General features: G+C 42.2%; 1 protein-coding gene across 1 annotated transcript; it reads left to right on the top strand.

Moving 5' to 3' along the window:
• Nucleotides 1-16,599: 16,599 nt before the first annotated feature.
• On the top strand, nt 16,600-68,574 carry runx2b (RUNX family transcription factor 2b). The gene is made up of 7 exons (XM_050058689.1): nt 16,600-16,708; nt 40,249-40,511; nt 41,959-42,115; nt 44,062-44,166; nt 58,071-58,238; nt 62,662-62,823; nt 65,366-68,574. Exons 1-7 carry the CDS (start codon nt 16,651-16,653, stop codon nt 65,842-65,844), a joined length of 1,392 nt encoding a protein of 463 aa, XP_049914646.1. The 5' UTR covers nt 16,600-16,650; the 3' UTR covers nt 65,845-68,574.
• The last annotated feature ends 3,515 nt before the right edge of the window (nt 68,575-72,089 follow it).

Below are 72,089 nucleotides of genomic sequence, written 5' to 3'. Positions count from 1 at the left end.
ATCTCAGCCACTCAACTCAGTTGATTTTGCTTAAAAAAAAAAAATTATTGGAAACTGATTTCCTTAAAAAAAGTTAATTAAATATAATTATTAGTCTTAAGTTGTGTGTACTTTACACACAACTGCTCATTTAAATTAGGCTAACTTAGTTTACTTAAGTTTCTAATACTTAGAAAGAACAAATTAATTTCACTTGTCGTTTTTTTAGTGTCAACAACTTCATAACATTAAGTGAATGCAACTAAATTGTAAGCAACATTAACAACCAGACTGAGGTAGGAAACTATTACTATTATGTGTAAGTTATGTTTACTTTATATCTAGTTGTTGAGTAAAAAAGTAGCTTTGTAAAGGTAACCAGTCAATGAATGCATTTTTTATGTCCTTTACACTGTAAAATCTGACAAGTTGGTTTCACTTACAAAGAATCTAGGAAACTGACTGTCTCGAAAAAGGTAAAAAAAAACAACAACTGTTAGTCGGAAATTCTGTTTACTTTAGCAAAAAAAAATCCTCAATTGTTACCTAATAGTTTCGTTAAAACTACTGTTCAGTTAAGTCAGGCGAACTTGGTTTATTTAAGTTGTTAACAATTAGAAAAAAAGCGAATTAATATCACTTGTCCTTTTTAATTTGCAACAATTTCACACATTTAAATAAAAACAACAACATTTTAAGTATGCTTTACATCTAGATTTAAAGTAAACATAACTTTGGCATAAAAGTAATAGTTACCTACCTCACTCTGATTGTTAGGTTTACTTAAAATTTGGTTGTGTTCACTTAAATTTGACTTAAATTTGTGATGCTGTTGCAACTTAAAATTGACAAGTGAAATTAATTTGTTCTAAGTGTTAGCAACTTAAATAAACCAAGTTAGCCAGACTTAACTGAACAGTTGTGTTAATGAAACCATTACGTAACAGTTGAGAAAAAATTAGCTACAGTTAAAATAACTTACGACTAACAGTTATAGTTTCTTACCTTTTTCGAAGGAATCGGTTTCCTGGATTTGTTTAAGTAAAATGAACTTATCAGATTTTGCAGTGAAGAGTTCATAAAAAATGCAGTCATTGACAGATTACCTTTACAAAGCTACTGTTGGTTTCATTAACTCTGGTATTACTTTTGTTTTGTAATGTGTTGCTGTTACTTTTCTTTGTGATAGTATAAACTAATACATATGTATTTAAGATTTAGCTAGGAAATAGTAAAAAAAAAAAAAAAAAAAAAAAAGGATAAATTACCTGTACAAAGACAAGGTGGTGGTTTTTGAACAAGCAGTGTAATAAAATACAAATTTGGGGTACTTTACTTGAGTTTTATACAAATATATACTAATATTTCACTACATTTCTGAGGTAAAAATTTACTTTTTACTCTGCTACATTTATCTGACAAATATTACTTGTAAGTTTGCACATATGATCACCTTATAGATCAAATATGCAGGTTAAGGTATTCAGACACGCATAAAATTACCTTCACCTCGACCAGCTACAACATTAAAAGTATACATACACACTGATAAATCTGTATTTATAGCCAAATAATATAAAATGATATACCACTCACACTGGCCATGTTTCTGCACAGTTAGTAGTTTTACCTTTGATACCTCCTTAAACTTCTGGTAAACTTCTAAATAAATAAAATCAACTGCATTTTAAATCCGCTCGATACAGTTAGCTTCAATGAAAATTAATTGAAGTGAGATGAACGGAATAAAAACGTTATTTTATTAGATAAAACCGATGTTCACAAAGTTTTCCTTTCGGGGACATACCTTGCATGTGAAAAATAGGTTATAAATCGCAAAATTTAGCAACATGTGTTATTGCAATACTCAGAATATCAGAAAACGTTTAAAATCGTGATAAGAATTGTAATAATAGGTGTTGTGGGGCCTTTGGTTACTGTCACCGTAACTTCTGTCTTTTACTTTACAAACATTTCAGGTCGCTCTTACTTGTAATAGAGTATTTTTTACACAATGGCATTGCCACTTTTATTCAAGCAGACGTTTTGAATACTTCATATGGCAATGAAGAAACCACTCATGTGAAAAACCACACAATTTCATGAAGTTTATTTCAGGTATGCATGTAAACTCTGATTTTCTCCTGTGCCACATTTTATAATACAGAACACCCACCTCTGTTTAACTGGGCTTTTGGGTTTCTTGCTTCCACTTTAAAACGACTCCCAGAAGCACAGTAAGACTCTAATTTTTTTACAAGCATATTTAATCTGCGTGCGCGTTTTAACGGCGCATACTGGAATGCAGGTTTCTTTTTAAGAATGTGTTTACAAGTGCTCGCTTACCCAGCCATGCTGAAATATATGCATTCCTACGTGTCAATATGCTGCTGGATTAGTCAAATTCCAGCATACATTATAATGTGATTTGTGCTCTCTGTTTGAAGTTATGTGTGTGAGGAGTAAATACATTCCTCGGCTGGCTTGTCCCGGATTGATCTGTGCTGACTCAGAGAAAAGATTGCATACCTAGCGAGCATCTAACAGACAATGCCTCAGGGTTTCTTCTGTGCACGTAAAAAAACACGTGCAGACAGCCAGTGTTTTTTACAGGTCACCCAGGTCTTGGGGTGTAGCAGCAACACTGGCTCTTATTTACACTCTACACTGCTGTCAGCAAGAAAGAAACATTCATCTTAAAGTAGGTTCAGGTGATTGATATGAGCTCTTAAATCCTTCAACAAAACAGCTTTATTGTGCTGTTATTTAACGTTAAAAAATCGTAAAAATAAGATATAAATGTCAGATGTAATATAGCTGTACAATGCTACACACTATGGTAACTTCCTTTTTTGTTCCGTATAAATCTGGGTTTACTCGGAGCATTCCCATCTGATTTGAATTTGATATTCAGACAGCAATAAGATATAAAGCCATAAACTATGGTACAGTTGTGTGAGCACTTTTAAATGATTATCCTAAGACAATACAGCCAGTGAACTCTGGGAGCTGGCTTGCCTGTGCTGCAGGCTCTATTATGACTGGTTCAAGTCCTGCTCATACATCTTTCTAAAATTATACACCACAATGAAGAAAAGCGGCCACTTCTAAACAATGTCAAAAATTCAGATTTAGATCCCCTCTCCTTTTTTTTTTATCTTGTTATTGTGTTACACAGGGACTGAAAGACGAGTCACAGCATTATGAAATCATGTGAGGAGGGCAATTATCCATCACAAAAGCCCCACAGACTAAAAAAAAAATAACCCACCGACTGGAGAAGACAACAGAGCCTTTTGTTTGCCCCATTGTCAGTGACACAGTGCCGAACTCCTCCTCATAATGGCTTGTTTCTCCAGTGAGCCGTCTGCCTTCATCAGGCGCACTTTGTTCTCGACAGCAAGTAAACTGAGTTTCTGAGACACATAATGGGCAGCTTATGTATAAGCTCATTCAGGTTGCGATCGGCTGTCGTGACCCCCAGATTTGAGTCACGGCCAGCGCAGAGTTAACTTATTCCTCCTCACACCCGCTGACACACAGTCATTTCTGTTATTGACATTTGCCTAGAGTGACGGCATCTCGTGACCGGGGCCATCATGTGACCTTGTAGTGGAGTTGTATCATCAGCACGATGTAATTATAATGCTGACTGAGCAGTTCAGACGCTTGAACTCTGTCGACCTCGGCCTAGCAGCTATTGTAAAATCTCTCAGCTGTTGACAACTGACCACACAATGACAGGGTTTCCAGTGGCCGCAACTATACTGTACCAACCTCACTGGACACGGCTGTGGAGAGACTCAGAGTGGAGTTAGAGTAGAAGCAGGAGTATCACAAGATCTTTAGTCACGGTCAGTTAGTCTTTGGCATGAACTATGGATGGGCATGAGTTCTTGATTTGGACATCAGTAGTCATTCAACATATAGAGTAATCGCCGCCCAACCTTCTACATGTGAACATGACTTTTATACTTTTGTCTTAGTATATGAGAAATCTTATTTCACTGTAGAACTGCGTGCAGTGTATTTCTTTGCTCAACACCTCCTCATCCTGCTGTCGCTTTCTTTACATTTATCATGGAACACAAGACTATTGCAGGAGTGCGAGCTCCATGCCAAGGACAGTTGGTGGGAGACAACCTGTGCACACACACACACAGTGACAGGGCTAACTGTTAGCATCACATGGCTAACTTTACTTAACGTATTGTTTCTCACCCAGGGCCCTTGAGGGAATTCCAGGGGATCCCCAGGAAAAAATGGCATTTTTTTTTTCACTATTTATTTCACAGTAGAAGTGAGCCCAGTTTGAGTAAGGATTCTTTTTATTATGCTAACGTGGGCGTTGTTCACATGCCGCGTTTTTGAGCTCTGAAATCCATTGTTGTCAATCTTGATAAGCAAAAGGCGCAGTCAAAAGTGACAACGAAGCATTCTCGGCATGTGCCTCTCTTTAGGGGCGTGACGGCTGAGATAAAGTTGAACTTTTACCCTTATGTGTCCTTGTGTCATCGCATCCTCTCTCCTCTCATGACCCGGAAGTTGTTCACCCTCAGGTGGATTACTTAAATTCACCTTGAGGAGACAAGAGAGGAGGCACCTGGAGGAGCTTAGCGTGAGGAAACACAACTGTATCCGACACATCTCTTCCTCGCGTTTCTCTCTCACATCCTTACTCAGAGGGGCTAAGACACAAGTGAGGGAAGCAAGGAGACATGTTAATAAAAAGCCCTCGAGTCATAAGAGTGACTACTCTGATCATAGGTTCCACTTCCTCCACAATTATCTCTTTAACTGTGTTGACAACATCAGAATTCTGATCTTGATCATATCTAATAAAAAAAAAAAATTCAGATGGAGGTCACTTCAGCAAAATCTTATCAAATGAGGGTCCATGACCTAATGTGTATCTGTTAAGGGGTCCTTGACATGAAAAAGTTCGAGAACCACTGAAGGTTATTAACGCTTCTAATGAGAGTTGTCGCTGTTTGGGTGTCAGTGTGAGTGTTGGGACTATTTACGTTAGATGTTAGCTGCTCCTGCTCTGCTAGCTTGGGCTAACCGGGCAGCAGCCTGACCGGGAGGAGAATGGCTCTGGAGACTGTCTTTCAGCGCTCCGTCTATCTTATGTTACAGCAGCAACAGAAAGTTTGTTGTTTTTTGTAATGTTGACTTCAAATTTCTGATTTAATAGGCTAACTGAGACCGGGTCGTTTAACCAGTGAATTTGAAACTTGAAAATAATGTTGGCATTGTACGTTTATGTAAACCATGGATATGTTACATTTGGTATTACTACACAGCGCATACATTAATACTTAACGTTTCAACAGTGCTGTGGTTAGCATGGTCATATTTCAGCACAAAACCTACTTGGTTATGGGCAGGAAAAGATCACGTTTTGGCTTAAAATGCCTCGTTTTGGGGGGCACAATCCCGGCTGGAAAAGCAGTGATGTCTTGATTTAAAAAAAAATTTAAAAAAAAAAAAAAAAAATTCATGACACAGTTTCCACTGGAAAAAATAGAGATGGCTCAGTCTTTCAGTGGTCAGCTACAGCCTCCTCATCCCAGCCTCTGCCTATTCCTACAGGAAGGGCAGGGATGTCTCAATAAACATTTTTTGTGGCATTATCCAGCTACAAAACACACATTTTGGAGCCTAAAAAGCAGAGGAAACACAGAAATGACTTGTTAAAACAGAACCGATTTTGTTGTTTGTTGGTATCGAACAGTGGTTTGCAGCTTGGCAGCCGTCTCGCCCAGGTGTCATGCCATCCACTATCCCCTCCACCTTGTGATGAAAACAATTACCTTATGTATTATGTCACTTACAAACATTGATATGATGCATATGAAACGTGCAAATATAACAAATTTGTGGTTTGTAGAAATATATATAATGCGACATTTTCCTCTGGTGCCTGGGCTGCTCAGAAAATGACTCAAAATGCCCATCCCTAGTATGAAGAAGCCGCTGAAAGTCTCAGCTCAGGCCTCGGGCCCTGGACCTGTCCTCACCTTTAACACAGCATGGCATATATAAACCAGACAGCAGGACTTGTGAAGGACCAGTATTGCTTTTCATACTGAGACGAACCATAAAGTTTCACAGAGGTGGAGAAATAGCGGGAGAGCGGTATGTTCGCCAAGTAAGAAAGATATATATAAGTCCACCTCCATCTACTTAGCACACAAATTAAACCAAGTTGTCAGTGAACATTTAGAAATCATCGCTTGGGTCTCAGCGGGCCTTGCTGTTTGAACTGCAGTGTAGGTAGGCACTGTTTATCCTGGACTGGGCGCTTGATTAAAATGAGGAATGGAGGAAAAAAAAGAAATGGCTCAGTCTGTCGGTGGTCAGCCACAGCCTCCTCATCGCAGCCTCCACCAATGATCTGACTTTCCCCCCTTTTTTGCAATTTTATGTAATCACAACTCCAAGAGCTATTTTTAATGTGTGTTTAGGTTGTGCGCGCGCCATTCGATATTAAACATTTCCCCTTATTACTTAAAGGCTGGCTTTATTTTCCCTCAAAGCTGTGACTCCAAAAACAGCTGTCCAGACACCACAAGAAAGGGCCGTAAGTCACTGGAAGATGTAGATACCACTGCTGGACTCCAGAAGAAAAATATCTACTTTTCATTAAGATTATACCATACCGTACCTTACCAAACAATTCACACAGAACATCAACATCCTCTTGGCGACGCGGCGTCGTAGATTAAGTTTCTGCACTTCCATGAGTTTTGGACCACGCTGAACTGAACCCCACCATGACTTTTGCTTCACTCTATGGGTGCAGGTCAGCGTCCCGCCTCAGCAGCACTGTAAGGAGATATTTACGTTCACACCAGCAGCGCAGTGGCCAACAGAAGCTGATTGCAAGTGGTGTTTGTTTCCAATGAAAGCACGTTAATTCGGGCTCGGCCGCAGTGTAAACTACCTTGGCGTTTTACAGATGTCGCCTGTTAAAGTGAATCACTGTACCTGCCTGTTTGCCCGGTCGGGCCGTTCTGATGCCGCGCCAGAGAGAGTACACAACACGAGCCAAAAGGGCTATTAATAAGCCCTTCCTTTTCTAATACCGTAATACCTCCACGTGTGTAATGTCTGCTCTGGGCTAATTATGTCACGTCATTTTTAGCTTTCGCAGAGAGACGAATACAGACAGCCTCACAGCCTCCGTCTGAGTTAATTTTAACTCATCTTAGGTATCATTATCCCCCAATATTTTTCCAGAAATACTCTGTTGCAAGAAATAATTCTCTATGAAAACAGTCCACTGCGAAGTTCATCTGCTGTGACAAAGCGAGGAAAGTAGCAGCACTGCATGACACACACACACACACACACACACACACAGACACATACACTGTGTTAATAGCATGTGTAATTTTAAGCATGTTCCAACACATGATACCTCTATTATGTTTCTGTGAGAGCTTGTGATAACAAAGTTGAGTCCATTTGAAGGTGTGTGGTCCTGAGTGGTAGGAGAGAGAGAGTGTCTGGCAGGGTGGGCCATCGACCACAGTCCTCAGGGCAGACCTTGGCCAGAGCTCAGAGTATGGCCAGGCTCTTCAGCTCCACACACACACACACACACACACACACACACACACACACACACAAGTATAGCAAGTGTAGTATACGGCCACCAGTGGAGAAGCAGTAATGAATGAAATATTATATTCCACATCATATTCCAGACTTTAACATTATTACCTTCACATAAAAGCTTTTTTTGACAGCAAGGAGTACATATATTATAAAATTGTCTGTACAGCAAAATGAAGACAAGCTGGCAGGATGTTGTATCGACGTGATCGCCAGAATAAATGTTGGGATTTTACGTTTCTGCAAACCACAGATTGGTAACATTTGTATGTGTTTTTTTATGTCACGGATACATTGAAACGTTACATTTCTTTACGTTTCAACAAGGCCGTAGTTAACGTGGCATTTATGCATAAAAACACTTGGTTATGGTTAGAAAAGCATCATGTCTTGGCATAAGTTAACCAATTTTGTTGGCACAATCTGGGCAGAAAATGCTGTGATGGCACTTTAAACATCATGGCAACTATCCAGGCAGGAAAAACAGCAACCATCCTGGCACTATCCTGACTGAAAAGTTAGCGATGGCTGTGTATAAACCATTCGCTTTTTGTGGCACAGTCCCGACAGAAAACACATCGATGTCTTAGTAAAAAATAATCGCTTTTCATGGCACTGTCTCAGCTGAATATGCAGCGATGTCTCAGGAAAGACCAACTGCTTATCATGGCATTATCCCAAAAGAAAATGTTGCAATGGAGAAGTAAAAAAAACAACAGTTTTTTATGGCACTATAACGTCATAAAATGCAGCATTGGGTCTGTAAAAATATAACTGCTTTTCAGGGCACTATCCTTGCCGAAAATGCAGCAAGGGCTTGGTAAAAAACCGACCACTTTTCATGGCACTATACTAACAGGAAACGTTGCAAAAGCAAGGTTAAAAAAAACAAACCTATAGTAGCACTACAACATCCGAAAATGAAGCGATGGGTCTGTAATGAACAACTGCTTATCATGGCAATATCCAAGCAGGAAAAGCAGCAATGCCTCTGTAAAAGACACAACCACTTTTTGTAGCGCTGTCCCAGCTGAATATGCAGCAATGTCTCATGAAAAACCAAGTGCTTTTCACGGCACTATCCTGACAGGAAACGTTGCAATTGATTGGTAAAAAAAACAACTGTTTTTCATGGTACAACAACGTGAGAAAACACAGCTATGGCTCGGCAAAGAACAATCCCTTTTTAGGAAACGTTGCAATGGCAAGGTAAAAAACAACTTCTCTTTGTGGCACTACAACATCTGAAATGCAGTGATGGGTCTGTCAAATACAACCACTGTTTGTATCACTATCCTGGCAGAAAATGCAGCAATGACTTGGTAAAAAAAAACAGCTTTTCATGGCACTATTCTGGCAGAAAATGCAGTAATGACTCAGTCACAAAACAACTGCTTTTAATGGCACTATCCCAGCTGGAAACATAGTGACAGGTTGCTAAAAAAAACTACATTTGGTGACTAAAATAAACATCCAGGTTTGTTGTTTGTTGGTCTTGAACAGTGGTCTGTAGGTTGGCAGGCGTCTCGCCTGTGTGTTACGCCATCCACCGTCCCCTCCACTTTATAGTGACAAAGTCAGCTCATGTACTTTTGTCACTTTGGAATTATTGACATGAAATGAAACGTATCTATAGTTTACAGAAAAGTACAGTGCCAACATTTTCCTCTGGCGACTGCTGGTTGTATACAACTCCCTTCATTGCTTATATAAAACACATATACAGGATGATTTGATATGTGAAATCCATTAAAACACTCTGTTTCACATGAACTCCATATCATTGGCTCCTCTAACAATATAATTGCAAAGATCCCTCCAATCAGGCCAGAATAAATTCAGTAAATACCTTTTTTAACCAAACTATTTATATGTCAAATATCCCAAAAACATTATACTTCTGAAAACAAAATCAAAACCTTTAATTTGCATGTTTTCTGGATTACATCGAGGGTGAGTTGAGTTAAACCGTCAGACTTGCTTATAGACACGAGCAGAGGTTGTGGTCAAGGTTTCAGCAATGGAAACGGTTTGTTGTGGTTTTCCAAAGGTGGGTGAACCACTGACCTGACCGATAGTTGGGCAAGTAAAATAATATTTGGCCGACTTTGACTAAACTTTGTTACTGTATCACGGGAACACATCATCCCTTCCCTACAGTCTCAACCCTTACAGTTCGTAAAGAATTCATTTAGAGATATCTGAGACGACAGCATCATCATAGTTCAGATTTTCATCAAGGTTGTTTATCACATGCCGTGCCACCCAAGAAGTTGTGTTTCCTGCCATATGAGTTGGGTTTATGCTTTATTTTTCATTCAGTATTTCAGATTCAATCACGATGTGCAAATTATATTCCCATCAAACTGTGTGTAATTTACTGTGGCTCAGCGGAGCTCACAGCGGTGCTGCACTCCGTTTTAAAGTTTAATGCTTCTGACAGCAAAGCATCCACTCGCAATAACTTTAAAAATGTTTATACATGGCCTGAAGTATTATTCTTAAAGTATCATGTACCAAACTAATCCTCGTGTACAGCCTCTGCTATTGCACTGCTGATCCAAAACATATAGTCAAACAATTATTAAGAAAGACTGTTGTTGAACATTATATTTAGCATCAAGGTAAACTGCACGGGTGACATGATCGATTAAATCTGCGAATGGAAATAAGTACTGTGATATCCACTGTGTGTGTGTGCAGCGTCTGAATAGGCCTTCCCTAAGGATTCTGTAACATGCGCTGCAACTCAAGAAGCATGTTCTTGTTTTAGACAGCAAATATTTACAAAGCAGCAGGCCAAGGAAAATGTTTCACTGCACAAAAATAAGGTAGGTGGCGAAGACTTGTGGAAATGCTGTTGTGCTGTGGAATCTGGGGGATTGTTTGTATTTCAGGTTTGACTTTTTTACTCACTTTTTTCTGACTCTATATTAAGGTCGTGAAGATTTGAAATAAATAAGGTCATCATTGCTAAATAATGATTTCTTTTGTTTTAACTCAATTACTCAGATGCTCTTATTATATATATTTAGATCACATTTCCCCAGATTGCCTAAGTGTGCAAATATGAGTCCAGATTGGCCTCACTCAGATTTAATGCAATAAAATCAATATCATCATTGATGTAGATTGATTTTAAATGTTATCTCAGGGCTGTGATGAACTTAAACAAAGTGCTTACTGATAAAACATTGTAAATATTAGTATTAGAATTACTGTAACCGTACTTGTTGACGTTTTTAAAGGTGTGCAGTCTTTTTTTTAAAGATTAGTTTTATTGTTGTTGTTTTGGTTTATTTTAAGGTTATTACTAACGGCTCTTGGCTGTATGAACAGTAAATATATAAAGACTTAAAATGTAGAATGAATAATAATAAATGCAGTGTTGAGTGCAGGGACGCTGAACCCAAAGGGGACATTTAAGTAGTTTAAGTAGTATTGTATTGTATCGTATCGTATCGTGCCATATTGTATTGTATCACATTGCATCGTATCGTATGGTATTGTCTCATACTACATTTTCAGATACTTGAGATCAGAGTCCTCCCTGCCCATTAAGTGATTCAAGCAGTAGCTTTGGGCACCCTGATATATATAAATAAAAAAATGTATTATTATTATTACCAGGAGACAATAATGAAACAAAATTTTGAACTTCCTGAACAAAAACTGATAACATTTCATTCCATTTTTGCAGACAAACAGTGACAAAACAATAAACTCAGAGACGAGCAAAAAAGGATATTTTAGGTAGGCTAAATAAATAATCTTCTGAATCTACTGTGTTGTCTGTAACAAGCACTCCCATGATCTGGTGTTAAAAAAAGAAAATTCAGAGGGTTAGGGGTCAGTACAATGTCTTCGCTGTAGTCTGTTAAAACATAGTGGTTCTTCTAATAGGTCTCACTGTAATCTTTACATGCTTGATTGTACATTATTACATTGCACAAATAGCCTCAGTCACATGTGAGATAGCAAAATGTTACAATGAGGGGAACCCCCAAACCAAATCCCCCCAAAAGTCTAGAGCTGGCCCTGCGTTAGATGTTCAAGTATAACTTTTAGGAATTCAAAATTTTTGTCCTCAACAGTGTCATTACTCTGCCTGTTTCATTGGCTAATAGTTGACCCTTTAATAGTTCAAACCAATCACAAAAAAACACATTTCATCTCTTACCTTTTGTTGTGTGTAGTCTTGCAAAAAGTTTGAGATGTTTCTGTGAGATTTCTGTGGCCACCTCAATGCAAAAGAGGCAAAAGTAAGTTTCTTTGTGAAAGAAATACATTTAAAAATCCATCAGCAAAACTTTTAATTTGGACTATTTCTAAGGTAGAGAGTAGTTTTAGTGAAAACTGTTCACAGTGAGGACTGTGTGTTGTCCAAAAGACATGTTGTAGATTTAAAAAAAGAATAAAATGCAGTAATTTTCAATGCTTTGAGCAGGGTGTCTGCCAGTCCTTTGAAAGTCTTAGAATGTCTCAAATTCACTTTCATAAATATCAGGCCTTAAAGGTCATTAAATAGTCTTGAATCTGAATTTGTGAGGTCTTAATTGTCACAGACATTTGATCTAATTTCATTTATCCATTCTTTTTATTTATTTTGTCAAAATGAGTCAAACTCTTTCATGTGAAAGTCGATATGTCTTGCACTTACCTGTTGGCAAAATGTAGATAAACTTAAATCACTTTAATAACCATGTTCCTGCATAAAACCTACCTCTACACAGGACCACACATTTTTTACGACCTACCTTTATACTTACCTGCAATGCTTGAATAAGAAAAATAATTTGTCCAAAAATCAGTCTTAAAAAGGTCTTTAAAGTATTAAATTTTAGTGTCTGATACCTGAAGACATGCTGTAAATTATTTATCCACCTGCCAAATGGCCGCTGTATGTTCAAATTTACCAGCCATTCAATAGATTACCATTGTTTTTGGGGGTTTTTGCAGCAAATCTACCAGCCACCTGCATATTCAGCTGCTGGATGGTGCCAGTTTTGTTCTCTGGCTATGAGCAACAGAAACTAATTTTTTTTCACCTGCTCAAACATCAGAGCGGGATATCTCGAAACCCATGGCACATCAAACGTGCCTCTTTTTAATGTGTCTGGAGCGGCCCTTTAAATCACTGGCTGTGATTAAGCGCTAGCGATAGATTTATGCAAATGGCAGTTTAAAAGGTAGTTTCCATTGGCAATAACAAATCATAAGAGAAGCGCCCGAGGCACTGCTCTTCTCTTTTCTGCTTAGTCATACGTGCCCTCCGGCCAGTGACACGATGACTGATACACTCAAACACTTTCGAACCTGACTGAACTCCCAGCGTCATTCCACACATTCCTCCACCGCTGTACTAACACCCCGTCTGTGTTTTTGATCTGTTGAAACAAACACCTATGAGCGCTGATCAAAGACGAGCTGTGACGTGCGAGGGTGTGTGCTGCATGTGTGGGAATCTGTGTGTGTGTGTGTGAGGAGTGTGATGATTCACTGTTGATTGTCATGAGCTGCCTGCGCTGCACTACATGTTGGCAGGCCATTCTTGCAGGGCGTTTGTGTTATCGTGTGTGTGTCTCCCAGTGTTAGCGAGACTGTGAGAAGGCATCTCGTTCACAGAGGAGACAGGTGGACATGATTTACGGCGTCTTACAGGAACCACCCCCGTCTGTCGCTTCTATGAGATTCAATTAAACCTGCAGTTGGTAACTTTTATAGAAATAACTTTTTGTCGACACAGCAGCACGAGACACATAATCTGTGCTTCTTATAGCATTTGAAAGAATCCACCTCACGTGAACAGAACAACCAATCAGAGCCGAGGAGTCTCTCACGCAGCTATCAATCACCCCTGGTGAGCTGCGGTCAAACTGTCAAACTAGGCAGCGCTGATCAAAAATAAATCAAGATTCTGTTACTGCATTGCCTGTTTCTCGCCTCAAATATTTTCAAAAGCATATTTTAGTGTAATGTTTAGCTGTAAAATAAGACAGTTTGTGACCAGGCCGCCATGTTGGAAACAGTCGAGCAAAGACAACACAAAGTGTCTCACTTTACAGCTAAACAGTACACTAAAATATGTCTGAAAACATTTGGGAAATAGGCAGTGCAGTCTTGATTCATATTTGATCAGCGATGCCTTGTTTGATTGAATGAATGAGCCCATTTCTGATCTGACTCAGCCACATGACTCATTTTAGAGTTTAGAGTTGAACAGAATTTCAAATTCATTTGGCATCATTATTGTGCAGTGTACAGGGAGGAGCCAGCACCAATCATGGCCCCATCAACTGCACTCGACCACAGACTATAAAATAATGGCTGTAGCTACTTTGACGTCACCCATTTGTTTGTGGACTCCTGTTTTGAAGCCTCAAGTTCAGCATCTTAGCTGTTACCATCTTGTATTTTTTGGGGGCCAGAAGTGACCATGTTTGGACGAGAGGCGAGGGGTGGACTTGACTGAGAACCTGAGGACACTATCGGCAGACAGCCTGTCACTCAGTGCAGCCCGCGCTTGTTTGTTCACAACTTCAAGCCTTAATAAAATGTTCACGGATGAGTTACATAAAAATTCACTCCCCTGTACACAGAAACCAAAACTGTTTTTGCACCAGGCAGTAAGCATGTTTATTTCTGCTGTAAAGTTGGTCATTTTAACATGGGGGTCTGTGGGGATTGACTGTCTTCTGGAGCCAGCCTCAAGTGGCCATTATAGGAACTGCAGTTTTGACATGTTGTTTTCATTTTCAGCCCCGGAGGTTGCCGCTTGCTCCGAACAAACCGTCAGACATTCGGATGGATTTTGGACATCTTGGTCGGCAGTCGTCAGGCTCTCTCACAGTTAAAGCAGAGGCATGAATTGATTTCCCAAGGTCAGTGCTCTTTTTCTTACTCAATCAATCGTACAGTGTATACGCAGCTAGTATGTTGGTGCTGCGCACTTGCTTACTTGTGTATCTTTGTGCATGTGTGTGAGAGAGGGAGAGAAGGGGAATCAAAAGTTGGAGACTGACTTTCAAGCAGTTTTTGGGAGGTCTGTCTCTACATTACTGTGAACAGTGCCTTCGCTAGCAAACAAACTTCTACCGGCCTGCAGCCCCAGATCTTTCAAACAACAATCTTTCAATTGACAATCATCAGTAGCCAGAATGGTCCGCAAGAGGCTGACAGGCCATTTTATTGTCTATTTTACACATAACGTGTGAGCTCTCAGGCTGTGGCTTGTAAATCAGACTGCACAGTGTAAGCACATAAATCGTAAGCTTTGCCTTTACATCACAGACGATTAAGTCGTACAGTCGGAGTTAGAATTAAACTACAACATCTCTAAAACAGGGTCAAATCATACAGTGCATGCCCAGCTTTTGAGGCTCTGAGTAGTTGTTTCCTAGCAGCCGTAATAAATTTAAGCAAATGCCATTAGCAGCACTACATGGAGGTACAACATGACTTTTTTCACAGACTATCTGCCTCATGTAGTGACATATTCAGCAAATATGACAAGAAGTTATTGTCATATTAGTTACCAGCCACTTGCATATTTGGTACTAACTTCATACCCTGGCTGTGAACAAAAAACATAATTTTGTTCACCTCCATCAGAGAGGCATATTCTGAAACCCGTGGCACATAACACGTGTGCCGGTTTTTATTTGTAGCTTTAAAGGTCAGTCCAGGCTTGCATGCGTACATTCACACACAGTTATTACAGCAATGACACAATAACATGACGACTGTCTGTGACACAGCAACATTTAGTGAAACGGGAGGAGAAAAAAAAAGGTTCAAAATTCAGGCTGCAAAAGTGACACTGAAGCAGCTCTCACACACACACACACACACAGTCCTCTGTAAATAAGCAGTTTCACACCACCTACGCTTTCTCCTCACACACACTCTCACCCAGCCTCTCTGTCTCTCTCTTCCCCCATTCTCTCTGCTGCACATGCATACACAGACAAACACACACACCCAGTCACACACCGCCAGCCAGCCATTCGCTCCTCACTCACACCCTCAAATCTTACCAAGCTCAGCTCTCCCTGCTCAGAGGCAGACAGGAGCAGCACAGCAGCCTGTTAAAGGAGTTGAGGGAAGGAGCAGCAGAGTCAGAGAGAAGGAGAGAGGGAGGGGGATGAAAGAGTGAAGGGAGAGCAAAGCAGAGAGAGCGCTGTTCCCCATATGCTGAGGAGGCATGGGCGGTTGAACAAGCTGCCCCCACTGAAGCCTCCTGACTCATGGGAGCGTCAGACCCCGATCCCCCAGAGAGCCTGGAAACGCCGCCGAACCACGCGTAAGAGAGAAGGAGGGGAGCCAGAGAGGAGAGAAAAAAGTCCCGAGGAGAGAAGAGGAGAGGAGAGGAGAGGGAAGAAAGCCACAACGGTAGGCTGTCCCACTCGACTGCTGTGCCGTGATGACGTCAGAGGGCATGTGACCCAGGCTCTCCAGTGACGGCACATGGAGGGCAGGAAAGAGACGAGTTTTAAAGCTGGTGCCTTTTGGGTTGTGTGAGGGCTCTGCTCGCCTCCCAAACAACCACAGAACCACAGACGTGCGGCTCGGGGTTGGTGTTTGAGGGCGACCTGGAGTGTAAATGGTTAATCGTCGCGGGCCAGCACCAGTCACAAGGACGGCGCTAAGCGAGTAAGTACGTTCCAACCACACTCGCCAAGCAAGCAAGTCCGACACCATCTGATCTATCCGCAAAGGCGATATTTGCCTCTGCAATTTCTTTTTTTTTTTTTTTTTTTTTTTTTTTTTTTTTTTTTTTTGGGCTCCATAAACCCAGACCTGGTTGTTACTTGTGGTCATCNTTTTTTTTTTTTTTTTTTTTTTCTTTTTTTTTTTGGGCTCCATAAACCCAGACCTGGTTGTTACTTGTGGTCATCCAAATAGTTGATACGTAAAAGCATGTCTTGTGGATGGCTTTTCCATTTTTTTTTCTTCATGACACGCTGCGTGCTCTTGGTTTAGGACGTGTCAAGGGTCACGGAAACCACAGAGGAACAAAAGTGGGGCTTGCTGCAACCAGAGGCAGCTATGGCATCTAACAGCCTTTTCAGCACAGTGACACCATGTCAACAAAACTTCTTCTGGGGTGAGTACTGCGCCGCCGCTCGCTGTTGTGTCTGGAGTTGGGTTGTAGGGGCTCGGGTCACGGGGAGGACTTGGGGTCAGGTGTTGAGGTTTGGGTAGAGGCATTAAGGGGTTTGGGTAAAGGGGGTAAGGATCTTGGATCTGATTGAAGGATTTGGGTCCAGAAGAGTTGGGGAGGGGGGATCAGCTGAGGTCATTGAGGACCCTGCTATCAAGGTCCAAGCTTTTGCGGTGGAAGAAAGACCCAACTATCATCAAGGCTTTTTGTGGTGCGCAAATACAAAAAAAAAAACAACAACCCCGAAAACCTCTCTGCATTTAGAGATTCCAGTATTTACTCTATGTGATGTTTATAAATATTTCTCAAAGAGGAAGATGACATGTTTGTGCAACATACCCTTAGATTTACAAAGCGATGCCTTTGCGGAACCAAAAACAAAAAGCATGGGTGATATTTTTGACAAACGTAAACAGACGCTGCACAAGAGAGTTTACAGTGGAGCATTGAAACAAGATGTGGGGATTACTGGATTGTGTGTGTGCTGGGTGTCTCTGTTGTGTGCAGAGGGAAGAAGTATTGATTAGTTTGCCAAGAAAGGTCTGTAATCGCTTCCTGAAATTGTTCAGTGGTGCTGCTGTCATTAATTAATCAGTGTAGAGTTCTGCAGCCTGCAGGGAGCACTTCATCGACAGACATAAATCCACTTTGAACAAGGAGTCACTCCATGTCAACTTTTGTGATATGAATTTGTAATTTAAGTGCTGGAATAATTCATTTGAGCTTACAACAATCTGATTCATCACTTCTCCTCAAATTACGAAAAACATAAAGGGTTTATTTTCTGTACTAAACTCCTGATTTGTGCTTTCTTCAGATAAATAATAATGTTTCAAAGAATTGCACCTTTTCAATTTAATGTATTCTCTATTTTAATCTGTTTCATGTTCGTCCAGTCCTGTAGTCAAGATCCTGCTTGGATCCTGAAGTGGATCGACAGGAAATAGGACCACAAAAGTTCAAGACCTGTGAACAGTAGCAGTGTCAACTTTATGATTTTCAATTACCTGTGAAGGCCAGCTCGCACGCTGCAGTTTGCGGCCTCTGTTTTGGGTTTGCTGTCTTCTATTGTGACAGCCTCTCTACACAATCTAATTTAATCAGCAAAATAAATGATGTTTTAGGGTTTACCAGATGAATTTTCAAATTTAAACAAACATTTCCATTCCTGTGCGACACAAGGAATAGACAGTTTAATAGCCCTCCCTCTCCCTCTCCCTCTCCCCCTCCTCTCCTCCGCTCCGGTCCATAGCCTCCGCTCCTCCGTCCAAATCAAATGTTTAAAAGATGTTTTTAAGAAGTCGCTCCGTGGTCAGACACAGCTGTTCTGGGGCTCCCGCTCCACACAGAAGCAGGGGTGGCTCCTAATACGCTCTGAAAGCCGGGAGAGAGTGAGCGTCTTCTACCAATCACCACCACCTATTACCACGTTAACCCCTGACCCCTTGGTGTGTCTCTGGGGTCGGAGCGCAGGAGAGCGAGAGGAGAGGAGCAGTGCTGCAGGAAATTGGAAGCACGCTGCAGTGGAGGCAGAGAGGAGCAGATGTGTACAGATGTTCAGGTGGAGACTCAGAGGAGAGATAATCACTGATCAGTTCTCTCATATAGAGTATTGCTGATTGATATTGTGCTGCGGCTCATTGATGTCGCCCCTGTTTATGAACATCTGGGCAGTAAATCTGTCAGTGCGACCACAAAAAGCCCCCCTGACAGCGTAATGTGATTTTGCAAGACCACCAGTGCTTTCTGTTGTATTTATGATTTTAAATAAATACATGTAGTGAATCAGAACTGGCAGAAATTAAGATTGGCGGTGTGAATATTTTTGTTTTGGTTACAGACACAAAAAGCATCTGAGTTGAGTTTGATTTTGAGGATTCATTTAACTGGAATAAGGTGAAATTTGATGTCAGATTTACTATATAGAGTTTAGATTTTAAAACATGTATTTATTTCTGTCAGTCTTGATTTTGAAGTATAAGAATCAATTGTTTCTTCCTCACAACTTGAATCCATTTGGTGGACAAAAGAATGATACAACCGAGCTCAAGTTGTTGATTTTATATATTTTCTTCCTGCTCCAGTGGATCACTTTGTCCGGCGTCAGCCAGTTTTATGAGAACACAAGTTACGAAATATGTTTTGTTACTCAGAAAGCCACATTACTCCATCCCCGTCCGTAGATTTGTATTTAAGGACAATTTTAATTTAGGTCTGAGTGTACATTCCCAGCGATAAATGGAGCCGACTTGAGGGAGCGGGCGAATATTCCAAATTGAGAAAAGGGGGCTCATTAAAATTTTGTCTTGGCATTTACATCAAGCAATTTTCACTTAATTGCCCCAAATACATTTTTTTTATAACTCCTCAGACTGGCAGATCAGATGAGGAGGGCAGAATAATCTTCAACATGTGTGGCACCCACTCAACCACCATGCCTCTCTGGGGAACATTTAAGTGCCTATTTTCTCTATTACAAACTTAATTACATATAGACAATTAAGTCATGGGAGCAATTATCGTTCAGTAGGGTTGTGCAGTCGCAGTAGAGAGGGGGAGAAAAAAAAAAGTGCTTACACAGACGGACCCAAATCAACACGATCAAAAGAACAGCGGGGCGATGTGGGTAAATATCTGAAGACTCCGGGCGGAAAACTTTCCCCAAAGAAAATCTCAGATAATTTGCAGGGAAACCGTATATGTATTTGAGAAAGGCAGCTTCTGTTGCATAAGTGTTGCCTTAGATCTAACCACAGGCCTGCTTCTTGGAGACATCTTAAAAGTGAACCAGACATCCCTCCCTCCTCCCCCCGCAGCCAGGGAGAGACGTGAAGCCCACTCATCAATAGGTAATTTGAAAAAGCCAGGGGGAAAAATCTGAGCGCTTCACTGGCTGCTACTGTGCAGAGAAGACTCTTCCTTTAACTCAGCGCTCAAAGGAACTCTATTTAGCGATGCTTAATTGTGCCTCTGAGGCAAACATGTTATTTAATCCCGGCAGGGTCATATTGATGGAGTAAAATGGTGCTGTGTGTGTTTGCGTGCTGCACCGGCTATTAGGACTTATTAGCACTGGAGGTTCACATTAGTCTCCATAATTCCTGAGGGTAATCAAGGAGGTGCAGAGTGTTAATGTTTAATCAAAGATAGATTAATTGGTCTGTGTTTGCACTGGTATAACAGTGAATGGTGGGTTGATTATGGCCCTAAATGGGCGCTTATTAAGGTCTAAATGAGAGTGTCATGGGAGCAACCTGTGATTTGAATGGCCTGAAATACGTCTCTCCCTCTGTTGATGTTAAAGTTGAGTCGTGTTTTTCTTTTAATTTGTAAAGGTATTTCCATGGTCACATTTCAGCTCCATTATATCTGAAACATTAGATGTGAAATCAGTGAAAATGAGTGCAGTCCTTTTTCTGGAAAACAAGAGAGAACCATGACTGTAGTGTCAACTGCTGCTCTTTGCTGCCTCGTCCAGAACAACTGAACAATATCTGCCTCTCCTGCGTCCAAACGAAGCAGCGAGGAGTTATTGAAACACTGGAGTGAGATCACTTTCGCTCCTGTAATACGGAGACTGCAACAACAAACGGGGAGTTCAGAGTAAATACTCACAAGGCGCTGTGTATTATCCCGTCTTTTATCCCCGTAGTCAGTAGCTGGGGGGCTAATTACACTGTTATGATAAGGCAACCTGCCAATTGACTCTGCTTACTGTAGGTTTCTGCCCGTTAAAGTGTTGATAATAGACTCAAAAACAATTTTCTCTCAGGAGCGATAAAGCCTGTTTGTGCTAACACGACTGGCTTTTATTCCTCATAAATCACTGCTCTAATATCTTTGTCGTGTTTACTTAAGCTCAGTGCCAAATTGGTGTGTGTTCCTTGGACAGCTCTGCAAACTCATGCTACAGTACGCAGAGCTATGGTTTTTGAGCGCACCATAATTACCAGGTAGCTTAATGCCATTGCGTTAGCCAGTGAGGCTTTTAATGCAGCGCTGTGCTATTTTCACACTTAACAAGATCCTGCAGCCCTTCATCCATTTCAATTGCATCATGCTGGGCGAATTACCGTTATCCGATATAAGCCCTGAGAGAGGAAGTAACTACCTAACACTTTGAAAATTGGTCTATCTTGGAACCGGTTCACCCTAATGAAACAGAACACCAGTATTATAACCCAGATTCATATACCTCTTTGACTCTGCGCTCCCTGTTTCATGTTCTCTCTTCTCTCCCTTCCATGTTTTGTTTAAGTCAGGAGATGGCTTGAAGGAGAGCTGATAGAGCGAAACCACAGGAAACCTGAACAGCATTGTTTAGCGTCCCCCAACGCGAAACGGCAAAGGCGGCTTCGCTTCCGCGCTCCGTGTTTCTATAAGGGGGAAATATGGAGTGTCGAGCCTCCTGGATGTTTGGGTTCAGCCTGTAACGACGTGAGTGAGAGCGCGGCCGCAGCACCTACACAAGGCCTTACCTGTTCTGCCCCTCACCGGAGAAAAGGGCAGGTTTTTCCCCTTGTTAGTTTAATCTTAAAGGAATGCGGTATCCCCTCTGACTCAGGCCAAACTCCCAAATATATAAACCTACTTACCAGCAGGTCATGAAAAGAGCAGCACGGGGTTGTTAGCTGTATTTTTTAAGCAACCCTATGTCAGGTAACACGTACTGTAAGTGTAAACATAGAAGGAGATTCTGCTCAGTTTGAGAGCAGAAAGGTGAAACAAGATGAGTGAAGGAGCATCAAAGAGTCACAGCGAGCTCTGACTGTGATCAATAGCTTGGCAGCACATCAGTGGGGCTGTCTGAGGGGATAAGTACACCTTGTTACAACGTGTCTTCAGACGTTGGTATCAGCGCTCACTTTCTCACAATCGTTTGTCACTCGGCACGCTTTTATAAAAAACTTGTGGAGAAATTTCGTGTTTTTAAATGGGAGTTTGGTATGTGTCGATGTTCCGGAGTCATGACAGTGAGGTTTGTAGTTACTACTGTGCCAGCTGAGCACTGTACAGAGTGTATAGATGTACAGTGGTGTGTGTGTGTGAGCGCTTAAGGTGACAGGAAGAGCTGTCTGCTTGATTAATGCTCTCACTCAAACTGGCACCTGGAACCAATCCCTCCTCCTGCCGCCCCCGTCCCATGTGCACCATGTATGTGTGTGTGTGTGTGTGTGTGTGTGTGTGTGTGTGTGCATTCCATACAGTGCGCCTTCAGAGGGGCTGAGGGTGGGTGTTGAGCAGGAGGCGCAGATGGGACCGGGGGACTCGGAGCGGAAGAAAAGAAAGGTGTGTGCAGAGGAGGGAACAATAGGTGAACGTGCAGTGGAGGGTGTGGGGTGTCATTAATAACACACAGGCCCCATCTCCTAATTTGCTCAAATTACCTGCCCACACAGTGGGCCCCCTGCCAGCGCCGAGGTGTGAACACAACAGATCAAATACACCTGAAAATCAGAGTGCCCACCCACTCGGCAACGCCCACGCAAGCCTTTTATGGTGGTCTGTCTGACAACTGTGGAGTCCTGAGTGTGTGTGTGTGTGAGGAGAGAAGGGCTCTATGTTTATTCTTTCATGTGAGAACGAGGGGTAAAACGTGTGAAAATTAGAGAGTGAGAGAAAAAAAAAAGGTTAAAAAGGGAGAAACAGAGTAAGTGAGACCGAGAGATGACACAAAGGGAAGGATCGGTTTGCACTCGTGAGGCGTACAGTAAGAGCAACTCAAGACTGACTCTTTCAAACCACCTCCCATATGGCACCGCGGGGGTGGCCATTTACCATCATCTACCCTCCTCTTCTGCCTTCTTCCCTTTCCTTCCTCCCTTCCCCTTATGTCCTCCCTCCATCCTTCCCCTCCCACCCACGCTTTCAGGAACAGGGCGATGACAAATGTGACGGGGTGGCGATGCTTTGGTCACCGCAATAATCAGAGTAGAGTCACCGGCATTGTACCACCTGTGGCACACACACACACATAAACACACACACACACACGTGCATGGAGACATAATCAAATGTGTGCACAGACACTGAAATTAAATATGCCCCAGAGACACAAAAGGGGCCAGGAGAGTGTGTGTAGGTGTGTGTAGTGGGATGCTCGTCTTTGAACCTTGAAGAGTGTGTGTAGCTGATATTGACAAGTCTCAGGAGAGAAGAGGGGGAGCTGAAAAAAAAGGTGGCTCTCATTTGTAAAGTGGCCTCCAGAGAGAAAGAGAGAAAGATGGAAAGAAAGAAAGAGAGAGACAGAAAGAAAGAGAAATATGGAAGGTAGAAAGAGAGACAGAAGGACAGACACAAAGAAAGACTTAAAGAAAAGGGAGGAAGTTGAGACAGGAAAGAAAGAAAAAGAAGGAAAGATGGATGAAAAGAAGAAGGACAGCAAAGGAAGGAAGGGGGAAGTAAGAAAGAAAGAAAGGATGGAAGGAAGGAGGCAAAAGAAAGGATGAAGGTAATAAGAAAATAGAAAGAAAGAAGGAAACAAAAGAAATAGAGGAAGGAAAGAAGGATGGGCGAAATTTGAAAGGAAAGAAAGAGAATGAAGGAAGGAAGGAAGGGAAGGAAAGAAAGAAAGGGGAGGAACCATGGGAAGAAAAGAGAAAGAAAGAAGAAGAAGGAAGTAAGGAAGGATAGATGAAAGGAAGAAGGAAAGATGAGGAAAGGCTGGAAGGAAGGACAGAAAGGGAAAGAAAGAAAGAAAGAACGAAAGAATGAAGGAAGCAAGGAAAGGAAAAGGGAAGGAAGGAAATAGAGAAAAAAAGAAAGAAGGGAGGAACCATGGGAAGAAAAGAGAAAGAAAGAAGAAGGAAGTAAGGAAGGATAGATGAGGAATAAAGGCTGGAAGGAAGGACAGAAAGGGAAAGAAAGAAAGAAAGAGAAGGAAGCAAGGAAAGGAAAAGGGAAGGAAGAAAATAGAGAAAAAAGAAAGAAAAAGATGGAAAGAAAGACAGAAATAAGGAAGGGAGGATGGATGAAAGGAGGAAGGAAAGTAAAGGAAGGAAGAAAGAAAAGGAAGGATGGAAAGAATGGGAAGGAGGATAGAAGGAAAAAAGGAAAGAAACAGGGAAGGAAGGAACGGAAGATAGAAAGAAAAAGAGAAGGAAAGAGGGGAAGAAGAAAAGAAAAAGGAAGTGAGAAAGTTAATGAAGTTAAAAGAAGGATAAAAGAGATGGAAGGAACGAAAGGGGAGAGGAAAGAAAAGAAGTAAAGAGAGACAGAGAGGGAAGGAAGGATATAAAAGCATTTATAAGCAGTATATAGATAGTTATAACACACTATAGTGGAGTCGTACACAGATATCAAGACATTTTAAGTGCTTATTAAGTGTTAAGTGTAATTTATAACTCCTCCCATGAAGCATCCATAAGCTATCTGTTCACACGCAGATTTCTTCCGGAGCTTTCACTCGCATCTCATGATCTTCATCAGCGGCTTGAGTTTGTTAGGTTGTCATAATGTGAGTATGACAGGGTCTGAGCACCACACAAAGAGAGTGATTGGGCTAAATATTTACTTTATTAATAAAGATGATATAGATTTTTGCTATAAAGATATATTTTAGATGATTACAGTGTGTTATATTGCGTTGTCAGACTGAGGAGTTGTTGACAAACACATTAAAAGACATTTAAAAATGTCCTAGTGTCCATTTAAAACTACATTATGGTGTGTTATACACTGTGCTCTTCAGTGTTGATATGCTGCTTATAAATGCTCAATAAGGGGTTAAAATAAAGTGTATCTGTCTGTTTTCTGTCCCACAACTTTGCTGCAGATATTCAGAAGCCTGCATGACTCTCGCTGTGAAAAAACAGGAAAGTTTTGAGAATTTTCTGCTTGTACAGCAATGTTACAAAACTGCAAAAATCCCCTACGTTACATTTCAGGTTGTTTCAAAGCCCCTTCCTGCGACTGAGGCTGGCGTCTTTTGAGAACTTGTAGCTGCTGTGTTTTATGTTGATCCCAGAGCTGTTCCAGTTTACACATATTCAATCCAATCATACCGCTCCGACAAGCAGCTCCGCGTGATCAAAGTCTATATACATACGCGGCGTCTGATCCTCGCCGGAGCGGGCTTTCAGTCTGGAGTTGAATCCTGTCACTCACCCAGACAGCTGCCCTCTTACAGTCGTCTGTAGTTCATTTTGTTGTCGCAGTTAAAAGTTTTCCGTCAACTGTTGCGCTGCTCATTCTATTTTCTGTCTTTCCCCAAAGGAAATAGGTCTCTCTCTCTTTTCTCTCCTTCTCCTTTTTGGACGGAGACCAATAACAGGCGTTTTCCACTTCACTTCTCCTGATGCTGAATGAGCAAAGGAGGATCCCAGAGGAGCAGGAATATTTTATTAGAGTGATATTTTGAAAGTGCCTCTCCTCCTCTGTCTTTCTTCCTCTCTCGTGATGGAATTTTAGGATGCTGCAACAATTCTGTGTGTGTATGTGTGTGTGAAAGAAAACAGCTCACGCAGAGCAAAGGCAATTCAAAGTTACAGCTAAATGACAGGCTGGGAGCTCCGGCCTTTTGAATTGCATTGTTTTCTTTTTATTCCTGCTTGGGAGGAGGATTGGTGGAAAAAAAAAGCCCAATTGGGACAGAAAACGCGCAGTTTAGTCTCGGGAGAATTACTCTCGGCACAAACAAAAATAGCAGTCATTTTTTGCTGACAAACACTTTTTAATGTGAGGGTGTTTTTCTGTGAAGTTGAGCTCTTTTTGTTTTATTATTTATGACAAAGCTACCATTTCAGCAAAGAAAGGGTGGTGTATTGTAGCTTTGATTTACTGTAGCGTAAAGGTGTAGGAGGAAAAAGACAAATGAGGGATGTTCTTTAGCGTAATTGGAAACATTGGTTCCTTAAAAACAGAAGTACATTAGGAAATATGTTATTTTAAGGAAATGCTTTGTCCAAATGGTCTCTAAAGTGCCCACGGACAAATTTATCTTTATGTGTTTTACTAAATGTCACTTTCACATGAATACTGCATTACACACATGATTACACCTACACACACTCATGCACACACAGCCAGACAGATACACACACACACACGCCCTTTTCCTGCAGGACCCTGCAGATGCAGCAGAAACAGCAGAGTCGGTCTCTCTGGTAAACAAACAGTGAGAGGCTGCTGGGAGTCTTCACTGGGCCTCCAAATTATAGTCCGGTTAACCAAAGTCTCAGAGCCAGCCCCTTTACTGCTACACACATACTGTGCACACACACCCACAACACATGCATATACGCTCACAAGCACATGACCTACGCACATTAAAGGCACCATAGAGGCACACTTTAAAAGCACATATACAATCAGGTTCTAATGGGAGCTTGTCTGTGCTACAGTTGAGCCAAGAGTAAAAGATTTTATAGACATAAGAGAGACTGAGAGGGAAGCAGGCCCTGAGGGCCCATCATAAATATTACCCAATCATCAGGCTCACAGTGTGAGGCAATTACTAATGAAAAAGAATCCCTCGCAATGTAAACACGGGGTTAATGTTTACAGCTTTCACCCTGTATACCTTTATTATGATTTTAAGGTTTTCTTTACTGGCAGAAGCTGATTTGTTTTGCCTGAAAGATGGTTCAGAGAGCTATGTGATAATGCTCTGTGGTTTACAAAGTGTCAAATATTTGCCACTTTTGCAGGAAAGTTGAACTACTCTGGTGGAAGACTTTTCTCAGTAATAGCTCAGTGAGGGGAGGTTGGACTGTTGAGGGCTTCTTTAATTGTCTATAAATGAGTTCTGCAACTACTGGGGACAGTTTTCAGTCTCTGGAGGACACAAGAACATATCAGAGTGATCTATGACGCCATTAAATCCAGTTAAAATATTTAAGATGATCAGTTCTCGCGAAATTATTCGCCGTAAATCTCGCGCTTCCAGAGTGACAGCATATTCCGAGCGGACAATTTAATTGTCAGCCCGAGACCACATCCCAACAAGCCTGTTGCCAAAGAGGGATTTTTTATGTGTGTGACGCTCAAATTCTCAGCTTTGCTATAATGCAACACCCACAGAATAGATTGTGTTTGAAGGACAGCATTTCACAACGTAATTGATGTTCCCCGTGGGAGCCAGCAGTCGAGGAGTCTCCCCACTCAGGACTCGATTTAGGCGCTATAAAGCTGGCGTCATCTGAGTCTCAGCGAGGGGCAGAGCAGACGCGACATGAAAGGGCCTTGTCCTGGAATAACCGGCAACTTCTGAGTGTGTGTGGAAAATAGAGGGTCATAGGTCACATGATCGCACAATAGTCATTTATCTTCTGTGAAATCATGTTTTCCCCCAACTTCCCTGATGTTTTCTTTCATTGCACCCGCTTTTCCGAAGATGACTGGAATTGATTTTGTCTGAGGACATCTCAGGCTGGAAGCTATGAAAGTGAACTCCATCCACCCTTCCTTTTTCTCCCCCCTCCACACCCCCACCTTGTTGTGAGTCACTTCTGACCAGTAGCTTAATAGGCTCAGTGTAATTACAGGCTAAGGTTTTCGGCAAAGGCCCATCTCTGAGTGTGCTGCATCAGCGGTGACACTCTCAAATTAATTTGTTAACTCATTCAGCACTCAGAGCATCCAGCGTTACATGAAAGGCCTTGCAACATTTTCACAAGCCAAGGCTTCCTGGGGCCATTTTGACATCTGAATGGTTTGGAATCTGATCTAGTGTGTACTGTATGGCTCCAGGTTGCAGAGTTCATGCTCGGTGTTTTTGGAGCGGCTCCGAGCTGGACCGTGATCAGGAAGAGATTGGGAGAAAAAAAAGAAAAGGAGAGCGAGATCCAAACCCTCGGAAGTTGAGTGCTGTTGCTCGATGCACGCCCAGTGCTGCGGCTGCACGCGGTGCCTGCCCAGTACTGTTTTTTCATTTCCTGTTTATCTGATTGGCCGTTGTCTCAGCGCTGGACACACTGGACTGACAGTTTTGACGTTGATTGGCCCCTAGGAATGAAACAGCAAAGCAGTGCCAGAACTTTTCGATATGGACTCACAGTAATATTCATTATACCCAGTCTGCAATCATAGCCAAGCAAAACAGATAGTATATTTGACGCGTTTAAACGCTCCGAGACAAAAAATGCATATGGTACATTTCAAGACGTGGGTTTACACCGGCTATGTTTATGTCTGTGTGCAATTGAGCATCCATGACAGACTTTTTTTCCCCCTCCATCTGGCCCTCCTCTACAGCTCCTTATATCGATTTGGACCCAGTGCACCTGGGCATCCCTCCACCCTGCCTCCATTCATATACATCCTTACCTCCTGTCTCCTTCCTCTCCCTCCCTGTCTCCAGCCGCCGTCCTGCCTTCCTCCAGTCCCGAAACAGGAGCAGTGGAAACGGGCGAGTGATAGCTGATAGCCCCCCTGCGAGTGCCTGTCTGGGCCGCTGCGTGTTTGCCTCTCGCCGTGTAGTCACTCTATCTATCTCGCCTGTGCCTCCTCGCCTCACATAAATCATCCTCGATCGCACTACACGGACAGGGGAGAACAGAGAGAAGTCTCCCCCTATAAATCTGGTATTAGTTTTACCTCGCATAATGAACACAAGGCTAAACGGTCCTGGATACATGAGAACAGCATGTCTTGCAGATGTACTATAAATATTTTGATACTAGCCGGCTAGTTTGCAGAGGGGAAGTAGACCAGTGAAATACACAGAGGAAGGGAAAAGTGTAAAGTGGAATGTTGGCCTAGCCCGAGTGTCTGTATTGTCTTTAGCACCTACAGAGGGTCTCGGTCCAAGAAAAACGCTCTTTACAGGGTTCCTGTTCCCAGCCGTGGTGCGGTACCACTCCTGGATACGCTGCGTTTCCTTCAAGCCAATCCTTCAAACTGGTCTCCGAGGAGGGGGGCTCGTTGTTTGATTAATAGCACGATCAGACCTGATTGAGTGATAGATGCTTTGAAGGGGAAACCAGCAAGCCTTGGGGACACTCTGGGGCTGAGTCTGGGAAAGGCAGCTTGAGGGAGGGTTTGATTGGTGGGACGGCTGAATTAAAGTGAAAGACTAATAATAGCATAGCTAATGACACAATGGCTGTATAGAGTGGGCCTGATCACTGTACAGATCTTTTGTTGCAGCAGTGTTTATATGCACAGAATGTTCACTTTTATGCCCTTATTCTGAAAAAGACAGAGGGCCTCATTCACTAATATATGCCTAGAAAGTTCTTTGCAAACAAATTAAGTACACATGCAAAACTATCATCAGATTCATGACACACGCACACCAGCCAAATTTGTTCTCACCAACATGCATATGTTAGTAATCAGAATCTTTCTTAATTGACAGGCACGTGTCAGCAATTAGCAATCAGCACACTGCCACGCCTCCATTTCTCTATATATGGAAATGTGTTTGCCAAGAGAGTCATTACACAGAAAGTGATGCTCAGGCCTCTGCTGCATATATCATAGCTGTTGTTCAGACTGTGATTGCCATAGTCTTATAGATGCAATCATTACTATCACAAATGTTCGATTTCAGTCTTGTGGGTAAAGTGCAGTGCATGGAATACAACTTATAGGCCTTTTGTTTGTACGTTTTTAGTGCATAAAAACTGAGTAATAAATAAATTACCACCCAACTGTTTCACTGATAACAGGTATCGAACTACATTTCTTTACTCTTGCTAATTATTTTTATGCTTTGGTCATGTTGTAGATTAGTTTGTAGTTGAATATTTTAATTATGATAATAATTGATGAGACTGAAGGGACGTTTCATAATTAGGCCCATTTAAAAGGCAACATTTGTCCAATGCGTTTTTTAAGTTCTGTTGTCTATTAAAACCTTTTTTCAATGAATGCAGTTTTAATGTTACGCATTTAGTTATATGGTGTGTTTATATTTTCTGAAACAGCTTGGCCTTCATCATCATCATCGTCTGGGGCACTTCTAAATTTATTTGCAGTGTACGGACAAATTCAGATAAGAAAATATTGATGAATCCCGGATTCATGAGTAAAACATTCGTACGCACTTTTAAAGCACAGATTTCTGTGTATATACTGTGAATGAGGCCCAATATTCCTACTGAGCTGTTAACATGAATAATGAAAATGAATATCAGCATTTCACATATATTCCGGTTTACAGGCAGCCATGCGTAATCTCAGTAACGTACTGTAACATGTTGTTTATCACTTCAAAATATGGTGGGGTAGAACGGCCGGAGCCATTTTGCGTCCCTTCCTCACATAGGATTTTTCAAAGTTTTCCACCAGCAGCAGACTTGTTGGACCGTGCAAACACAGCCTTTCTCTTTCATTCATTCATCACCTTCTTGTAAAGGTCGGAGTTGCGAAATTGGCGCATATCTAAAACCCTGTTGATATCCAAGTCCTTGACAATGTTTAAAAGTAGGTGCGTTTCTCCTTTCCAACCATAAATGTGGTTTTTATTTCCCCCACAGCGTCGTATCGTTTAAAAAATTACGATACCAGTACCCTTTAAATGATAGATATGTCAATGGAGTACTTCATGTGACACCTTTTTTTCTACTTCATTCGACATCCATCATGTAAATTGAAGCATTCAGTTGCGTAAAATACCACCAGACACCACAGGCATGTAGAATAGCCATGCTTTCAAATATTTTCGTGGCATCTCGGCACGCTGAAGTGCCAACTCCGTCAAACACACCGCTCTCGACTTCACCACACCACAGACTGTATGCGTCGCGTCACCGATGACATCAATGAAATCACTGAGTCTGTGGTGGATTTAATTTGTAAAACAACAGAAGCAACTGTACCCAAAACTACAGTTAAATCATTCCCCAACCAGAAACCATGGATTACCAGAACTGTCCAGACACATGGACAATTATAAAGCAGCATCCCACAATGTAAGAGGAGGCAGAAAGGGAGTAAATTGCAATGCCCAAGATGAAGAAGCTGACTCAGCTGAATTTCACTGGAGTTGTACCTTGTCTGACTTCATGTGACCGATACATGATTGACTGATTGTAGCTGCTAAAGTAATGGGCCAATCACACGTCACATTAAATCGAAGAACACTTGCGGTGGTTGCAGCAAAACCATACAATAGTCATTTTTTTCTGGGTCTGGTACAAAAAGGATCAAACGCAGGTATCGTTTGACTGGAGGAGGTTTGATCCTACTTTGTACTGGCTTATTTCAGTCGATACCTTAATGGTTTTGAGCACCGATACCCAACCCTACTTACACAAACTGTTCTCGAGCACTGTTTGTACATTTTCTTGCGAAAAGTAATGCACCAGTAAGCCAGTAATGTGCATATAACTCGTGTTTTTAGCACAGCTGCAATCATGTGACTAATAAAAATTAAGTTTTAAGTTTTTAAGTTTAAATTTTGAAATCTTTAATCTGACTCTTTCCCCTTGACTGCTGTAACACTGGAATTTCTCAATTATGGGATCAATAAAGGTGTATCTTATCTTATCTTATCTTAATACTGAAGGAAGTAAAAAAGGAACCATTGTTGAAGCCGTGTGAACTTAGAGTCATTTTGAGGTTTGTTATCACCACGTTTTTTTACCTAAAGCTGACCAAAGTTTCTTTACTTGTCTGAACTTAAAGATGCCCACCCTTGTTTCTTTTCCTAAGTCCAGCGCAGCTTGTTGTCACTCCAAACTCATCAAATACCGCTGCTTTGTCAGTGATTCAGCATCAGAGACCGACGCACAGAGGCACCTTTCACTGTGATATGATACGCACTGCGCGCATCAGTTTTAGAGGCATTGGGCAACAGCCCAAGTTGTCAAATATCGCCGATTTGTCAGTGGACGTTGGCGTCAGGAACGGACGCAGAGAGGCACCCTTTGCAGCCATATGATATGCACTTGTTAACGGTGTTACAAACTGCCTTTGAGAAAGACCAAACAAACTCCAGACTTTGATTCGGGAGCCCGCTGTTTGGTTCCTATTTGAATTTTAAGCCAAACCAACCACATGCTTTTGTTGCCTGAACCTAAGTTCAACCCAAACCCCAAAAACGACGTGTTTTACCAATGTTGTGAGGTTATTTTGGAAAAGACAGTGATGCTGTACCTTTCCTATGAAAACAGAAGTGTATTTTTAAAAAGACACAATGTACGACAGAAGCGTAAATTGACACGCAATTACGCTTGTTTGTGAACGTCCAAAACAGATCTAGGAGGGTACCTAGTGCGTCATATTTTGACGTGTACATCCACCGACAAAGCGGTGGTATTTGATGAGATGGGATGAGCATATGTTGCCTAACCACACTAACCATAACTTTACCTTAAGTTCATAACTTAACCTAAGTATGTAACGTCATTCATGGCACGCTAATTTGTAGGATATCGCGTGAATCGTTGTACAAGAAACTGCATACTGCGCTAAAAACTCCAACTGAGACATATATTCTAAATACACTGGATAAATGTCCAAAAAATGCTACTAAAACCTGAATAATACCGGCATATCCTACGTGTCTTTATTGAAATATGCGACATTTGGAGTGAAGCCTAATTCAGAATATCCGAATGGAATATGCTGTTTACATGACCTGTATCAAATTCAGACTGCTGACGTATTCGGAATTATAGTGGAATATTAGTGTGTGTAAATGTAGTCAGTGTAAAGACAAACTCTAACATACACACTCACATAAGTGGAAAAACTGAACTCCCTCTTTTTGGCATATATCTGGCCTCAGCCCCGGGCACTGTCACTCTACCCCATCAAAGAACCACACACACACAGAAAACCCTACATATACACTCTTACACATGCACTGTTGTAGGGCTGTGACAGCAGGTGGTGTGTGACACGTCAACATCTGAAGGTTCGCTGGCAGACAGGGAAAGAGTTCTCAGCTCTCTGTGCCCCAGTCGCTCTGATCTATCATTGGGACTCTTTAATGGCAGCCTTCGTCACATATTACCGCTTTATTTTCTCCTCTCCATCTCCCAGCCCACAGAAGTTCCTTTTTTGTTCCTATTTTTAAGTACAAGTGATCTCAATTAGGGACCTCCGTGAAGGCGGTAGGCGGCAGACAGTCAGAGCAATAAGAGCAGAGAGGAAATTGTCTTTATACCCCTCCTCCCTCCCTCCTCTACCCTCCTGCCACAAGCAGTGAGCAGCCGCCCCCTCCATGTCTCCATCTCTTTCCATGCTGCTCTCTGCCATTTCAAGAACAGAGTGAAATATCAGACAAACTCTGTCTGTATCGCACTTTCTCACCGAGAAATAAATACATTAAACTCTGTAGCCACTCCAGCCGACTCCAAGTCTAATTCAAAACTTGGATCACACTCAGTGAAAACGGTCGCTCAGTAACATGCACACACACACACACACCGCAAAACGTGCCGACCTCGTCCTAACAGTTCACGGTGATGTCACGGTGCTCGGTGACAAACAGTCATTAAAGGCTTAGCTGTGATCAGTGCATGGATGTGAGTCGGTGAGGTTGTGTCGATGAGGTCACACAGAGTAAAATTTCTGCCCATCGTCATCCTCTTCTGGTGGCTAACATGGTTCACTAATTGACTGCCTGGTTGGCCGGCTACCAGCCCAAGTCTAACTAGCAGACAGGCAGGCTAGTTTTGTGGCTTCGTTTCTGCTCTCCTTGTTGATTGGCTAGTAGACTGAGTCTTTGGCTGCCCTGCTGCCTAGCCTGGTGGGCTCGCTGATTGGTTAGCTGGCAGGCCGGCTGGCTGGTGGCCTGCCAAACATGGAAACATCCCGTTAGAGCTGAAAAAGCCTGGGCCTCGTCACAGCCCTCCTCTAGAAAGCTATAATTAAGTGTCTTGAAAAATGCACCACTGTGAAATGGAGCCTTTATCCTGAGTCTTAAGTGGCTGTACTTTTCCTCTTGAATGATGAGAGTATGCGCTTGTGAAAAGGATAAGGAGCGAGAAAGAGCATTGCTATCTTGTGTTTTTATTATATATAGTTATGTCATATACCATATATATTGTCAAATATATAGGTGTGCATGCAGTGGCGCCCACCAAGGGGACCAGATGGGGCCATGGCCCACCCTGATACAATTCATTACACCACTTGGAGAAAATAATTGTAGGCTGACATTACTTTATTTAAGAGGCTTTCGCGTGCCGATTTTTAAGCTCGATTGTGGTGTCTTTTGAAACTAGACCACCTAAAGCATCTATTGGTACCAAAAGTCATGCTAGCTTATTGGGAAGAGGGCTCCAAAGTTAGGCTAAATTTTGGCGAGGGAAAAACTGGCATGGCAGTTTTCAAAGGGGTCCCTTGAACTCTCACCTCAAGCTGTCCAGATGAAAACCACCAACCAACCAACCAACCAAGTACCCACAAGTCTCCCCTAAACTTGCAGCAGTGACTGCGTTTACATGCACACAATATTCCGTTTTTCCCCCTTATTCCCAAGAAGACTATCCCTGCAAAGTTGTTTACATGGCTAATAAAAATGGATATTCGACTATTATTCCAGTTTACATGCAGCCATGTATACTCCGATAAATGTGCCCTAATGTGACGTTTATCACGTCAAAATATGGACCAGTGAACAGCTTACGCCATTTTTCCTTTTTTGCGTCAAAAATAGGATTTTATCAAACTTTACCCCCAGTGACGGACTTGTTTGACCATCTAACACCGCCTCCCTCCTCCTTAAAAGACCCGCATTGTAATATTGCCACATATCCAAAAACCTGTTGATATCCAAGTCTTTCATGATGTGTGTTTCTCCATCTGACCAGAAATATGGGCTTTTCTTTTAGGCATGCATCGCTAACCCAGCTGTGTCATGCAACCTTTTAAGGATGGGGTTAGATAACACCCTAAACTTGAGAAGACTTGTTTCCAGTAAATGATTTGTTCCTTCCGATCAACGTACTTCTTCGAATTAAAGCTGTCTTTTTAAGGAAAAGGACAACCAGCCTCTTTAAAGAATACTGAATCACCGAACATGTGTACATGCAGCCGCAAAACACATTAAAACAGGATTGTTGTGGCGCTCAATATGTTAACTGTAACTGTATTAGTGTATCCACATTAGATAATTGGTAATATTTATCAGTATGCGATTCCGTAACTCTCCATGTTAACATATTTTTTATCAGCCCATACAGACCGAATAACTGTAATGTCGCGCTAACATCAGTAGCCTACTCAATTTGCAATTGGCAATTTATTTGACTTTCAAAAAAATAGTTACACACAGTGGTCCGACCTTTCTGACATGTCTGCTGTGCTTGTTTCATGTACTTTGTTGAACCAAACTAGCATGGAAGCTAAACAACGTACTGCTATTGACAGAGGCTGCAGGAAAACATATTTTAGCCACCTAAAATAATCAATATCAGTTGAAGTGTATGCCATATTTGGAATATTTTCACTGCTTAAGCTTACACACTAACCGATCAAGGCAGGAGTAGACCAGCAACTCCTGTGTTCTGCAAAGTAAAATTACTGTTTTTGGCAGTTGAGGCTGGTGACGGCTTCACTTCCCTGTCAGAAAGATAAAGTGGTGAAAGTATTATAAATATAGCGTTCATTTAGACTGATTTTGTTTTTTTAGGTGGTCCTTTTTTTTGGTGACTGAAACCTAACCAATTAAGGCCGTGTTAGTTCAGCACCATTTGAATTTAAGTTTGTGATGCGGTCGTTTTCTACTCAAAAGTTAATGCAAACAAACTCTGTGAATCGCTTTGTAACATTTAACAGCATAATTGAATCCCTGAAATTCAGTTATAGCTTTTGGTCTCGGTGTGCCATCCCAAGATTTTCTGCAGCCCCTGTTGGCCGCTCTCATGACAAATTTCTGCGGGCACCATTGCGTGCACGTGCATGGCCCCATAGAGCCGCGTGTATCCTGCTTAAACTGTTGCACCGACTATTGATATACTTTTCAGCATCTGCTCAGTTTGTCCAGTCATCTTCCCAAACGAGGTGTTAATAGTGAGGAGAGATGATAGACATGTTTGTTTGTGTTTTCGTCAAACAGCAGGAGAGATATAGAGACGTTGACAGACAAAAAGACAAGAGAAGAGAGGGAATGTGTATGGTTAGTTTGCTGACAACATTAAAGACGGCGTGTGTGTGCACGCGTACACATTAGCGGTTCACACAGTCTTTGTCATTCCAAGTGGGAACGAGAACAGAAACTTTTATTACGCGCTTGATATCTCGACAGGAAAATTAGCCAGAGAGTGTCAGCTGAGTTTGATTTTTATTGAAAACAAATAATTGAAACTGAGCGGCAGAAATACAATATTACCATAAATCATAAAAGGCACATCCTGCTCAATGTGGTATACTGTGGTTCTTCACTGTTAGTGACTTCTCCTACTGTGCAGTGACTCCGAGCCAGTGTAACACAGTAGATGAATAATACCAGAGCTGAGAGAGACGATCCAGCTGTGCACCAGGCGAGCAGCAGCCGCGCTGAATGAGCAGCTTTATGCTAGATTCATTACTACATGATATTAGGTTTGTTAATACTGAGCAAGATGGGTCAAATATCCAAAAAAGTCTAATACAGCGTGAAAGTTACAGCTGAAGTTTAATCAGAAATTGATTTTTTTGGCTGGGTTAGATTCAGGACAGTGGGGCGGAGAAGTGGTGTTTTTTGATTGAACAGCGTATTCTGGCACATTAACGCCTTCTCTGGTGTCTCCCTCACATCTCCGGGACTTCAAACGACAGATTTCAAACCCAGAGGTCGCCCTACCTCTGAGTGACAGAGAGCCAGACAGCAGCAGCAGCAGGCCTTGCTGTGTGAATGCGGGCCGTATCCTGTAGGGAGCTGGAAGACAGATGCTGGACGTACAGCGGAGAGGCAAAGCGGAGTCAGATGGGACAAACACTCTTTGATGAGTTGAGCTTGTCAGGGTTTAAGTCACGACTACACCGGGGTGGAGGTGGTGGGTGGAGGGGCAGGGGGGCGTTTGGGGCCTGGGATCAGGCTGGGAAAATCAAGAGGCTCTTCCTGCTGCTGCTGCCTCTGATGGGACAATAACAGGGTGCAGAAAATCCAAATTTGAGACTGAGTACTTGGCTTTAAAATGAGTGTGAGTTGATTGTTTTGATAAAACTGGGACGTGAAATTCATATAGTGTACACGTTAAAGTGTCTTTTTGGAATAAACCATACAAAAAAAACCTCCAGTTCAAATTCCAGCCAAAGTAACGTAAAACACATATGCATTATAAATAATTAGGTTGATTAAATTGATGGCATGAAATTGACTCAGAGGTTATTTCATCCCTAACATTTCCTAAATTAAATTCCGCTACAACATTAAGGATGTTTTCCACATTACCCCGAAATGTATTCAGCGGTGAAAAAAATGATATTATCGGAGCTGAAACTTAACTCTGTTGGAATAACCGGCTCCACGGTTTCTGCAAGGCCGTGTTTATCACTATTACAGATTTAATTACTACTATTCGCATTTATCCATCCGTGAATTGTTAGTTGATCTTTGAGAATGTTGGACAATGTGAACCATATTTCTGGTGTTTGGGGCACACGGAGGGGAAGTGTAACTCAATCACTCTTTTTTTTTCTTTCCTCTCTCCCTCCCCGTCCACATGACGAGGTGCCAGATGCATGTCAATGCTTTCAGACTTTATATATATCCCTCCCACATCCTCACACACACACACACGTACACACACACACACATGCTAACAGACATTCATGCATGTGCACACCCACGTACGTACATACTTATGAAACACAAGAAGTCAAGTTATTTCAAGTTACTTACAGGCTTTAGGCTTTTTTTCTCTCAACACAGAACCCTTATTATAAAATGTATAAGACTGTATCCAGCTTTACAGCATAAAAACAAGCTGCAAAAGCTCTGACAGGACCCAAATAACCTGACAGCTGTGTCTCCCAGAGGTCCCTTTTATTTTGAAACAGGCCTGTAGTATCAAAGGCCTTTGTCTTTAAAAACTCTCTGCAATAAAAGCCTGTTTGGGAGCAACGGAAAAGGAACACAGAGTGGCAAATACACATGCTGCTGTGTGATGTGGCACTTTAAAAAAAAAAAAAAAAAAAAGAGTCATTGGGAGACTGATGGGTAATCAGGGCGGAGGGTGGGGTGGGTGATGAGAGCCGGCTGAGATATGGAGTCTCACAGAGGGTAGATGATGCCCTCTACAGTAGACACAGGAGGGGCAGGCAGAGCAGGCCTCCTGCCTTCACAGCAGCAGACACTCTTAAATATAACACATCTCAACACTAAAATAAAAGCATAAAATTAATTTTATTTGTTTTATTTGAGCTGATTTTTTTGCTCACAGTGGGAAGCTGTAATTATGTAGGGATGTGAAGGTGCCATTTGTGATTTTTGAAATAAGATTTCATCAGCATGTGTTATTTTTTTGTTTGTTTGTTTTTGACTTGCTTTGGAAAATGCATAATTTGCAAGTTAAATATTTTTGTAGAATTAATTTTGCAGTTGTAGAATGAAACCCTTTATTTAAGTTTTGGTACTTATTTAAGTAAAAGTCCCAGTACCACCAATAAGTACCAGTCCTGAAAATATTACATGATTAAAAATACTTAAGTGTTCGTAAAATAGGAAAAATACTCCTGTGAGTGTTGAACTTTTATATATTAAGTTATTGGAGTATTACTGCTGATGCTTTTATGTGTAAATGTCATTTTCCTGTAAAAGCTGGTTCAGAAACATCTCATTTGAACTGCTTTATATTCTGTTGTGTAGTTTATTCTGAAACAATTCATCATAATTTTTATGCTCATCATGTTTTTTGTGCATAAAATATTTTTATATATAAGTAACCAGTGGTGTCAAATAAATGTACAGTGTCATATTTCCCTCTGGAGTAGAAACATAAAGTTGCATAAAAGTGCCTCAAATGTGCAGCATTTTAATTCTATCACTGTCATTTTGAGAATACGTGTATGAATAGGCACTGACTTGTGCGTAATTACGCACGGTTGAAATCCTCCAGAGGCCCATCTCTTGGCGCTTTAATGTTTAGTTAACATGTAATTGTAAATTGCAGCCATATACTTTTTTTTTAACAAGTCGTATGAGTCTCAACAGATTGTGAAATATAAGTAATTGTCTCAGTAGAGCCCGGGCTTTACGAGAAACGGGGACATGAGTGGATGAACATAAATTAAAGCCCGTGCACAGCAGAATACCTGTACACCTGCACAACAGCTCTCCCCTGCGACCGAGTGAAACTCTACTCCTGCGCCTCTACCTGACTCACCGCTCTCCGGTGACTCACTCACTCCTGCCTTATGGAGTGTAACTCACTTCTCACCCTCGGCTCGGCTCTCTGAACGCATATTCTGAACCGCACATTGTCCGGACACAGTGGTAACACAACACGGACTGATTGACGGGACCGATGCGTGTTAACTGACTGGAAATGACCGTCCCCGGAGTCAGGAGCGCGCGGATGGTCCAGGGGAGCGGTAACATGTCGGTACGTACAGCGGGGCTGTGTGAAAGTCTTTATCTGCGGGTGAGGACAGAGAGAAAAGGCGTGAAACGTCGCCTCGAGTGTGTTTCATGAAGGTATAGACTGTCCGGCCGTCTGTATAGGCGTGATAGATTATGGCAGAGGGAATGGATCTGACTCCAGACACCACGTGTTGGAGTCGCATCAGCGCAGTAATTGCTGGGCGCTCGAGCTATATAAACCACAAAAAGCCTGAGCACGGGAAACCCCGGCCTCCAAACACTAACCACATTTACGGCTACAAAAACGGGATTCTATTTTCCGCCTCCTTCATCTCACCGGCGATGATTTTTTTTTTCGACTTCATCAACCTTTTTAACCCTATAAAGAAAACCTGAGAGACTTTACGGAAAATACTCACAGTTTGCAGGCGTCGCGGGGTTATAAATAGCTCTGTTAAGTATTGTTAAAGCTTCTTCCTTTGACTTTGAAAACTTTTTGTGTGTGTACATCGCCTGCGGGCTCTCACAGAGCCTTTCAGTTTGGCACAAAGACTTCAATGACGCACCTGGAGCAGCGCTTTGACTTCTCACTAAAGGAAGACAGACAAAAAACTTTGTTGAGCATCTGGGTCGTTCCGTTTTAAACCTGCTTTTTTGTAATTGTATAGGCCATTACGCGCTCGGACATTTATTTGATGTTATTTATATCCACACACGAGCAGCTACGCCTGCGTTATGGCGCATGGACGCTTCCCTCGAGAAGTTTGAAAAAAGAGCTTGTCATTTAAAACATCATCAAGTTTTCAAGGGTTGTTTTTCTTTGCCGGAGAAGTATATTTTATGTCGTTTGAAGGCGCCCACTAAAGTTTGTAGTGGAGAGGGTTTTGAAACGCGGTGTGCGCTTCACCAAGTCCCATTTTCCATTGGCAGGCGCGCTGAGGTTCAGCGAGCAGCGGCGCACACTCCCGAGTTTCTCCCTGAGTGTGTGTGAGAGAGAAAGAAAAGCGAAGGCAGAGAGGAGCTGGAGAGCGTTTGCTGCCTTTTTTGATAATCAACGCTGTTGTGATGCGAATTCCCGTAGATCCCAGCGCCAGTCGGAGGTTCAGTCCGCCGTCCAATAGCCTCCAGCCGGTCCCAGGGAAGATGAACGATGTGAGCTCCCCAGCCGGGCAGCCGGACGCAGCGGCGGCGGTGCCAAGACTGCGTCCCCACGAAAACCGCAGCATGGCCGAGATCATCGCGGACCACCCGGCCGAGCTGGTCCGGACCGACAGCCCCAACTTTCTGTGCTCGGTCCTGCCCTCCCACTGGCGGTGCAACAAGACGCTGCCTGTCGCCTTCAAGGTGAGTCCCGGCTCAGTGAGGTGCTGCTGGATTAAAAGGAGGGTAAACCACAATGTGATTTCGGTCTTTACTGTAACACAAACAAATCAATCAAGCCAAGCCAAAAAATATTTTAGTAAACAGGGAATGCATGATTTTTCCTTTTAAACTCTCTCATACAGCTTAACTGGATTTAACAGTGTTGGATGCCGAGTTTTGTGTTGTGTTTATCCTCTTCCCTCTGTCTTTATTTACTTTTCATCACCTGGATTTATCACAAATTCTGAAAAATATACTGCTGTGTGTTGTTGTTACAAACAACAAAAAAATGTAGGCTCTTACTTTATTCAGAAAATTAATTAGAAAATGGAAAACGTGGTGTTTAAAGAGCCAGAAAAATATTAAAGGTCTGCTTAAATGTGTCTAGATGTAAAAGGAGGAAAGAAACGCATGTTCATGTTGTTTTCTTTTCACATTTTGTAAACAGACAAACTGGATTTTATTTAATGCCAATAAGCAGTATACTAATTATGGCTCAGTTAATTATCAACGCTTTGTTGCCATGGTGATTAATTACAGTTTTCTGTTTTAGGCAATTATTTCATATATTGAAAAATATTTTAAAAATATAACAACATGCTACATATATGCAACAACCACACTGTGGTCTATTATATCCACTGTATTAATAATTATACTAAATTATTGTGATTATGTTGAGGTTTAATGAGCAGGAAAGCAAAGACTGAGCAACATATATTTCAACATGCAGCAAAGATTAATTGTTTATACATTTAAGGCCTCTGGAGGCATTTTTGAAGCCTTGACAATTATTTTTGCCCCTATGATATTTGACAGGAAAGGCCCTATTAATTACCCGACAGACATTATTTAAAGGATGGATCAAAGACGCACCAAAGTGGAAATTTGTAGCTGTATCCCTGGCTCCAAATCAGATGTGACACATTTGAAAATATATGTGTTATTTAACCGTTCTTATTACTACGGCTCTGTAATTATTGCTGCTCTGTAGGCCTACTCATGCTCTTTTATCTGCATCCAGGAATCTAAATGATAACACCAGGGCCTCGCCGCTTTTGTTTTAAAGACTGCGTTTGAGAAGTGAAATTAAATCCATTCATCAACACGATGCGAAGGAAGATGGTATGATGTAAAACAAGTCTGTCACATTAGATGAATTCTTTTGCCAGTGAAGCTGAGGTTTGATTTCACTCTTGTTTTTGGCGTTTAAACTGAAGCAGTTCCTTTATTAATTTTTTTTCCAATAATAATTTTTCTAATTTTCTTTAACCACAAACAGAGGAGGAGATGCAGTGCAGTGTAGATGGAGTTCATATTTAACAGATTCTGGGTCACAGCTCGTGGGAGTAAAATTTGTGTACACCCTTGAAACGTTCTCCTGATTATTCCCTGAATTTCTGCCCTTTGACCTTTGTTCCCCCTACAGGTGGTTGCCCTGGGAGACATACCTGATGGGACCGTTGTCACAGTAATGGCAGGCAATGATGAGAACTACTCCGCCGAGCTGCGGAACGCCTCAGGTGTGATGAAGAACCAAGTCGCTCGCTTCAACGACCTTCGCTTCGTGGGCCGCAGTGGCCGAGGTGAGGCCCGAAACACTCTCCGCTCACTGTACACTACTACAACTCAGAAGGAGCTATTAGGTTCAGTGGTGTGGATTAGTGGTCACATTCCCTTCGTGGCGACCACATAATGATCTCTAACTCCGGGCTCAAATCCCACCGCCCGTCTCCTAAAGTCTGAGTGGTGAACCGTGCTGCTTTCAAACGAGGATCCTTGATTTAGTTTGGATCTTTTAACCCAGGTGGGACAGAAGAGCTTTGTAAAAACCACTGCTTCCTGTTTGAGATGTTTGTGTTTTACTTCAAGAGAAACAAAGATAAGATGAGTCTCAGCCAGGCATCAGCTGTGTGCGACAGTCTTTTTTTAAATCGCTTCCTTAATGTTCACCTGACATGACCCAGCTCAGTTCAGGCTAATAAACATGTTGGGTGGTGCTGCAGCCCTGCAGCTGATCACTCTGCACATATCCTCAGGCAGTCATGCAGCGAGGCAGAGGCGCGCTCCTATTGGGCCCAGTGGCATTCCCTGAATATTTGGCACCACTAAAGCGACTCTTTGCATCATTTACAGCCTTGTTGCTAAATCGTCTTATTTACGATTTGAGATTTGGCGCCAAGGATGTGCCTCTCGCCCTCTCCAGACCTACTGGAAGTATTTTCTTAGAGGCTTTTCTTTTCTACACGTCTCACAGAGAGTGGTCGCCTGCGATAAGTTGATGGTGATAAGCGCTGTCAGCAGCTCCACCAGTGACTTTTCTTCTCTGTTGTAGCTGTCAGAAAAGGGGAGGAAGCAGAGGCAGTCAGGAGGGATGAGCGGGGACAAAGTGTAGAGAGAAGAAGAGGCATGGTGGCTGAAGCTGTTGCCACAGAGACCTTGCGTGTGTCCCCTCAGATGTGACACAGAATCTAGTCACAGGAAGTGACATAGGAGCCAGGGGAGATCAGACTACGAGGTGTCTGAAATGAATACCCGAGATAAGTACAAGCAGAGCGAACTGATAGGATGTTAGATAGCTAAAAGTCATGCACACACAGGTGGGCAGAGCCAGCAGAGATGGACAAGGATTGATAGTCACAGGGCTGAAACGGTGCCGCAGTACGATGACAGCAAGGATGGACAGGACAGGTAATTCAGAGAGTAATCAGATACTTGTGATAACATCATTAGAGTTAATCGTATAGCAGCATTGCCTCGACAGTAAGCCCGAATTAGATCGCAGGTAACAGATGACAGCAGCGATGATGGCGGGAAGGTGACGCACTAGGTGTCCCACTTTATCAAAGATCACCCACATGCACCTCAGATCAGGTATGTGGAACACCTGTTGCATCTGTGCTCTGCTATCTCCCCAAATCATCTGCTATAAAAGGCATGTTTACAGAAGTGGAGTGCAGAGCAGGAGAGCGGTGGACATGCTCGGGTAGGTGTCTGCGACTGAATGGACAGCTGCTCCGATGAGTTGCTGCAGCAACCTGCCCCCCGCTTCCTGTTTCCCGTGCGTAGCCACGGCTACGTGACGTGTCTGCATACCTCAGACGTTACTGCTGCTGCTGACTTGGCCGTCGCACTCTGATTCATAGCGTTCCTGTTGCGTGCACATAGGAGCATACACACACGCACTTAACCCCAAGGCAGCAACTGCTGGGGATTATCGAGAAAGGAAGTGACTATTAAAATGCCTCTCGCCCACTCACACTGCGTTAGACAGGGAGAAAGTCTGGATAACAAGATACTGGCTCCTCTAGTCAGTCTTCCATTTAGGCTCTGCCAAAAAACCTAAATAGACCCTCTCAAACAGCCAATGTTGCCTGTCGTTAATCCTCTTAAAGTCGATTTTTTTTTCCAGTTTGTATTGGCTATTATGTGATCACAACCACACTTGTGACTTGGGGATGGTTTAGTGATGAATGCAGGTCATTGTCTCTGCAGATGGTATGTCATTTGATGTTGTTTGATGTCACCACAGGCAAGAGCTTCACACTGACAATCACAGTATTCACCAACCCACCACAAGTGGCCACTTACCACCGAGCCATAAAGGTCACCGTGGACGGACCGCGTGAGCCCAGGAGTGAGTACAAAGGCACGCACACTCAGTACAGTATGGGACTACACTTACACAAAGAGCAAACAACATCTTTTAATTGACTTTAAACACCAGCAACTAAGTGTTGTACTTAAAAAATATGGGGGTTCACAAGAAAAAGAATGTTCAAAATTGAAGAAGCAGAGGCCAAAGTGTCCTGACCGTTAGGCGCTGAGCTCCCTCAAGCACTGGCTCCTGCATTTCCCATAATGCAATGCAGTAGCATGTATAAATAAGACACAGCTACAACTCTACAAAGCTCCTCCAGAGCCCCAGAAAACATTTTAATCTGAGCTGTTTTCGCAGACTGAGTAGTACACCTCATGATGCGCAAACTGAGGCTACATCCACTCTTACACACTTTCATTTTGCATAGCTATTGCTACATTTACACCTAATGTCCACGCTACCCCAGCGTTTTAAAAGCCCTAAAATGGAGAACTTTGAAAATGCTTTTGACCCCATTTTTGTTTAAAACTCCGGGGTTTTGGTTTAGGCTAGACGGCAGAAACTTTTAAAAACAATGAAGGAGACACACACATTCGCTTCCCAGTTTGGTCTCATTAGTCACAACCTGTGAAGCCAAAACATTCTAGCTAAGTCTACATTTCATCCTTTTTGTGTCAGTCCTTATTTTCACATTGCCATGGCGTCTTCTGGCGATGCATAATGCTCTCAGATGACGCTCCGATACGTCGCCATATTTTCTTTGCAGTGACTCTCGATCTCCCAATTTTCATTATAAGGCTGCCTTGACCGCCTTATAATGTAACGTATGTTACTTTAAGTAACAGTTCCACCTTGTCATCGGTTCACGCAAAAAAAAAAAACCCTGATCATTTTCGCCAGTGTTTTCTGTAATTAAGCAACCAACTGCAGAGCAGACAATTTGCCTCATGTTAACATCGGCACGTGCATGACCAGTGTACATGAATGATCATGTGATATGCGTTTTCAGGTAGGTTAGTGTGGACGGAGATTATTTCTGAAACTGTGCTAAAACGCTTGTGTCTGCTGAGATTGCTTTGGTTTTAAAACCCTGTTTTAAAGGAACAGTGTGTAAGATTTAGGGGGATATACTGGCATCTAGAAGTAAAGATTACAGATTGCAACCAGCTGGATCTTCTCCCAGTTAGAATTCTTTCAGTGTTAATTATCCAGAGGTCTCCTCCTCTCCAAAATAAACGGACCAGCTGATTTAAACTGGTAAAAACACTCAATAAAGCAGTATTACATTACAAATCAGAGTGCTAGCTATGTATCTCCTAATATGTGCTCACCTTTTTAACTCTGGTATCTTAAGATCCAGATGTTCAGTACGTTCTAACTGGGAGCTGAATTATCCGCAGAGGTCTCTTGTGGTGATCTCTGGTAAAGACACTGAGTAAAGTAGTTTCACTTTAAAAAATGTATGCTTTTCCTCGTTGTGGAGGGGCTGCTAACTGCAGTGGCAAACGTGAAAACGCTTAAACTGGAAGAGCCAGTGTTTGGTTTGTCTGTAGAAACATGACAGTGCAACATGGCAGACTCTGTAAACGAGGATCTGCCCCCCATGTGGATATAAATAGCACATTCTGAGCCAACAAAAACACTATGATTCTTATTTTCAGGTCATTATAAACTAAAGCAAACATGCTTATTATATTCTTTTTTTGCCAATATATTCCCCAGAATCCAACACTGGACCTTTAAAATTAAAAGTAAGACATATTAGTGTGGATGTGGCCAAACCTCAGAATCAGTGCAGTGCCCCTTTAATGAAGCTGTGGGTGTGGACGACTGTACACTCAGCCAATGGCGGCAAATGCCCAGCTAAAATAGTGACAGGCTTATAAAACAAGTTAATTAACAACAAAAAAAAGTTTTACTGGAAAAGGTTGTGATTGTGTTAATTAGCAATCAACAGACTTTTAATTAAGTTGACCTCTGAGAAAGCAGCTCAGCCTCCCATGTGACGGTTTGGGAGTAAAGACGAGAAATAAAAAGTGAGGCAGAATATTCCTGAGAGGGTACACTGGGTAGCAGAATGCTAGCATCAGCTCATTTTAATGGGCCATATAAAAACAACTGAGGAGGAAAAAAAAACTTTACTATAGCCCTCAGTGCCAACTGGTCTGGCATGCAGCTGTTTCCCCAACCCTCCTCCCTATTCATAAAAAAACAAAAAAAAAAAACATATTCTCATCTCATGGCGTCTCATTGAACAATATCACATCACAAACAACCCGCCCACCCGACTGCCCCGTCACATATGGCACCAGGGCACAGAGAGACACAGAGGAGCCGGGAGACAGTAGGATTAGTACCACCATCAGTCTCCGTTGTAGGAAACCTGCCCGTGGTGCCAAAAAATGCCTCAGACGCTCGACATTCAGCGTTCATCAACACGCACCCTGAAACAAAGGCACATGCTTGTCGTCAAAGCGCACATGTACTCACAGTCACACCCACTTTTTCCCCCTCCATCCTTCCTCGCTCTCCAGCCATCTTGTTTGATCAAAAGCATTTCCTGTGCATCTGCTGTCCCCCGTCAGATGACTTTCAAACAAGTCCTGTTATTTGGTGGCGAGCAGATGGGAGCTGGAGCAGAATTTGTTTAGAAAAGCCCCAGTTTGGTCTCAACAGAGTTTTAGATTTGAGCCCAGAAAGCTTTCCTGGAAGTTTGGACGTAATGTGAAGTGAGATTGAGTCACTTAACCAGACAGCGTCAGTGCTACCTGATATCAGGTGAGGGGATCTGGCATTGTGAAGAGGCTTTACACTTACATCCACTTTTCCCTTCTATTTGCTCAATTTGTGGTCTGAAACAAAGCTTTAAAGTTAAAGTCTGCATGTTCTGACTTCAGTCTCAGGACAGTAATTTAAGCAATAAAGAGTATGTCATCATACGTAACCCCTGAACTTCTTTACTTTGCTGTTAAGTGGTCAGAATTGCAGCGGCGGTGTAATTTACCCAAAAACTACAGCCAGAACACGTCTCCCTCTCAGGGGTCATTAAGCCGAGGTCGGAGGGTGGCAAAACACACATGTGCCCTCTCAACCGCACCTCCCCTCCTCCAGGTTTTCAGCACGGAGAGGCTCGGAGCTGAGAGCACCGGCTGTCTCCAGAACTGTGATTCTATCTGTGAACGCTTCATTGACACATTGGGGGGGGGGGCTTTGTCGGCCATTACAGCTCTATTTTGTGTTAAACGAGTGGGTAATTAGGAGGCCTGTGGTACACCGGGCCCCTACAGGGAGGGGTCCACACAGAGACGCAGAGAAAGAACAGTAGGCTGTCTTGAGGCTGACACACACTGGCACTCTGTGGTCCTTCTCTGTGAAAAAAACGCAGTGTTGTTTCTGGAAAATAAGCTGACAATAACACTGAATGTCAACGTGGGCTGAGAAGCTAAAATTAGTAACCAGTCTCTATGCTTTTATTTATGTTTTACACTTTTCCTGATGTTGCTAGCAGTTTTTGCTCCCTGTTAATGACTTGCCTGGTTGTGGGTGTCTCATACAGGAAGGACATTTTGTGTCGGCGTGTTTGATGAGCCTTATGGTAGCCATATGAGTCTTCCTGAGGGATGTCATTTCCCCAGCGGTTCCTCATCTAATATCAGCAGGGGGATAAAGCGGGACCACCCGCGAACGAACGGGCCTCATATCTCTGAGCCGTGGCGTTAAGCTTGAGCTAATTAATTGCGTGGTCGGAGTGACGAATATCAGTGAGGCCTACTTTAAAGATCTGTGGTATGATTTTCCTCAGAGGTTACAGTGATTGTGTGTGTATGTGTGGGTATGGTAAGTGGTTAGTCAGGTCCCTCTGGCCACTGTGTTATTAGCGGGAGGCTAACTCGGTTTCTGTGGCTCGCATTGTGCTTAATCGCTTGACAGCTCTTGGTTACCCTGTGGTTTGCCACTGCACCAACAGCTCAGCGAGCGTGTGCACATGTATGTGTCTGTGTGTGTTTGAGCGTAAAGCCTGTTTGTTCATGTAGATATGACTGCAAATACATGTACATGTGTCCCCGAGTGCCTGCGTCTACATGTGTGGACCCACATGACAGATTTTGCAGAGAGAGTGTGTGTTATTGGTGTCATTAGTCTAGTGTAGCCACAGTGCTGATTTGGAGCAGAGCTAATAGGCCTCATTAAATGTCATTTTGAGCTAATAGACAGGGAGTGGTTGTTTAAACCAGTATGCTTTTATAGGTGGTTCTGTCTCCTTTCAGCTGCTCCTGACGGTGGCTGCGGCCAGCTGAGACAAACTTCCTGAGTGATAATAGCTGAGCCATAATAACACAATATACTAGGTTTTCTGTCCAAACCCACTGTTCTCATTATAGTTAATTGATGACAGACAAACATAGGAGGTGACAAAAACCATTGTGGCGTCACACGTACTGTGTCTTGCTGTGGCATATTGCAGTGGTTTCTGTGCATAACTGAGTATAAGCGTGTGTGTGTGTTGTGTGTCAGCGGTGGAGGTTAGCGGTCAGGCCCGTCTCTGCTCTTTGCTGTTTGAAGCCGCCGGGTCTGGGGGGTTCTGGGCTTGGGGACAGGGTCGTGTTTTGGTTCGATTTTGGTCAGGGTGTTAACAAGTCTGGTGGAGAGGCCCTGGTTACTTACAGGCCTGCAGACAATATTAGTGGTTCAGGAGACCTGTCTGCCAAGCCAAACTCTTCCTGTGACACACGCACATACTCGCACTCACACACATATGCACAATACTTGCAGATATGCCTCTGTATACATTCACAATAACAGCTTCAATAATGAGGATACCTTTATTTGTATGGCATTTTTCAAAACAAGCTACAAAGTGCTTCACAGGGCAAAAATAGGACTGTCTGTATACCTATAACAAGGATGAAATAATAATATATAAAGTAACTCACACTAGATGTTAACATGGCTAACGGCAGGCTGGAAATTCTTAGCATTTAAATGCATGTGAAGGGACGGAGACAAAGTTGATTAATGCTGCCTTAAAGTGCAACTTGTTAGCTTGTGGTTGAGACATGGGAAGTCGTGTACACAATATGCTTGGTGTTCAAGTGGTTAAGTCATGAGAACACCACTGTCAGGCAACGGCAACATGGATGCTACTGTCGGCGCCTATAAGCCACCGAGGCTAACAATTTAGCACGCTAACATAATGCAGGAAATGCAAAGGCGTAATGACAGAGGAAAAACTTGAGGCCTTGGAAATATGTTTTCCTCAGAGTTATTATAAGATTAGGAAGAAAAACTCTATATGACTAAAATGACAACATATTTACTTACCATCCGCCAACAAATTAACTTCCATGGCCATTTCTGAAACTTCAGCAAACGTGTCACAACTCATGAACTTGGAGCCTTCACAAAAGCTCCGAGGGGGCGTTTATATGGGCTCTTCTTGTGAACATGCTAAACACAACCCCATTTGAAGGCAGCCATAGCGGTAGCAAGCCTGAGATTCTCTGGCAAAGGTTCTCAAAGCCAGAGATGCCCCCTCAGCAAAGGCTCTGTCACCTCCAGCTACTAACCTGAGAACCTAGGGACAGCCAAGAGACTCTTGCCAGAGAATCTCAGGCTGTGGTCCAGCTCAAGGGGTCAGGAGTTGACAGATGTATTTTGGAGCTAGGCCTTATGATGTGATCACACTTCTTTGAATCTGTTAGGGTCCTTGCTGCCCTGCTTTGAACCAACTGCAGTTGAGGGACAGAACTCTTGAACATGAATAAAGTGAGTTAAAGTAGTCCGAATGGAATAGAATTAAAGCAATTGATAACTTTCTCAAGGTCAGCAGAAGATACAAATGATCTTATTCTGGATATGACTTTAAAGTGAGCAGAACTGTGCAACCCTCTTCACTTGAGCATCAAAACAGATGACTCCCAGACTTCTAGCCATTTACTGACAGACTGCTATGGTTGTTATGGATGAGCAGAATGAAGTTGTTAACACTGAATAAAATGATCTTAAATTTATTTTCGTTTAGCCGCAAATAAGTGTTGAATATCCAGCTCATCAGGGGAGTCAATAAGAATGACAAGATTGCTATTATGGCTAAGTGTTATTGACACATACAGCTGGATGTCATCCACATAAAAACAAAATGCAGAGGAACACTGAAGCCCCCCAAATGACCATTTGTATATCAGTTACTTACCACATGTTATGTTGAATTCAGGAAGTTAACTTTGTTTCTCTCGCGGATTCTTGATGAATTGAAGTCCTAGGGTTTGGCGTTAACAGTAGCAAAGCTATACCAAAACATCAGATTACAGACCCTGACACAACTCATGCAGTATAATCCAAGTCTCATTCATGCATTTTTGCTAAAACGTTACTATTAAAAACACTTCAGCTTAAACAGTCTCACAGAACGACGAGTAGCGTACCTGCGGTGTTTATGCTGTGAAGTACAAAGCATACAACTGGATAAATGAGACTTGGATTGTACTGCACAAGCTGTGTGAAAGGTTGTCAACAGATGTTTTGATGTAGTTTGCTGTTGTTACACATGGACCCCTATGACTTTAAAGCATCAGAATTTTCTTTTTGGATTCTTGGGTCACTGTAGAGGCATGCAAGAAAAGTCTTCGTCCTATATTCAACATAAGCTGGGTGAATAATTGATAGAAAAATGATCATTTGGAGGGTAAAGTATTCCTTTAATATTACAATTATTTTTGCTTTTATTAATTTATGAATTATTGTAATGTGGAAATAATGTCCCTAAAAGGATGCATGTAAACAGAAAACAGTAGTGGACCTAAAACTGAGCCTTGTGGCACACCACAAGTGAGATCAGCGGTAGATGATGATGCATGATCCACCTTATTAAATGCAGCACTAACACCCATACGAACTCAAATGCACTCAAACAAACACCCACACACCTTAACAACCTTATAGTAGTGGTTGCTAGGCTCCGCTCCTTTCACGCTCTTAAAATATACTACCACCTTCAGTGTTGCTACACTGGAAAAAGTATGAGTAAGTGAGACGCCTTCATTAACATGTCTGTCATGACGACACCAACAGGCCTCAGAACAGTGTCATCACACACACATGCCATTACATGCACCGGCAGGGTACTATTACCTGCTGCATAAGGCCTGGGCTTTGTTTCTGACAACAGCCATTTATGCTCAGTGCTAATTGTAAGATCCTCACAGATGTTAATTATCGTACCACACTATTTAGATTATGTCAGCCAGCTTTCATTTGAATTATGTACACAAATATGAGGCCCTTTATGTTTTTGGATTATCGTGCCTTGTCAGTGACTGCCTCCAGCAACATGAACGAAAAAATAGAATGTACTTTTTCACAGCCTCCAAGTACTTAAGGAGGATTTAAGACGTCTCAATACTCCTTTCTCCCTCGCAGACAGATGCACACCCACACCTATCTGCTGCTGCCTTACTCGAAACAGCTTTTAACAATGGGAGCCGGACAAATAAAACTCACCCAAACATCAGCAGGAAAAGGAATGAAAAGAGGGAGGGAGGAGGGGAAAAAGAGAGAGGGGAGAAAAAAACAGACTGCAGGCTTTTCCAGAGGCAGTCAGTCAGTTGAATGTCTTATGAAGTCCCTTGAAGAGGTGCCAAGGCCTTTACAACGCAAAACACAAAATCATTCAGTGGGAGGGGGAGACACAGAGGAAGACAGCAGAGCAGAGAGTGAGAAGGGGAGGCAGAAAGTGAATCATAAAAAGAGATAAAGATTATGAAAGAGTGTCCAGAGTTTGTTGGCCCCGCGCTGCAGTAAAAACCATCTCAAGAGGGATTTGCCCCCCCCCCCCCGTTCTGAATCAAAATACTTTAATGTGAGCAGAGAGGTGCAGCACACACAAGCCAAACTCTGTGTCTGTGTGCGCTTTAAACTTATCGTACAAGTGTGTATATAATGTGTTTTTGTGTTCAATAAATGTTTCGCCTTTGGGAATTGTTGTGTACGTCTGTGTGTGTACGTAAGTGTGTGTATGTGTGTGTGTGCCCTTCCCTTGCCTGGCTTGCTTCCTCCAGGCTGGAACGCATGGACCACACAGACGGCTGGCAGCGCTCCACGACAGCCTGGCTCCCCCTTTCTCTCCGTCTCCTCTCCTTCACTCGCTCCCTCATCTCCCGCACCTCCTCTCTCTTTCACTTCTTCCCCTTTTTCTCTTTTTCCCCCAATTCTGTTTTTATTATCTTCTCTTTCTCTCCTCCTCCCCTCCCTCCTGCTCCCTTTATACCAGACCCCCATGGTCGACGGGCGTCTGGCTGTCACCCACTCAGCGCTTTTCCTTTCGAGACACGCTCTGCCAGTTTCAGATTGCCACCTGAAATAATTCATTGTTTCTGACCGCTCACAAAAACAACATGGCCACTGTGAGGGCTCCAAATAAAAAAGTGAAATATGGACCCAGTGTATTCATTCATCGACTTTACTGGCTGTTCCACTGCGAGATGACTGACACACACATACACACACAAACACAGACGGGCTGATTCAACCCAGGCTCCACGAGCATGGGGGTTTTTCTGAATCAGCCCCAAAGATACATTCATCCAAGCTCACCCAGTGATCATAAACCAGCCTGAAGGGCTTAGAGGGCATGACGTGACACCAAATTTATAAATTATCCCATTTATTCAGGATTTTCTGGCGCGCCGCTTTTTCCTCACATGTTACTTAGTCAGGCTGCAGGCAGGAGAATTTCCAAGTGATGTGTCTGTAGTGATAGCCGAAACTTGATGTGTTGGCGGGGCGGCAGGGGAACAGGGGTATTTAAAGGAATTAATCGACATTTTGGAAACATTTTTCTCGCTGAGAACTGAGAATCGATTTCACTCTTCAGCCTGTACAGTAAATATGAAGTTACTGCCAGGAGACGTTAGCTTAGGGTAGCAAAAAAGACAAAAAAAATGGGAAAACGGCCAGTTGGCTCTGTCCGAATGTAACAAAATCCATCTACTGGCCAATCTAAAGCTCATATATCCCGGTTTCCACCAAAGCAGGGTTAGTAAACAGTAGAAAGCAGCATGGAGGTCAGTGAAAATGTTAGTTCGTTTTTATATATACATATATCTGTCACTGACACAGTTTCTTCTTCAAACTCAGTGCTGACTAATTTGGAACGATATTGGAGTGTTGCTTGGATAAAGAGTATATTGTGGCGGTGCGTCATTGCATTGTGCATGTCCACTCAGTATTTCTATCACTGACGATCATAGCTGATCAGACCTGGAGCTAACAAACACCCGTGACTACAGCAGAGTCATTTGTCCGGGTAGTGAATGCCGATTGTAACCTTTCACATTTAAGACAAAAGCCAGATGTTAGCGGGTGTTAGTGGGTTTTTTGTCCAGTGGGAGAAGGGCTTTATTGATACTTTATATTTTGTTTGTGACTAATTTTATTACCTTTAGTCAGAGCCAGACTAATTGTTTCTCCCTGTTTCCTCTCCTTATTCTAAGCTAAGCCTGCTGCTGACTGTGGCTTCAAATTTGCAGTGCTGACGTAAAAATGGTATCAATCTTCTCATCTAACTCTCAGCAAAAACCATCCCTTTATATTTTTTTTTTAGCACTTGGAGCGAAATTTTGACAGGTGCATTGTTAATGTGACCGTATTTTCAAATGAGTAATCACAGGTGTTTGTGAGGGATCAGCGAGTACACTGTTATCTGTATCTATTCAACCAACTAAATTATCTGCATTCCTATCTGTACTTGGAATGGGCGGAGTTTAAACAGGAAATGGTTGAGACCTAACCGGAAGTTGTTGTTTTAAGCCTAAAAGTGATACAGGTTTATCCGAAGTTGCTAGATTTGTTCTGTCTTAGCAAACTATTTACAGAAAAGCCTCAGAATTGAGGTTGAGATCATTATCATTATCATTATTTCATCGCTTACACCAAGCACACCTTTAAACACGATGAAAAGCGCCTCAGCAGACGAAAAAATTACGCTTTGTCTCCCAAAATCCACCAAAACTATCATTTGAAAACTGCATAATAACACTATAACACACATGACCAGCTGTACAGCTCATGTATCAAAAGCTCTGGTTGTGTTTAACCACACAGTAGACAAAGGTCTTGAGCTGTCCGTTTCAGATGGCTGTCATCTGCGTTTTCCCCTCTGATGTGGGTCGCATCGGTGCTACTTCCCACTTGGAGCCGTTGTTTCTGTTTGGCTATCCTAATATGATCTTTTGTATCGGATTCACAACTTCGGAGTGTACTTTTCGGAGTAAGCCTCCTGAAGCTTTTTGAAAAGTCTGACTTTCTTTTCAGCATGACAGCTAACCGTTAGCATACTGACAGGTTTGGTTAGAAAGAGCTGCAAGTGTCATAGCATCAGTGTTGAATTCAGACGCATGGTGCAATGTTTGTGTTTTTATATTTGGGGGAAAAAGTGCAGTCAGTCAAATGAATCTTTAAATTGTTTATTGTTGTTTATTTGTCTCTTTTTTGGCAAATTAATTAGACTCAAAATACATCTAGAGAGAGTCTTTAACAATAACTGTACAAAACATGAAAAAGTTATACTTACTGGATAATGAAACATGATATCATTATTTTATTTTTAATTATCACAGTTATTGTCAATATCAGTATATTGCAAAGCTCCTACATATTATTCTTATTATTTTAGTTGTGGTGAAAAAATGGACATTTTATTGTTTTTCAGTTATTTGTCAGGACTACTGGGATACAGGGTCAATCCCAGACAACATTAGCACCTCTGTCTTAAAAAGATCTCAGTGCAAACCGTTCCTGAGCTTAAAAAAAAGTGGTTATTTGAGGCATATTTTCAGCCAGGACGTATGAGGGAACATTTGACTATTCGTCAGAGATCTTGGTGCTCAGACTCAGATCCAATCTAATGCAGCCATTAATTACAGAGGACTTATATTCTGTTTGCCTACTTGCTCTTACTAACTGTTATCAGATCAGCAGGGGCGAGTTGAATCCAGACTTATGTCTCTTGGACGGCTGAAATAATACTATTCTAGGATCAGTGTGCAACTGTGTGATTAGAGATACTATCTATAGAGGTGTTATCTAATCATTGCTAATCTTATTCAGTGTGTGTGTGTGTGTGTGTGTGTGTGTGTGTGTGTGTGTGTGCATGGGTGAGCCTGCACTGTATGTGCATCTGTAAGGGTGTATGCATGATGCATGCGTCCAAATGTGCATGATTGCATGCGCAGACGTGTGCCTGCATACGTTCATTCTTGCATGTGTGTGTTTTTGTGTGTGTGTGTATGTGTGTATGTAAGTTGCTCACATCTGGTCTGAATCTGTCCATGTTTCCGGCCGCTGGCTGGGCAGGGAAGTGGCAGGCGCTATCGAAAATCTCCGCTGTTTTCACAGGGATGATGGGAATCTCAGGGACTTTCCCTACGGCAGTGAAATCATCCGCCTTTCCCGCTCCTTTAAATACCCCCGGCTCATTCCTCCGCCCTGCTAGGGTTCCGATAAAACAGCTGAGACGTCTTGTGTTTGGCAACAGTTGTCGTCTAAAAGGTGTAATTAACTCATGAAGAACTGTATTTACTGTCAAGGCAGGCTAAACTAATGGACTTGAGGTCTGGCTGTTTGGAGTGTAAATTGGACCTTAATGTGGTGGTTGACATGCTGCATTCCTATAGGAGAAAATATACATTGGTTTCCTTTAAACTGGGCTGCATCCTTAGGTTTCTGAACAATATCGTGGTCCAGGGTGGAAGCTGAGAAGTTCAAGTTACTGGGGACGGAGAGCTGGCTTGTCATGCAGATCAGACTCGTCTATATCTCCTTAAATATACGCGTAAATATCCGTCTGTATTTTGGGATCTTCCTCCAAGATGTCGAAATCCTAAACCCTCTCTAACTATTTCACCATTCGCCGTGCTGTGTGCTCAGCACTCTTCACAGAGCCTGTGTCTCCCGACTGGTTCAGACCCATCCAGTGCTCTTAATTTACTGGTCATCAGGGTCTCTTCCTCTCCATGTGCCTCCTCCCCCCCTCGTGTCTGTCCCCCTCTGTCTCCCCTCATCTCCCTTGGTCTCCCATTGCTATTTATTCCCATCACTAGGAGACGGGCTGTGCACAAAGCCCGCACTGTGTCCCGAGGCTTTTTTAGAATAGAAATTCGGTCTGTTGAAAATGGAAACGCTATGATTGACTGGGCACAGCTTGCACAGAGAGATGAGGAATGCCAGCGAGAGGCACAAATTATCCGCAGGAACGAGGGAGAAATATTATTAATGAAATATGGCCATGAATTATGTTATAAAGCAAAAAAAAAACTTCAATAAGCTGAGGTTTTCAAGTAGCCGATATTAGTCGCGTTCCAAAGCAACTATGTAAAGAAGCGGATGATGTCTGTTTATTTTGAACTGGATGATGCCAGTCCGGTAACGTCATTGTAATAAAGATCATGGTCTGTCTGACTGTCACTGGCTGCGTTTTCACTCGCGCCATTCCCAACTCGTTGCAGAGCAGAATTCCAAACAGTTGTTCCAGAATAAATTAATTTGTTGTGAAGAGTCAGATAGTTTATAAACGCATTTCTGTGGCTTGAAATATTTTTTTTTTTCAGACTTGCAGTAGTGGAAAAATGCTTCGCAGAGGATGAGGCAGTTTTTAAAATATTATTTTGTTGTCATTTGGTATTTATTTGATGGCACAATTGACATAAAATCTGCAGAGAGATGAGAGAGAGAGAGGAGGGGTGAAATGCAACAAAGCTCCTGAGCCAGGGGGTCATTACTACACATGTTAGACCATTAGTCCACAAGGACCCCCGGTGAGGCAATTTTCTGCGGTCTTTGATCTCTGTAATGGTGATTTTTCTGAACATCTCCATCCGTAACACCCACGCGGTCCTATAGGTGCAGTGCCAGGCCTTTGTTCCCAGCCCAGGCAGCAGGCAGGTTGGGCAGGATTCTGAAGTAGCTCGTTGTTTCTGCCTGAGCCAACTGGAGCTCTGCCAAGCACAGCAGGAGTTTCTACTCTCCTCTGTTTGATATTTACTTTACCGCCTTTACAGGAGAGCTAGTGCGAGACCAGACAGACGCACTGACACAGACCTGTGTCAGTGATAAAAAGGACTGTGTGTGCACAGGCCTCTCTTTCTACCCCACCTTTTCTAAACTAGCCTACACCTGGGCCTCTGGGCAGGTTTTGCTGTGGTTCCCACTACAGGGCAGATAAAGCTGCTGGGATCGAGATGGGCCGGCTCACACAGAGAAAGTGACACATTGTCTTGTGTTTGTGTGCACGATTTATGTGTTTGCAGTGTGCGCGTACTGTGTTTGTATATCGAAGGGGTCTCGAGTTACCAGCCTGAGAGAGTGATGAGAATAAAATCAGGGATATAAAGGGTGTAAAAGTATTGGCAGAGGAATGCAGGGAAAGATATAATATACTGTATTTGGCATAAGTTACGACTCCTGTGGGGATAATGGGGCGATGGCGTGAGAGCTCGTGTTTACCTGAGGAAGAAGCCTCAGGTTAAAACTAAACATACATGCAACTTCTCACTCTCCCCATCTTAACTCTCTCCTTTTCTCTCAGGCGCGGTGATATGAGATAATTGCCTGAGCCTTTTTTAATAAGCAGGATGTAGCATCCCATTCTCAAATGGCCTCTCTTTACCTCCTCTTTGTTTAGGAGCACAAACTATATTTACCAAGTTAGGCATGGCACACGGGAGCTGAGTCACTGAGCTGTACATTATCGAGAATAACTGACAAACTGCATGCCAGGAGAACAAACAAACAAAATGAGATCATAAATCAGCTGTCAGCTTCATCTTATGCTGATGATAATATGGTTTACATGCAGCATCACAGCAGTTATTAAAACTGATAGCAAATTTAACTGCAGCCTGAAACCTCCTTACCAATAAAACACTGTTCTGGTGTGTCCACAGGACATCGTCAGAAACTGGAGGACCCTCCCAAGACTGGTCTCTTCTCAGACCGCCTTAGTGAGCTGGAGAGGATGAGGGTGAGGGTGGCTGTTCCAACTCAAGGCCCCCGGCCAACTCTCAACACAGGGGCCAACTCCTTCAACCCACAGGGGCAGACACAGATAACAGGTGAGCACCTGATAACATCATAACAGCAAGCGTCCACCCTTGTGAAGTGCCATAGAGCAGCGTATCTTACTGTCCTGTGGCTGATCTTGACCTCTGACCCCCCTGTGAAAAGATCCTTCAGGATTACACGGTCATTGATTCAAGTTTTGTGTCGTTAAAACAAGTTAAAAATGTAAAATCTTTCTACTGCACAACCTTTGAAGTGTATTTCAAGGTGTTTGTCACATATTGGAGGTGTCATACCATAAAATGATACCAGTGCCTTATTTCCCTGTCCTGAACTATGAATACTTTTTTATTCAGCATATAAATAATTTTGGGCTTTAATTTTTGTTTGTGAAGTCTGTTGTGTTCATAGCCAGGTTCCCTGGATACAAGACTTTAATTTAAGGCGTGGCAATCATTCAGTATATATCAACATTTTCAAACTTTGAAAGTGGACATCGTGCAGACGGCTGCAGAAGATCCCTGTTTGCATGATCTTGTTTGTACACATTGTATGCTCGTGGTGACGTCATTGTGCTACATTATGTGTGGTGCAAAACCATGCGAAATTGTGGCGCCGAAAGAATGAACGATGACTCCTTTACGAAACCTTTGGCTCATAAATTGAGTATATTCCAAAAGCTAAATAATGTACATGGTTCAAAAAACTTACGGAGTGTCAAGAAATATTTTTCTTAATGTTTCTACATTTAGAAATTGTTTGAGTCAGTATGTTTTGAGTTTTTATTTTGTAAAATTTGATGAACAAACATCTGATTTTTTAATTATTTTTTCATAATCACACTATTTAAATACTTTAATCAATGATCACCGGTTTATTAACATACATAACCTATTAGCTTAGGTTGTACAGATGCTAGGGATATGAAGCATTTAAAGATACTTCAATTAATGACATCACAATAAGCAAAAATACCAATGTAGGCAGTGGCGGACCATTTCTACTGCAGAATACAAAGGGTTAAAACATAACAAAATGAGTCACCATTACATGTGTTAAGAGTTTTGTCTGATCTAATACAAAACAGTGGAACACACTTTATTACTTTGAACATCATTATTTTGTGTGTCATTATGCATTTGCCTTATTGTGATTTTTACATTTCTGTCAGTAAATATTCTTAATAATATTCATTTCAGACAGATTACCCATCCTTACAGTCTCTGTTTGCATTCAAAGATTAGACATTTATATGTTTTTCACATTGTATATAACACCCAAACTGCCAAGCAAATCTAAATATAGCATTCACTGAAGACGTAGGTACATCTGATATGCCCCACACATCTGAACAATGACCTAAAGGATATCACTGAATGAGCTGAGTCATGAACTGAGTCACAAACTAAGCAGCATTTACTATATGTAAGGTGAAATATCAAACCCCAACTGGAGCCACGTGTGTGTCCTGATGGGACCACAGAGCAGAACAGAATGCCTCGTGCAGTATGAGATCGTCTGTCTTTCTCTACTCCGTCACTATCTACATCCTAGAAGGTAACACCATCTGTCACGGTTCGGGATGGCTGCTACCTGATCACCCACACCTCTGGAGGCTCGTCACAGGTCGTCATTTAGCTCTTAGTTACTCTCTGGCATGGCTTTGTAGTGTTACTTAGAGGATCATTTGAGGGATGGTTAAACAGCATAGCAGTGTGGCGGCGCGCGGAGAGTATCATACACTGGATTGGATATTAATTGCATGTCAGCAAACTGCTTCTCAAGTCTAAATATTTTGAGGTGAATCTTGAACTTTATATCCGAGGGCAGTCTTTTGGATTAGAGAGGTGGTTCCCAACCTTTTCTGTCTGACGTACCCCCACAGCCCCATCACATGAACCCAAGTACCCTTTCATCTGCACCATCCGTCATATTCCACATTTGTTTGTTTAAATTGATTTTAATCTGGAAATTATTTCAGGCTATTAATTATATAAAAGTGTTTAATGTCTTCATACAGTTGAACAGTTATGAGGTTGGTTTAGTTGTGTTTGCGTTCTTACTATGAACCACTTGAAGTGGCAGCTGGATGTTTAGCCTTTATTCCTTACTTAAAGCCGCTTTAACCCTTTATCCATCCTTTTCAGCTATTTTAACTGTTTATCCTTTACTAACTTTGTCAACTGTTCATCCATCATTTTCAGCTAACTATTTTAACTGTAATTCCATTACTTTTAACCAATTATTTTATTTGTTTTCATCAACACAAGTTGATGAATATAACAATATTTATAGATGGATGCTTTTCCATAACCGTTCCCACAAACTCCATTAGTCAAAGTCTTCTCTAAATTAGTTTTTATTTGTTTCTTTTAGCTAAATATTTCAACTGTCTTTTGTTACGTTTTTGCTAACTGTTTCAACTGGTTTTCCTTTACTCTAACTATTAAAACTGTTTATCTACTTGTTAAAGTGAACTATTTCAGCTGTCTTTACGTTACTGTTAGCTAACTATTTTTAAACTGTTTTTCCAATACTTTTAGCTAACTGTTTTAACTGTCTCTTTTATTTTTCGCTGTTTCACCTGTCTTTCCGTTACTTTTAGCTAACTGTTTTAAATGTTTATCCGTTACTTTTAGCTGTTTCACCTGTCTTTCTGTTACTTTTAGCTAACTCTTTCAACTGTCTCTCAGTTACTTTTTGCTAACTGTTTCACCCGTTTTTCTGTTACTTTTAGCTAACTATTTTTAAACTGTTTTTCCAGTACTTACCAATAACTATTTCAACTGTTAATGTGTTTGGGCTTTCTCACTTTTTTATCCATTGCCTTAAGCCAGCTATTTTACCTGTTTTTCAGTTACTTTTAGCCAGCTGTTTCAAATGTTTATCCATTACTTTTAGCTAACTATTTCAGCTGTTTATCCGTTACTTTAAGCTAACTATTTCAGCTGTTTATCCGTTACTTTAAGCTAACTATTTCAGCTGTTTATCTGTTACTTTTAGCCATTTCACCCTTTTTTCAATTACTTTCAGCTAACTCTTTCAACTGTTTTCCTGTTACTTTTAGCTAACTCTTTCAACTGTTTTTCCGTTACTTTTAGCTAACTATTTCAACTGTTTATCCATTACTTTTAGCTAACTCTTTCAACTGTTTTTCCGTTACTTTTAGCTAACTATTTCAACTGTTTTCCTGTTACTTGTAGCTAACTATTTCAGCTGTTTTCCTGTTTGTTTGTTTTTAGCTAAGTCTTTCAACTGTTTTTTGGTTACTTTTAGCTAACTTTTTCCAACTGTTTTTCCGTTACTTTTAGCTAACTCTTTCAACTGTTTTTCCGTTACTTTTAGCTAACTATTTCAACTGTTTTCCTGTTACTTTTAGCTAACTCTTTCAACTGTTTTTCCGTTACTTCTAGCTAATTATTTCAACTGTTTTCCTGTTTTTTTAGCTAAGTCTTTCAACTGTTTTTCGGTTACTTTTAGCTAACTTTTTCTAACTGTTTTTCCATTACTTTTAGCTCAATATTTCAACTGTTTATCCACTACTTTAAGCTGACTATTACAACTGTTTTACGTTACTTTTAGCTAACTATCTCAACTGTTTGTCTGTTACTTTCAGCTAACTATTTCAACTATTTTTCCATTACCTTTAGCGAACTATTTAAACTGTTTTTCTGTTATTTGTAGCTAACTCTTTCAACTGTTTATCCACCACTTTAAGTGAACTATTTAGTCTCTAATCTGTCACTTTTAGCTAACCGTTCTTTTGTTGGCTTGCTAACAACTTTTCACACACTTTGGCAACACATTGTGTTCAGGAATTACAGCTCACTCAGTATGTGGATATAAAAAAATCAAATCTTAGTTTATTATTTCAGATAAGCTAAACAAGTCTACAGTTTTTCTACACATCCCCTGGCAAGTGCCCTGGTTGGGAATCACTGAATTAGACACTTCATCATAACACATAAAAATAGCTCGTATACAATCCATTATAGACCAACTTTGATGCTCTACAGTAGTTTTGCAGCTGAGACACACACAGTAAAGTGTGTGTGCGGCTTTTATTTTTTTGGTTGTGTGCTGGTGTGTTTACGCCCTGGGTGTGCGCCAGCAAGGCTCTCTGTGCCTCAGCTGCAAGCACAATGTTTTATAAGGCAAACAGGAAGATCTTCTCTTCGAAGGTAAACATTAGATGTGTCATTATGGAGGATGTTGCATAACGCAGCCAACTGATACTTACCTCCAAACCTAAGCACAGAGAAACAGACACTAATAATGTCCACAGTTGTTGAGAATGTTATTGTCAATTTACTACCCATTATACAAAGAAAAAAAGCAGAGCATTTGAACCAGCTGATGGGCCTCTGATAATTATTCTTTCTTTCTTTCCCTGTCTGTCTTTTTCTCTTTGTATGTCTGTCTGGGCTGTTTTTCTCCTTCCTCCTTTCCTTGCCTCGCTTCTCTTCTCCCCATCAGACCCTCGTCAGTCCCAGTCCTCTCCTCCTTGGTCGTATGAACAGACGTACCCGTCCTACCTGAGTCCAATGGCGTCCCCCTCAGTCCACTCCACCACCCCCCTCTCCTCCAGCCGAGGCACGGGCCTGCCTGCCATCAGTGACGTGCCTAGACGATTGCCAGGTAGAACCACTGCTCCGCCACTGTGTCAAACCACCCAGATAATCTCTTTGTCCCATCAGGACTGCCTAAACTGCCATGAATAATCCAGATAATACATTTCTTATCCAGTAGAATTAGGGAAGGGGAGCAAGAAAGACAGACGTGCATGCACACAGACATAAACAAAGACTACAAGAAGCATCTCAGACTAATACAGCATAGTGAGCTGCTATTAGCTCACTCTCAAATGAGAGGAATGAGGCATGTAGTCAGAGTCGGACTGTCTCTCCAGAGAGCGGTTTGGATGGCGTGGATGACAGTGGAGGAAAAAACGATTGTTTCCGTTTTTTCTTTGCTCCAAGCCTTTGATCCCAGAGGAGTATGGGTAATAACAGGCCTGGGGATAATAACAGGCTCGTGACTGACAAATAAAGTGTCTTTATAGCAATACACTGCTCTCACAAGGCATTCTGGGTAATTGCATTAGCCAGTCTGTTTGCCGTAGCGGCAGCATCTGTGTTCCAATTTGTCTCTGTTTTTCCCCCAATGTGAAAGCTCCTTTAAACTCCCTACATGCCGCCAGACAAGTTTCTCCCCCGTACACCTGTTTGACTCACTGCCATGAGAGGTTTTTTTCTACCCTACTTTTTTTTCCCTCTGTTTTCTTGTGCTAACGTACTACACCCTCCTGTGTGTGTGTGTGCGTGTGTGTGTGTGCCCCGAGCGAGGGTGAGTGATTACGCGACGCGGGCTGTGTGACTCTGCATTAGAGAGGGTTTAAAATCCAGCCAGCTGCCTTGTCAGCTTTGATTAGTTTGGTCTTTCCCTTCAACTTTCATCTCACGAGCGTCAGGCTTTGTTCTCAAAGCACACGCATCAACACAGGCCCGAACCTCGCCTGCCGCCTTCGCCCACTTGCACACCTCGAGCACTTAATGCCTTCTAAGTGATGTGACTAAGGCCCTCAGATCTCTGGAGATCATGTTGACACCTCGCCAGGCTGCTCTGTAACAGTATCCAGCCACAGAACATACCGACAAGTACAAGCAGAAGCTGATATGGATGCTCCAGTGCAAACTCTGCGCCGGCCCTCCCCTTCCGCACACACCTTCACACAGCTCATGTGTTGAAATGTTGCAGTGGATAAGACGTGGTTACAAAAGTTCATCAGTTAAGTCAAACACCTAATTCGGAAGTGATGCTCTAGAGTTTGTAAAGTCCTTCCAAATATTTAGACATTGTTCCACTTTGGTTTCATTTAAACTAATAAAGCTGGATCTGGCTCATCATCACAGGGCCCTTTGAGCACTAAAACAGGTCCAAATGTTAAAAGCAGGAGTCAGGAGTTTATTGAACAGCGCCGGTCACGTCTGAGATCACACTGCTTCTCTACAGCGGAGACAATCACCTACTATTTCTATTAGAATCAAACGGATCTTGTGGAAAGAGGAAGTTTAAAGGCCTTAATTGGCAGCATATGCTATCTGACGCTAGCGACAAACCCGGCTTCGCAATTCTTCCCTGCACATAAACACTGCGTCCCCCCCTCCCCTCCTCTTCCCCGCCACCCCTTGTCCTCTCGCAGCAGACATGGTGACACGGAAGACGCCTGGTGATTTATGATAAGAGCGCCATGGCTGGACTAAACCACTGAGAGGAGACGGGAGGGAGGGAGTGCGAGAGGGGGAGGACCTCCTATTCTCCTTAAACTCTGCGCCCAGCGCGAAGCTCGCCGCAGCCAGTTAGTGGTTTTTGGGTATTTTTTAAGGGATGAAGCGAAGAGAGGAACGAAGGGTGAGATGGAGCAGCTCCTTCTCGGCTCTCTCTCTCTCTCTCTCACGCGCGTGCACACGTACACACACACGCTGGAGCCGATGGGAGGCGAGGAGAGGAGCCACATCAGAGCTCAGCCCTGCCTCATTATGGATCTCATGGAAACTGTTTCTGCTCAAAGTGTTTCCACATGTGCAGCTCCTGATTCATCCCAACTGCTTTTTTATGTGCATACAGTATTCACACACATACGCACCCCCCACCCACACACACACACACACACACACACCGTTTGCACACACACATTTGCATGCATAAACAGTTATACAGATACACATGCGTCAACACACACACAGAAACATAAATATGCAGAGGCGTAAACACATAAAGGCATATGCCTGTGTGGGACTTCACTCATGTGTTTGTGAACTTTATCAAGAGTTTACATGAAAAACACAAGTTGATGAATATAACAATATTTATAGATGGATGCTTTTCCATAACCGTGCCCACAAACTCCATTAGTCAAAGTCTTTTCTAAATTAGTTAATACACATATCTGGCTCGGAATATTCGATTACATACAATTTAATTTACTACTGTTTCCTTTCTCAGGGGACTTATTTGTTAAATTCGATTACTCGACAAGACAACGTGCTAAATAGTTTAAGAGTCCAAAGCCACAGTGAAGATAATCAAAACTGACAGACTGGTGGTTATTTCGGCGTGCATGATCGTATCTGCTGTGCTGTTGAATCCTAAATATATGGATGTCTCTGTGTGTCTGTAGGTACCTCTGACCTGAGCCCATTCCCCGGTCAGTTCGAGCGTCAGTTCCCGGGCCTCTCCTCCCTCACTGAGAGCCGTTTCTCCAGCCCTCGGATGCACTACCCGGCCACCTTCACCTACACCCCGCCCGTCACCTCGGCCATGTCGCTGGGCAGCGCCCACTACCACACCTACCTTCCCCCTCCATACCCGGGCTCCACCCAGAGTCAGAGCGGACCCTTCCAGACCAGCAGCACGCCCTATCTCTACTACGGCGCTTCCTCCGGCTCGTACCAGTTCTCCATGGTTCCCGGCGGGGATCGCTCGCCATCCAGGATGATCCCGCCTTGCACTAGCGCCTCCACGGGCACCTCCCTGGTGAACCCCAACCTGCCCAGCCAGACGGAGGGAGGGGTGGACGGCGACGGGAGCCACAGTAACTCCCCGACTGTCCTCAACCCTGGAGGCCGCATGGATGAAGCTGTCTGGAGGCCATATTGAAGAAAACCAAGGGGGCGGAGATAAGAAGTCAACTGATGTCATGGTTTGAAAGCACAAAACCTTTTTTTATTGAAAAGGGGATTTTTGAGCTCTCATCAGCTATCTCTTCATTTTGCTCGGAAATTAAGGTTGAGATAAAAAACAAAAACAGACCAGACTTGTATGGACTCGTCTTCCTGGAATGTGTTTTGACCAAGGCACTACAAAGGGAGTCATTCTCACAGCAATAATGAGAAAGACAATTTTGGTTTACTAGGCCCAAGTGGATGAGACTTTATTTCAGTTTTATTATAATCCACAAGCTTCAAGGGATGCTTCAACAATATTTGTAAAAGACTGCCTCTTTTGTATAGTGTTTGTATTTCAATAAGGCTTTTTGCAGAGCATGTTTTTGTACTACGACAATATCAAGATGCAAGTTAGGCACTGAGTAGCAAGTGATGAGAGTAACACATATGTTACCTTAAGTGGTATGGACAGTAAATTTGCTTTAAACCAATTAATTTAACTTGTATATTGTGGGTGAAACGTTGGTGTAGATTGAGGCGTTTTCTTAGTTTTAACTTATAAAGCCATAAATTATGTATTGTATTTGAAACTTGAGTCAAAGAAGTGTAATCTGAATATTTTTGATGCATCTATATGACTAAGTTAAAATGATTTTTTCTTTTTTGATAGGTAATTTAAGAGAGTGAGAGGTTTAATTGTTTTTGTCGTACCCAAAGATTTAAATCGTTTCGAATATGAAATGTAATTTCCAAAGAGTATTGCAACATGTTTCTTCTGGTGTAACTTTCAGTTTAACTGCTCCACGCGTTAAGAGCCCAACATCCTCGCTAGGCGTTGACACACATTTGGCTTGGTATTAAACCTTTGGTATTTATTGAGCAATAACTTGTATTGTGCCTCTTGGCAACATACCATGAAAGAGAGCTTCAATGGGGAAAAATAATTATCCGTCGGGGAAATTCTGCTTGATTTCTTTAGTTTGTCTCGTCTGACATGCTCACAGATACATGTGTATCCTCTCGTCCAAATAAGAAATGGTACATTTATACACGAACTGACATGTAGCCCAAAGATGATTTTTGGCAGTGCCACGCCTTGTGGTGCACGCCACAGCAGCAGGTCAGACTTTTAAGGTTCAGTTACTTTATGATACATGAACTCCTCAAGACTGGAATAATCCCTGGATGATCTCAAGTCTCACAGATTTGCGTATTTTCATTTTCATATCCAGTCCGGCTGTCGAGATTATAGAGAAACATGCCAAGTCTATCACAGCTTTCATATCATGTGCAAAAGATGGCTTTGAAAAAGTTTGTCTTAGTGTGTGACACACACGGGTACTGTCTTTGTTTGTTTCTTTGCTTCTTTCTCTTTCGGTCTCTGAGACTGAAAAGGATATATCACAGTTAAAGACAAAAGAGAGACTGTGACATTCCTTCAGACTTTTATTTATTTTCCTTTGTTTTTAAATTTGCTTTTGTTGGAATGGTTTACCGAACAGATCTGTGTCGTCCTCGCATACCGGTGTCACAATCTCAAACCATTCTGTGGCTCCAGTATGACGGGAGGTCTGATATTTTCCAATTTGAAATTACTATGTGAGATTTAAAAAGAGAAGTGTTGGCGTTGGAGGAAAAAAAGTGCAAAAACCGAGGTGATTGGACGCAGCTGCTGGCAGCAAACTGGTAACCAAAAAATATGGGAGACTTGTGTATGTTTGTTTCATAAAGCACTTATTTCTTGTTTTATTTCTAGCAGCACTTGCGGCAGGCTGCCAGCAGGGCTCGTGGTTTTGGTCCTCAGTGCAGATATAACACCACTGGAGTCACACACACACACATATACACACTCAGAATGGATAACACTTGGCCAAACAAGCCATTTACATTGGAGTTGAATCTGATCTCTCAAGGCAGTTGGTATTTGTTAAAAAAAAAAAAGCATTTCTCTTGCTTTCATACAATATGATATTCAGTGCATGTAGGTAATATAATAACCCAATTTGAAAAAGCTGAGAAAAACACGAGCCTGTCCAAGGATCAGGCTTCAAGCTTTTCATTGAAGGTTTGCACGCAGTGCCTCTTTCCCTGTCTCTGCAGAGGATGTTCTGAACTCACTTAATGGAATTGAACATGTCACAGTACATTTCCCCGACTGCCCCGGCCCAAACGAAAAGTCTTTTTGCTGTTATAGTGTAACGTAAGAAACCAAATAAAAACCTTTTAGATTGTTGTAATTTTACAGCTTTTTTCCAACTACGACTTTGTCCAGTGTCTCCATAGTAACGATGCACATCTGTGGGAATTTTTTTTTTTTTTCATCCGCTTCTTTCTTTCCAAACTGAACAGGAAATGGTCTTTTAAAAACTGTTTACACATCAATGCAGCACTGACATCCCATTTTGTCCTCATCTGCTTTTGTTTGTGTTGTTCATCCTCCTTTCTTTGCTTCGGTTAAATGTTGCGTCATCACAAAGCCTTGTATTATTTAATGATCAACATGTATGATATCCAGGAACCATTACTTTACCCTGCTCTTATGTAAAGTTTACTTGTTATGTCTTTTGTTGTGCTTCTTCTCTCATGAACACTTGTCAGGAAACTGAAACTAATGGAGACTCTGTTAGGATTTGCTGGTACGTTTCATAAAGATCATCAAGTGAGTTGTTTTTTTGTTGTTGTTTTTTTAAAGGGACAAACAGACCTGACAACAGTGAGTGAAATTGGCATTGTGATTGTACATTTTGTCTATTTTAAGAATAAAATAGGAATTTTGTAACTTAATTTTCCCTCTTAATCTCCTCTGTCGTCTGAAACAACAGGGCACATAGTGTTTAGATTTTCACGTCTGCTGAATTTTCATTTAAAGTGCCCCTCAGCTTAAAAATGTGTTTTGCTTTTTGTGATTTAATGAACAATGTCTGTGCAGAGTTTGACAGTAACAGACTGTTTTCATGCTTATCTGCTTGAAGGGGAAAGTTTCTTTGTTCCTTGTTGACTTGAAAACTGTTTGAGATGTGTTTGAACAAGCAGGAAATTGTGACATCACAACTAGCCAGTCATGGTTCTTCTGCAACTTACCCAAGTGTGATGTGGAGACCTGAAGCATCCAGTTCACAAACACTGAGAACGGATTTCAGTGAACTGGGACACATCTTTTCTCTAGGTTTTGAAATGAACAATATTTACATATTCATAGATTTTAAATTTTGATAAAGGAGAAGCAGATGTGTGCTTTTAAGATTTTTTTACAAGGTAATTTAACTTTTTCAAAAACAACCTTTCTTTTTATTTTTGAGACTTTTTTCCCCGTGCCTAATTGATAGCTAGAGAGACAGCCTGGGTTGGACTCAAACCCAGGCTGGTGCCAGGCCATTGTTCCAACAGCCCAAGATTCTGAAGCCTCATTAGTCTGAAAAATGTCCCATTGGACTGAAATCCCTTTTCTCCATCAGCCTGTTGCCCAAAAAACAAACGGCCATTGCTCCGAAGTCGTGTTTCTCTAAAAACTATTGCTGTACTTAGCTCAGAATTATGCCAGTCCAGTAAGATTTGGCAGTTTAGTATCGACTACTTGTCCTTTTTTCCATGTAGAGTGTGAGCGTTTGAACAGGGTTGGGCAGGATCTTCACGTAAACAAACTAACTGTGCTGTCAACAGGACAGAAAAGTGCTTTGGCGACACGAGATATCAAACAAAAACCAGAGGTTGTGTCATATTAAGCTGCTGTGCGCTGTACTGTAAATTCACCACCAGACAAAGCTTCTCCTCCTCAAGGCAGCTGCCTCTGTGTCCTCAGCTGCCTGTAGCCAAAGAGCACTGTGAAAGAGAGGAGCGCTCACTCTGCAGCTAAATCTGGGGAACAAAACGTCCGTGCACACTAAACAAAAACAAACCACTTGAAGGAGAGGTCTCCGACTGATGATTTGACTCTCCAGCATTCAGGGATCGATCGATCACTGGTGTTTTTATTGACCCTTCACGGCGTTTGAGTTACCGAATGTGGGTTTTTTAGCCAAAACATGATCTTTTCCAAGCCTTAACCAAATCTTTTTTGTGCCTAAACCTAACCACACGTTCACCACATTGTTCTTGACGAATGTAATGAATCGATGGTTTACAGACATGTACCATGCGAACATATTTCCTGGCGACTGGGTTGTCCAACTAACTGCAGGGAGTTTGCATTTTCGGAGAAATGGGCTGTCGAACCAATGGGATGTTTTTCAGACTAACAGTGCTTCGGAATTTTTGGCTGTCAGGCCACCACGGTATAAGACTCAGCCTTACACCTTGTTTCCACACAGTGTTGTGTCTGTTTTTTGGTATACAGAGTACACCCCTTGTGTTTAATGCAAGGAAATAGATCTCTTTATGGACGGATAAAAATAGCACCGCAGAAATGGCAGAAAAGTTAGTTTTCAGTGTATTTTCGCGTCCAATTTTGTAGCCGTAACATTAGCATGGAGCAAAACAGAGACATAAACAGGACCATTAATGAATGGCGACAAATAATAGAGGAGGTGTGTAGCCAGCTATTTTTAAATATTTTGTAAAAAGACGTATGAACCACTCTGCGTCTTTATGTTACATAGCTAGCATGCTACCAACATTAGCTAGCTAAACATGCCATCGAACTTTACGCTTAGAAAAAATGTATAAATAGAGCTGTGTTACATTCATGAATCTGTCGGCTAATTGATTTTATGCTAACTTCCTGTTGTGCAAGGTATATGATCCGTTTGAAATCTGCTGCAAAAGTTTTTTAAACGAACTCGAGGCATTTTCCAGAAAGAAAAAAATGGATGGAGGAGTTTTGCAAACACTAGAGATCACTGAGGTACAATGAACAGACTCCCAGTTGACTCGCATACATACACAGAGGTGTGTGGAAATGAGGCGTTAATGGTACACGCTCTACCCAGTGAGCTATCGAAAAGGACTTTTCATTTAAAAAAGGGTTATGTATGTGTCTAGAGCTCATCCACCATATTTTCTTGGTATTTAAATTAAATTTCCCGTCTGCTGAACTTCCATTTAAATCTAAAGGGCCCCCACTGAGCACACTCTGATTCTCCAAGAACATTTAGCGGTGTCATCACTCGTTTAATCTTTTGTGAAACAGTTAACAAGCTGATCTCTGAGGCGTGTTGGACGCAGGAAGCCCATTTAGCGGTGTCATCTCTGGTCTGCCGCTCCGTCTGCACCAACATTGTCTTTGGACGGGGACTAAGGCGGGCTGGGGCCTCGGCACGCTCAGCCAGACTACTACTGCCACTGCCACTGCCATGGCTTCATTTCAAAGGTACACTGGGAAACCAGAGAGATGGAGACAGGAACAGAGACAGGGAGACCCAGGGAAGCTGTTTTACATTATTCCAAGACATAATAGAGCCAATCTCCGTGTGCGCACACTCACGTACACACGCTGAAACAGAAAGGGAGAAGAGAAGAGAAGGCGAGCTGCACCATCCCATGTGTTTTTTTAAGGTTCAGATTGGGAACATTCTCGGGATTTCCCTGAATATAGATTGCGTGGAAAAAGCTCCCGCTGGTTTCAGGTTCACATTCACAGCGTTCTCAGCCATGGCTAGCAATTATAGTAATGAACTCCGGAGGAGCAACGGGACCCAGACACCCGGAGAAATTAGCATAATGTCCTGCATGCACGGGAGAGACAGCAGAGCCCAGGCAGACTCATTTAAGAGGGACTGGTATGGAGTTTTTGTCCCTGTTGAAGTTGGTGGTTGAACATGATGCCAGCGATGATGTGCGCTTGATTTTTATTCCAGGTCGTAAGCAGTCCTGCAGCAGCAGCAGCAGACTGCACACCCTTCCTTATGTTATGCAATCACCAGAGAGGAATACAAACAGGAGTTTATGAGGAGATAAAACCACTCCAATCAGATGACTGCACACACACACACAGCTGACGGCCCATACAAACTGTTTACTTGACCCCTACAAAGGTTTCTGAGGAGCAGCTCAGGCGGGAAGTGATCCTCAAGGGTCCCATACCACTCACAGAGCTGTATATCTCTGTCTATGTTTCCGTCTCCACTAACAGGGCTCTGTGTGTGTGTGCGCATGTGTGTGTGTGTGTGTGTGTGTTTTCTGCAGGACTCCATGCATCTTGATTTCTCATTTAGTCCTGAGATAAACTCAGGGGCAGGCCTCGACTGTCGAATCAGTGTGAAGCTCTGACCTCCCTGAACCTTTCTAATCTGATGTCATCTG

Source organism: Epinephelus moara, chromosome 12, assembly GCF_006386435.1.
Source record: "Epinephelus moara isolate mb chromosome 12, YSFRI_EMoa_1.0, whole genome shotgun sequence".
NCBI lineage: Eukaryota > Metazoa > Chordata > Actinopteri > Perciformes > Serranidae > Epinephelus > Epinephelus moara.
Note: the sequence above shows the minus strand (reverse complement) of the source record. Positions and strands in the feature narration are given on the sequence as shown.

Bases quoted from the DNA above. Each gene is read 5' to 3' on its own strand.
- runx2b (XM_050058689.1), top strand. From the start codon at position 16,651: ATGGCATCTAACAGCCTTTTCAGCACAGTGACACCATGTCAACAAAAC. The intron at 40,512-41,958 runs GTGAGTCCCGGC...TTCCCCCTACAG, and splicing joins CGCTGCCTGTCGCCTTCAAG to GTGGTTGCCCTGGGAGACAT. The intron at 44,167-58,070 runs GTGAGTACAAAG...GTGTGTCCACAG, and splicing joins CGGACCGCGTGAGCCCAGGA to GACATCGTCAGAAACTGGAG.